Raw genomic sequence first — 72089 nt, forward strand, 5'->3', positions numbered from 1 at the left:
GAGGATACAACTGGTTTATTGTTCCTAATGTCCTGTGGCTGTTGCCAGTGATCATAATGCTGAACCGGAGGGCTTTGAGTCAATTCTGCACAACAGGCCACTGCATGCCCGACACCCACAGTGGGGTACCTAAGCGGGGGTATGATATAGATTGAAGTATTTTTACATTTCCAAGCGCGCTGTCTTCTACAGAGAGTTCAACTGGTATTTCATCCCCAAGGTTACGTGCAGGCAGAAGGAAAGCCTCGTGGGCAGCACGGTACAGGCAGAGGCACACCGTGTGCCCTCCCAGGCTTTCCCGTTTGCTCGCCCTGTAGTTCTTTTGCGCGTCTCTTTCTTTTACAATTGAAATGAAACACATTCACTTGGGAGAGTCAAAAAACATAGGAGGGGCACCAGATTTGTGAAGATCCTTCTTTTCAAACATGCATTTCTCCAACAGCATCAGAGGAAAAGCGAAACATAAAAGCTGATTTGTTTTTCTGAAACGGTTCATTTTGCTGTGAAAGCCTCTATTTAAAAAAGCAGTGCTAGGCTACACTCACACAGCAGGCAGGAGAGTTTGAGCATACTGTTTTCTGCTCCCTCTAACAGCTTATTTTTCTGTGAAATAATGAGTAGGGTGGTGGGTTTACAAAACATTTCTAGCGGGCTCCTGCGCTCCCCTCTGCCTGAGCCTAGCACCTTCCCTGAAGGCGCTCGAACTGTGCCCCACGCGGCATTTCAGGCCCCACGCTCTCCCTGCCACCCCAGCTTTGGCACAGCCCAAAGAACGCCACAGTCCCCAGCCATCACAGGGATGTCCCCGAGCCTGCACCCCACTCGGGGGGCTGTCTCACCCAGGGCCCGTGGGGCAGGACAGTGGGGGGGACCCAGAGGCAAAGCAGTGGCACCCATTGCCCCAGGGCCCCAGAGGGGGTTATTGTGGGGGGCACTTAGGAGCCAGGTGGGTTGGTTCAGCCTGAGCTGGACACCCCACCTCCCACCGTGGGCACAGGCTGGATTTCACCCCCTGTGGCAGTGGGACCTGCTCCCCCAGAGGGGTTGGCGTGACTGTGCTGGGGGACGCTGACAGCGGGTAGAGTTTAATGTGGATTTTTTGTTGCACGCTTCTTTCCCGAGAGCCGTACCCGAGAAATGCAGTTGTAACACAAGAATAACACAGTTTTCCATTCCCGTTGTCTCTCTGCAAGTGATATGAGTATATTTAGATGGTGAAGATGCTAAAAATCATTTACTCTGCTTACCCATAACTAGCCTGGAAAGCATTCACACCAATTTCTTCTCATTCTCCCGTGACAAAGATCCACAGTGACATCTGTGATTCATTCAGTAAAACAACTATCTGGTGGAGATAAAGTCAGTAGAGCTGACATTATCAGCCTGGGCCACAGGTAACTATTACTAACTCTTACTAAGATTTCATCTGGCAAGGACCTTGGCACAAATTAAACTCAAGTTTGTCCCACCTTGCAGGAGGTAAATAGTATAAGTTTACCCATTGATCTCAGTGGGTAAAGGTTTCTCAGCCTTTGAGCTTACACCGCATAATAAAACACAAGACACAGAAGAGCTGCTGTCTGATGGTTTTAGCAGGGGAAAGCAGAGAGAGAAATTGTGAATACTTTCACAGAGAATTAACAAAGACCATTTCTGGTATGTTTTGAAGCACAATTACTGGAATAGTGGGACCTCTGAGCTTTACAGCATACCCTTGTAAAATGCCACAGGGGATCTAAAACCTATAGGACAAGATCAGGAGACTTTCCTTGGCATTTGCTTTCCCAGGCAATCACAGGCTGTTGAAGCTCCCCTTCAACAGTGGCTTTACTGGAGCAATGACAGGACTGGGACAGCTTATTTACAGAGTAACGGGACTGTACTGGTTCCTGCTTGACAGGGAGCTCCAGCTCACCTTTGCTGCTGCTTTGGCAGTGCAACAAGATTTGCCTGGGCTTTAGCTCAACCAGCATGAAGTCACCCACCAAGTTTAACAAGCAGTAACCAGCAAGACTTCCTGCACCCACAGCAAAGCTCTTTCTGGTTCTTCATTGTCCAACAGCTTCTCCATGGAGAATATAGTCAGTTGTTTGTTTGTTTTGAATGGGCATCACGAATTTAAGCACGCTTACAAAATTCATGCATATTACCAAACAAAACCCACCACACTGACCTATGCCAACTTACTATGCCTATTTTGTAAAAAGAAAAATCCAGCAGGCAAATGGTTTTTTTTTTCCCCTCTTATTATTTAACTATGCAAATGTTTTAGTTAGATAAAAAGAAATATAAAAAAAAAAAATATAGGTTGTGGAAATACAGTGACATTTGTCACTACTAATAACTTTCTTGATGTTGTGTAGGGAGTCTGTATGAAGTGACCATTATCTTCCAGTCCCAAGACTGAAATTTTAAGTGACTTGCGTTCTGGTGCCCAGAGGAATGAAGGACACTCAGGCAGAAGTCATCATGAAGCAGACTAATTCTATTGCCTTTGTGAGTAATACACTCAACCTTGAAATGGTTTGCATTTTGGAGGTTTGTGCCTACCTCCCAAATGAGATCATTACTTGATTTAACAACAGCAGAAGTGTATTTTCTTATATGTTCAGCTATCATTGTAGTATTTAGGATCTTTAAAAAAAAAAAAAAAAAGAAGTGGCTGTCTCTTAGTCACCAGCTGAATTCTGTTAGTGATATTGAATTGAAACTGTCACTGATTTTTCCCACTTACACAGTCAAATGACTAGAATGCAAAAATACCTAGGAGGCATCACAAGACTGAAGGTTAAAATAGATCAGAAAACTTATTTTCCATGATGGAAATGCAACATTGGGATTTTGGCTTCACTTTCCAAATGTTTGATGTACTAAAAACTTGCTCAAAGCTGGAAGGAGAAGAGAAATAATGGTAATAACTAAAGCAAAATATCTTCTGCAAATGTTTGGGCCAAAGTTTTGCACTGACTCTCAGAGCTGGTCTACCAAGAGTGCAGCTGGGTGAGCACCTCTTACAGCAAGTCTTGGTTTGACATTTCCAGTTCACTGCAGGAGCCAAGCACAGGATGCAGAGCAAAGGCCGAAATGAGGTCCCTGAACTGGGGAGGGCTGCATGACCCTGAATGTGCCCTCCTGTTCTTTCAGCATGAGTCCTCAGCATGGCAGGAATTGGAGATCCCCCTTGCCCGCACCGGGCCCGCTCCCTGTCGCTCCCTGCTAGTCCCTGCTGGGGATCTGAGGCTGCATACCCTCAGCTAATGACACTGCCGTGAGTCTCTACCGAGAGCTGAGAAGCTGGAAAAGGCAAGAATGAATAAATGACTGAAATCCAAGGGAACACGAAACACTGTGCTTTCATTGCTGACTGTAATAACTGTCATCACTGTTATTTATAGGCCTCACGTTGCCAGCTCTGCACAGCCCCTGTGCAGCCTGGTCGGAGCCGCCGTGCATGCTGCCAACAGCTGCCAGGCAGTGGCTGCCTCAGAGCCATGGCCACACAGCTTGAAATGCAGACTACATAGCCATTTCTTAAGCCCTCTGTATTTTCTCCTGCTGCTGCTGTGCCATGCGAGTGGGCTCAGGCTAGCACATGGATCGGCGCCGCTGCCTTCTCCTGCCCACAGCGGTGGGGAGGAGGCCCTGCCTGATGGAGATAACCAGCGCCAGTGTTCCCCTGCCAACAGCGGGTTTATGTTTTTAATCAGAGACAGTGAAAGCAAAGCAGGGGTCTAAATCAAAGTGCTTGATGTCTGTCAGCAGATCCCAGAAATAATTTAGGACAATAAACATGGCCACAGAAGTTGTAATTTCTGAGTATCATTTTTAAAAAATATTCACAGTTCTGTTGACGATGTATTCTTGTACCCACAGATCTTGAGCTGTACCAAAACAGGATTTTACTTTGCTTGTCACCTTGATGCAGGCAAGCAAGCAGATAAAAAGCAAAAGAAGACTGCAGCTGGCAGTAAATCACCAACTGTTTATTTCTGTCCCTTACTCAGGATTACAGGGAAAGAAATCTCCAGTTTACAATGTTTTCACCACTTCTAATTAGCAGAAACCAAAGATAGGAGGCTTTAGCCACTTTGAAAGTGTCCTGGTTTTGGCTGGGATAGAGTTAATTTTCTTCTTAGCAGCTGGTATAGTGCTGTGGTTTGGATTTAAGATGAGAACAATGTTGATACCACACTGATGTTTTAGTTACTGCTGAGCAGTGCTTACACTAAGTCAAGGCCTTTTCTGCTGCTCACCCCACCCCACCAGCGAGCAGCTGGGGGTGCACAAGAAGTTGGGAGGGAACACAGCCGGGACAGCTGACCCCAACTGACCCAAGGGCTATCCCACACCATATGATGTCATGCTCAGCACATAAACTAGGGGAATAGCTGGCCAGGGTTCTGCTGCTTGGGAACTGACTGGGCATCGGTCAGCGGGTGGTGAGCAATTGCATTGTGCATCACTTGTTTGTTATATTCTTTTATCATTATTAGTATTTTCTCTTTCTTTTCTGTCCTATTAAATTGGCTTTATCTCAACCCATGAGTTTTATCCTTTTTGGTTTTTTGGGTTTTTTTTTATTCTCTCCCCCATCCCACTGAGGGGGAGTGAACGAATGGCTGTGTGGTGTTTAGCTGCATGCTGGGTTAAACCGCAACAGAAAGGCAAAAAGCAAACCATAAAGCACAGTTCTACACTTGCAAGGAGTGTGGGGGAATGCAACTGTGTCGCCTGATATGAAATTATGTACTCCTCCACTGTTTTCTTAGCTTTAGTCATAACATTAAGCAACGTTTTTCCCAGATCTTATTAAATATATCTCAGTAGGTCCCTGCAGCGTGTTTGACAAGCATATCAGAAGATTAAATTTACAGGACTTCACTCTGCCTGTACTTACATCTCTCTTCCTCCGCTCACATCACTGGGTGCACTTCACCAGCTTGGGTGAGAGGAGAGTCAAGCCCCCAGGGAATTCCTCAGGCAGTTATTTCCTTAGGGCTCAGTAGTACATAGCAGGACAATAACTCTTTCAGCAGGTACTGCTATAAGGTTAGAAGTCTTGTGCAAATGTCCAGTTGCACTGGGCTGCAAAGTCCTTGCACTAGTGGAATTGCAGTCACTTAATTTAGCTTAAACCATTTGAGCAAGTATATGCTGCATCCCTGCAGTATGGTAGCCCTCAATCTGACCCAGTAGCTTTGTCTCTGCTGAGCTACCAGAGCAGATCTGGCCCCATTCTGTAGCCTCAATGGTTGAAATCCCAGTAGAGTGTTTCCAGTGAGGGCCATACCTACACCTCCTCCCGTCCCTACACCATGCTGACTTCGTTTATTTATACCACAACTGCTTCCACTGACTTCAACCCGCTATAGTCAGGTGAGTGAGAACAGAACCAGACCCAGGCTTTAACAACTGTTGTTACCATCAGCAAAGCAAGCAAAGGAGACATGTATTTAGCCAAATCACTCTTCCTATCTTAATGTCACCCGAGATTAATTCAAACAGAACTACCTCTCTTCTACTGAAGCTCCTAAAGATGAAAAATAGCTAATTTGTTCCTGCTCTGTTGACTGTGAAGGAAGGAAAAACCTGCAGAGAGTTAAACGAAAGGTATGGAGCAGTGAACCCATTGTTATGATATGAAATCCGTGATATGTTTATAAACAGGCTAAAATAACTAATGCATTATAGAAATGGAATGTACTCTGAAAATGAAATAAGTTGACTTGTGTGTCTGATTGTCTTTACTCTTTGAGAAGAGTGCTGCTTTTTATTTTTTGAAGTGTTTTTCTCCATTTAGCTTGATTTGGTTTTGTTTTACAAATTCAGTTCTTGAGAGTTTGAAAACCATGGGAAACCTGTTAAATGCTGAAATAGCAAAGGCCATGCTGAACCACCCAGGAGGCTGGATGAGGAGGAGGAAAGGACTCCTAGGTAGATTGTCAAAATATATAGTTTTAGGCATCTAGTTAATTCCAACAAATAACAGACAGTAGAAAGAGAATAAAACTTCATGAAGTATTTCACAGTTAAGAGATTATAATGCACATGGTTGGAGGTATCCAGATGGTCTTCCAGGGAGAAACTGGAGATGACCAGCAGTGACATTTTAATGTCCAATGGGACATTCCAGGGCCAACAAATCTCTTTTTCAGCTCCTTTTTACACACTGTAAAGCACCTAATAAGGGGATAGGCTCAATTAACAAAAATTCTTTGCAAATCAACTTTAAGATTCACATTATATTTTTGCATCCATGCTATTTGTTCAGTCATATCACAACACCGTTAGGCCAAGTAGAATGGAAGAGGTCCAGGCTTAGCCTCCTTTACTACATCTTGCTCGTTTTGAATTTTCCCTGGTAAAGAAAAAATCAAATTGAGCTGGTGGGCTTAAAATATCAGAAAGAAGCACATGGATATAAAGTGACTAGGAATACATTTAAACTGGGAATTAGATGATTTCTAACCATGAGAAATGTGGAGTTATGGAACAGCCTCCCAAGAGAAGTAGACAGGGTAAAAGCCAAATTGTCTTAAGGTGAGGTTTGGCTGGTTTGTGAAAGGGATGATGTGTCAGGGTTGCCTGTTAAGAACAGGGACAGGACTTGATAATTCATGAGATTCCTACAGTGAATGATTATTGTCTTTCTGTCTCCCAGCCAGCCGTTTAGTCTGCTATTGCCATTTGACAACTACTGCTAGAAATAGCCAGCTTCCTTCAGTGAGCAGGGAGGTGGGAGGCAGGGTGAGAGGACTTCTGATGCTGGCCAGGTCCAGAAGAGCCCCACTGAACTCTGCTGTGAGAAACAATACAAAGTTTGTTGCGGGCCAAAGTGCCTGATGCTAGTTTTATGCCAGCTGGCTGGAGATGTTTTGATGTTTGACCTGTAATACCATGCTGCTAAGACAGCTGCAGCTGGGAGCATCACTAGCAGGACGTGACAGCCTTCGTGCAAGGTTGTCTACTGTTCTGCTGTTGTTTTGACATCTAGATGCTCCTGCTGGGACTCTTGACTAAGTGTAGCATCAGGATGTTGCTGAGGCTCGGAAGTGCATGCACTGAAGCTAACGCCTGCCCTCTCGTAAGGTGCCCACATGCCCCTCGCTGCTCTCTCAGCCTTCTGCTTGCATGTTACTGCCTGGCCTCACAGCAGGGGCAGCAAAAGTAGAGCTGTGCCCACCCACCCCTCAGCTGCTGCAATTGCAACCTGGTGTTTTTAGCTGAAGCATACTTTCAGCTAAATAGCTAAAGCAAAGTGCGTTTGGACAGTGAAGATGATGTCTGTGGCCACAGCTCTGTCCTGCTTCCCTTATGGGAACACTCACTTTTGGGGGACAGATGGCCAGGAACAGCCACGTCTTCAACTACTCCACAGAGATATGCGATTGCTCATCCCTCACAGCAACACTCAGCTGTGTACCAACTTCAGCTGCAGGACACTGATAGGGAGGAGATGTGAAAACATCAAGTCCTTGCTTAATTTGGCCACATAACCCTCTGAGACACACAGAAAGGTTTGGAAAGCTCTCAGTGTTGCACCTCTTGTTCCAATAAACAGACTTTTCTTACTGTAGGCCTGATAATTTCAGCCTTTTCCATGCTGAATAGCTCCTTAAGGTCAGTTCCTGACCCTCTTACCACTTCTGAATATTACTTTTCTGCAGAAGCAGCTTTACTCTGTCACTGAGCCTGTTTCTGCCCCATGTGGAGAGACCTAAGGAATGCATACATACTAAAGTCCTACTCAAAGGCAAGTATCAGAATGACCCTCTAAAATTTAATCTGTTTGACTAAAAACCAAAATCTGCCAAAGTCAGTGGAGCTGTGCCAGTTTGCCTCAGAGAGAACTGGACCGACTGAACCTCTGAACCACAATAAAATTAATCTCAGTTAGAGTACTATGCTAAAACCAGCAGCAAGAGATATCGCTGTCTGAAATATGTTCCAAATACTGTGACGTACTTCAGAATCAAATACTAAGTAGTCTACTAAACTGGAATACACTATGACATTGGTTGAGAGTCTGATTTATCTGCTAGTTGTATTGGATCACAAAAGTCTGGATTACCTCAGAAGCAGTCTCTGCTGGCTGAAGAGATATTCAGTCATGAAAGCAGTGATTAAACAAGAGTTAAATAACATAATTTGTTAGTTAAATTTGTTGTTAAATACAAATTTGTCAAGCCAGAAACACTAACATAGGCATCTTCCTTAATACAGATGAAGGGCCTTATTTTCCCTGATTCCCAAAGAAGTCAGCATAGTGACTACGGTCCAAGATGACATCCTGGGATCCTCAGCTACCAGAGATGATGTGAAGGGACAATCAGTCCTGATAGTTTGGGCCTACCTAATTTACAAGTTTGGTTTCTATTCATGAGGCTCTGTTTAGAAGATTTGGAAGCTAAAATGTCTCCTCTCCTCTCCTACCTCTTCAATTCATTGTCAAGTTTGAACACTTTAGCATTCAAGTTAGGAAAAGCTAATGACAAAGCTGGACACGCAGCCTTAATTATAGTTTGGTATGGATCATATTCTACACATACACTTCTCCAAAGGCACATTTTATTTTCTAGTTCTGTAACGCATAGTGTTTAGAGCTAGAAAGTTTCTTTAGTATTGCCCAGTTAGGCTTTAAGTCTAATGGTGCCTCAGCTATGGATATTTGCCATAACATCCCATACTTGCATTCCAGCTCTTTTTAATTAGAAAGAGATTATTTCTTCCAGTGGAGCTACTAAGAGAAATCTGTTTTCATTTGGCACTGAGACCAGAAATGTTATTGCCACTCCTGCCATAATTGTCTGCTAACCTTTATTAGTTTGTATCGATCTGACACAATTCACATTTTTGTATGCTTTCTAAATCTCTCTGTTTGAATTTAGCCTAAAATGAAGTAGATTTTACCCCATCCTTTTTCCTCCGACACACCCCTGAACCATATAAAAATAGCTTTAGCTCTTTTACAGTTCAGATTTCTCTCTGTGACAGACTTAATATTAGTTCACTGTTGCAAACCTCCAGGGCCAAGCCCCTGCAGCACAGCTGAACAGAATAATAAATACTGCGGGACAAAAAAATCATAGTACAGCTACAACTGCTCATTGCAGATTTATCTCTGGTGCTGCTTATCTGCTGGTCCCAGCCCTCTGTCCCACCGCAGCCAAACCAGACCATCTGCACGCGTAGCAACAGCAATCACCCAAAATACTTGGCTACCGTAGCTGCTGTGATGAGCTCTGAACTGCACACTCCTGTATCACGCCTCAGAAGTCAGGGGCTAGCTTGCTTTATAGGCTGCTTGCTTTCCTCCCCATTTGTTTTCAAGGGGATAAATATGCAACTGGTTAACTGCAGGACAGATAGATGTTATGGTTTGTCATCAAACTCCTTAGGCTTTTGACTAGTGCTGCTTTACTATCCCTTTCAGAAGTGCCAGCAATATACATTGAATCTGCAGGCACAGCATGAGGCTGGAAACCAGGAGACATCAGCTTTGCCAGTGGTCTGCTGCATGACCTTGGGTAGCTACTTCAGCTTATTCAACTTTCTTTTCCACTTCTGCCCTTTGCCTGTTGACTGTTTTGATGCGAATATAATCTGGGACAGAGGTAGCCTCTTATTATACTTATAAATGGTGTCAAGTACAACATGACTAGCACTTTCTTGTGTTTCTAGATGCTAATGTAATATAAATAAGGAACAATTAAATTAATCTTCTGTCCTATCAATAGCATTAGTTCACTTAAATCAAGAAATGGTTGGTAGCCCAATGATGTTGAGGTGTGGGGTATCCAGCCTGAGCTCATTACCTTCAGATTAGCCTAAACTGCAAAGAATCATCTGAACTCAAAGTACTTTTAACTTCTGGAGGCTTGAGCCGACAGTACTGGAAGTACAGTTAGTGCTTCTCAAGAGACCTTCAGTGCTGTGCAGTGACTAGTTCTCTCAGGAAACGTTACTGGAAAAGAAGGAAAAGATTTATGGGCTACTAGGAGAGAGGTATATATTAGCTTTCTGGAGCCATTTCACAGCTCAGTATCTTAACAGCCATCAGGACTTTGACAGTGACGGATCTAACATGACTATGCTGCCTTGCACCGCATTTCCTTTTTTAATTCCTCGCAGAGATAATGGATTGCCGAGCAAGCCAATCTCTGAGGCATGCTGGCTTCTTTGACGGACCCAGAAAAGAAGGGCACTGCATAAACACTTTAGCTCTTGGCCACATTGGCTTTAACGGAAAGCATCTCATCATTTGTCTCTCTTAACCCTCTGAGCCCCAAATGCTGAGGCCATCCACTCCATAGGGCTAAGTAGATAACCTATGGCAAACTGAGGGCTACTCTTAAGCCATTTCCAGCTGAGAGGCAGTCAGAAAAGCAGCAGTGCATGCTAATTTCTACCAGCAGGCTCCTGATTTAGTTTTCCACCCAAAAATCCACTTTTCTTTCTTGCTTGTTTCTGTTCAATTTAAACTTCCTTTGCTAATTGCAAGAGCACAATTTGCATTATCATAGAGTCATAGTATGCTTTGGGATGGAAGGGACCTTTAAAGGTCATCTAGTCCAACTCCCCTGCAATGGGCAGGGACATCTTCAACTAGAGCAGGTTGCTGAAAGCCCCATCCAGCCTGGCCTTGAATGTTTCCAAGGATGGGGCATCCACCACCTCTCTGGGCAACCCGTTCCAGTGTTTCACCACCCTCACTGTGAAAATTTTTTTTCTTGTATTCAGATTGTATTTGGGCTCCCTTAGTTATAGGCTTAGGTTTGAATTACCCATTCAGCAGCTTGTCCCAGATTGTATGTCTTTGTGAAGGAGGCCAAAGATCACTAACATACCACTGTCAGTGCCTAAATTACCTAAAACCCCCCAAACTTGTCCTTTTTACAAAGAAAATCTTTCTAAGTGCTAACATTTAAGGATATGTATTATCAATTATTAAGCATAACAGTCCATTCCTTCTACAGCAAGACCACTCTGTCCACAAGCATGTCAATGACAAAAGTGCCCCAGTCAAACTGGCTCAAGAAGCCTCTGTGCCAGTCTCCTGCCATCGGCAGGTTCCCCAGCCTGTGTAAGGCTGATCTGCCCATTTTATGTGAGTTGTCCCCCCCCCAGCCTCTCACGTCCTGTTTCAGTCCTGGTGCCTGAAGGCAGAGCAGAAGGCAGAGCTCCCTGGATGTTTCCCCCAGCCTAATGGTAGGGAGCTGCTAGGGCATAGCTGTAAGAGTGGACTTGGGAGTTTACTGTCTGTGCTGGGGAGCTGGCGAGTGCTCCAGCCAAGCTTTAATCCAAAAGCAATTGGGCACATATTTCATGGAAAGAAAGTTATTCTAAGAAAAAGCATCAGACGTGACACTGAAGTGAGGTTCCTTACTCACTTTTAAGTTTTGCATTTGACTGGGGGCGTTTTGTGTCAGAGAAGCACAAGTCGTCATAAAAGCAACAAAATACATAGGAGGTATTTTCAGCTGTTACAGCTTTGCCATCGCAAAGGTGACTTAGCAACATGCATGGGAAGTTCTGAGCAAAAATTTTGCGATGATCTCTCTCTGCCTTCCTTTGCTGCTGTATTTGCAGCTTAACAGCTGAACTGCAATGTCCAGGCTCAGAGACAGGGTGCTTTGGTTCTTCTGCCTGTGAAATGAGGGTAAAGACTCTGCTTTCTAGCCGAGTCCTTTTTCTGTGCATGTTTTCTCCACATACTGTTAAGGAAAAATATTGGCATAATTTGCCTTATGTATGCAATAAAGCAGAAAGGTTGGTAGGACACAGTACAAGAGTAAATAGTTGCTCGGTGTATTTTAACTTCACAGTATCAGGAACTGACTCCAGGGGCCACTAGCCATCATCAACTTGACACAAAAAATGGTGCTAATGCACACTTCCATCCCTGAACTATGCCATGCTCAGTAGCGAAAACATAAGCCCTGAATGTTCAGGGCAACCAAAGCTGAGGCAGAGGGTTTGCCAAATGAAACCACAGGGCGCGGCAGAAAATGGAAATTGGCAGTAAGCTAGGAGCAGAAACGGACACCAAAACTGAGGGGAGAAAAATAAGAGCAGTTTCCTGGCAACAGAGCTGGATGCAGTGCTCTGAGAGCCCTGCAAGTGCAATTGCTTGTGTGCCGTTTGGACCACCCCACCTCTGCTTAAAGAGGTCTTGTGTACGCTGTAAACACATTATCCTAGAGCATGTCCTGGGCCACGGCTTAGGCCGATGGCAAAAAGAGCCATCTGCCAAATGTCTTTCTGCTTGGCAAAGGAGAGATTTGTTTCTGCTTCAGGTGGTAATACATTGCCCAGAACATTATTTTGCAATAAATAGGAATCCAGAAACAGCAGGTGAGATGGAGCCCTGTTGTGCTAGCTGTTTTCCAAAATACAAAACAAGAGAAAGTGGCCCTTTTGATGACTTTGTATCAGTAAATGCATCCTTGTGTTTTCAAAAGAGAAACTCAAAGTAAGAGACATTCAGGCTGGATTTGAAAGCAAACACCTTCCCCTGGGTAGGAAACCATCTAATCAACTTGTTCAGAGGTACCCAGGCACGGAGAAGCAGTTAGAAACTGAAGACAGTCCCAGTGCAGTTCTTAACGCAAGATCTTATTTCCTCACTTGCTTTGATAACCCTCTGACTTAATTTGTACAAAGGAAATCCTTTACTGCCTCACCTCTATGTACAAGGCTGTATACAATCACGTGCTTTCTGCTGTGCCTTCTGCGTGCTGTCGGGAGCAGAGCTGGCACCTTGCTCCAGATTTCTACCCTCTGTGGGCATCACAGCACTTGAAGTGCAGCCTGGAGAATGCGCACACAAAATGCAAACTCTGTTTCAAGCTACTGTCCTTTAACTTAACTTGAATCATCTATCTGGAACTTCAGATAAGGTTTCCAATTTTATTTGAGAGAACCAGGCAGCCAGCAAAATCCACTTTGCGAATCCTTTCCAAAGTTACAGTGCACCGTGGTGGCATTTGCGTCATTACTGGGTTTCTTGTTTTGCCTCTGCGTAGGCGTCCTTAATTTTCTCTACTCACTATCTCAAATATACTTCTGAATCAATCCTCCTTACTCCAGCTCACCCACGAGTATAAGAATGGTATATCACAACGAACCACTGGTATGGTTAGTCTAGCGTGCTATCTCCAGCAATGGCCAATGTCAGACATCTGCATGCCAGAAGAGGGACAACAGACAGTGATATTTATATACCTTTTCAGTCTTCAGTGATTTTTTGGATCAAAATCCCTGTGCCAGATACAGTGTCTTTGCACATCATAGCCCACCCTCATACCTGATGCTAAGAGAATTGCAAATAGAGGCAGAGCTTAATTTCACAGCTTCTATTTGTAAGGAGGAGGTATTAACATTTTTTCATGACAAACCTTATCAGAAATAATACGGTTGTAAATTTTCCAGTGGGTTGACATTAAATGTGTTATTTACTCATTTGCACATCGCTGTTGGCTGCAGTTGGCAGGATTTTGATCCATAGCTTACGGTGACTCTAACAAATACCCACCACACTCCAGGACTCAGCTGTTTCTTCTGTTTCTGAAGTATTTTTTCCCCTTACACAAATGCTGAATTCTGGACAGTTTATTTATTATGACAGCTATTCCTAAAGTCATCTGTGTGTAGAAAATTGTATTGCAGAATAAGAGTATCTTATTCTGGTACAATTAGGAAGGAGGTTAAACTAAATCAAACTGGAGTCAAGAGCAAAAAATTATGAAATAGAAGTGTGTATACATGATGTCAGTTATTCCGGAATTTCTGAACAGCAATTCCAAACTAATTCCATGCCTCTATCTCATGTCTAAATGAGCTCTCTCACCAGGGTCCACGTAATATGGCTAATTTACCCAGCTAAGCAGTAGAGCACCATATTAACATAGTGGTGTTGCTTTTAGTATCAAAGCAAGCTCACTTAAAGCTCAGGTGTTTCTGTTTCTATACAGTACCTCATGAAGATATATGGCTAATAGAATATGAACACAAATACAAGCACCTAAGCAATTAAAAGCCTTATGGTCATCTCAGCTGGAAGGTTATTGTATCCATGGGTGAGGCATGGTAACTGGCTTTACTCGCACTTCTAATCTGTTACAGGGCTAAATTAGACAGGTAAGTATGACCACCATCACTCTGAAGAAAAGCTGCTGTTTGTGGTCCACCCTACATAAGGTTCCAGATGTCAAGCATCCTGGATCCTAACACCAGATTTTCGTCATGTGGCTTTTTCAAGTCATCTTCTATCACAATCGGTGGTCAATGGTGTGAATTCATTTTATTTCGCATTGCAGCAGATTAAGATTGCACACACACACAGAGTCCGTTAACTGCCTGAGAGACATCTACGGCAGGATAACAAATTGCTACATCACCGTGAAGAACTCCCTAGTGTTTAATAATCCTAGCATATGTATGCTATGGATCCAAATACTTGGCACAGGTTTGTATCAGAAATGACTGAATAAAAGCGTTTCTAGATGATTTTTCAAGGGGAATTTTAAATACCTGCCAGTTTCTGGTGCTAATTTTCCTGCTCAAATCTTCCTAATTAGCAGTTAGTTGCAAAACATCAAACTGGGCGATAGAATTATTTAGTGCTTAAATTCTGAATACTGACTAAGCAATACTAGGATATGATCTACTGATTTGTTTTGAATTATAAACCCGTATGCTTTTCTTGCATCCATAATTTTCTGTTTAATATTCATTGTTCTGATTGTTCCATCAACGCAGATACTCTACCAATTTATTTATTTTTAGAAATAATGAAGTGACTATTGCCATCTCAGATTCTTTTCACCACTACATGAGACTCACTGTGACCCAAAGGAAGAAGAAGAAGAAGAGTATGGGGGGGGGTGTGCGTGTGTGTGTGTGTAGAGGTCTATGTGTTAACCAGGACCTAGAAGAACCAAACATTTTCGTGGCCAGTTCTCAGAGGATACTGAACAATACCCATCTCAGATTTGGTTCTATGAACTTAGCCCTGTAAAGCCAAGAAGTTGTAACCCACAAACAATAATGTAAGGAAGATAGGAAACACAAAAAATATCCCATCTAAACTTTAATGTCAGTAACAGCCCTGTGGATAAACAAAATGAGGTGTGAGAGTCCCAGCACATCATCTCCAATCAATGCTAACTCCGCTGATTTCTGCAACATCAACTATTAACAGATCAATTTAATTTTGCACCTGAGCTGACTGAAGTTTGGAACATCAACCAGTGTTCTGAAGTGTGAAAAAATGCTTTAATAATCAAGAGTTAGTGCTAGCAATAATTTGTTCAAGTTCAAAAGCTTAAAATTATGAACCCAGCTTCTCTCCCGTTACTGGCAGGTTCAAACACAGCTTCAATTCCTGCTAGAAAGTTTGTTGACAGCTGCTCTCTAATTATATTTATTTTCTTCTGGAATTAACAGACTGTGGACTTTGATGAATTGGTATTGATTAATCACACCTAATGAAAATCGCATACAGCATAGAATTTCTACCTGATATTTGGTTGATAATAAATTAGACCAAGGTTGCCATCAATAAATAAATATTTGTGTCATCATCCAAACTTCAAAATAACAAATGAGTACTCCATAAGTTACAATGAAATAACTTAGGAGAAAAACTCACTTATAAGTAGAAGTGCTAATTCAGAAATTAGCCTTTTATTAATTAAGTTTCATTATTAGCACAGTAAGGTATTTTCTGGTGGAAAAAAATGCCTAGGCTGTAACTTTATATATGAAAATACGGAGCAACTAGAGACTTACAATAGTCTTTATTGGGGCAGTTTCAGTTCAGCAATGATGACTTTGATTTTGCTGCTGATAGCACTGGCAAGGTATTATTTGACCACACTGGAGTAATGGTGAAGTCCGTGTCTCATCAGAGACAGAGAACTAGAAGGCTGAAGAGTACCTTACCAAGAGTAAAGGACCTTACAGACAAAACTAATTTTTCTCAGATTCACAATTAATTCAAAAGATTCTTTGTAAACAGACCGCTGACTACTTACACATACCATTCAAAAGCCCTTAACAGGCACCCAGAAATAAAAATTAAGTTCATTAAACAAAGCAAAAAAAAAAAAATTTGGCTAAGCAGCTTGCCTTTCTTGTGCTTTGGTGCTAGTGATGCTATAGGAGAAGCCCCTCTGAAATACAGTAGCTAATACAGCTTTGAAAACTCTTTTCTTCAAATCATGACAAAAAAACCTCAGCAAATTTACAATGGTGGTAGGGAGCCAGACTAGCAATTTAGTATCCCAAAACACAGAAAGAAACATTGGGTTGGGCTCATGAAGCACGTTGCATGGCCTGTTGTCATATACAACATACCCAGCACTGCCTCCCCCACTGTCATAGCACTTTGCAAATGCTCAGGCAAAACAGCCCAGGCAAGGTGACAAAACACCGCTTAAATGGTAATTACAGACAATCCGTTTGTACAAAAGACAGACAGCAGGTAGATGCATTTTCAAACTTCCATGTGCTGGCTAAAAACGTAAAGGTCTGTATTCTCCCAAAACAAAACTGTTCAGTTGATTAGAAAGTAATGCTGCAATTGGAGCTTTTAGCCTAGGTATATATCCCCTCACTGACTTCGCTAGGCCCTTGCAGTGTGGTGCTTTCCTCTCCAAGTCCCATGTTCTGTTGTGGAAGGAGAGAACATTTCTTACAAACCTTGTAACTGAGATGACAAAAAAGCACTACGAAATTTTCTCCCTGATTGTAGATGACAGATGCACGCTTTCAAGTACTGTCTGTCCTCTGTCATCTGAACTTATAAATCGGCTGCAGAGATAACCCAGCAAACCTACCTGAAGGGTTTAGGTATGACAACAAATTCGCTCAGTTGCATCACTACAGAACATTCACCAAACCGAAGCATCCCATTTCCAGCAGCGTTCTGCCTTTAAGAACAGTTATGTTAGGCACACACATAACTGCATTGACAATCATTAGAGTACAATTACTCCTTTGGCTTTAAAAATTACATACAGTTTTCAGTATGTCAAAAAATACAAGAGACCTAGTCCAATCTGGTCTGGCATCTATTGACATAAAAGTCATCTCAGCATTATGACCTACCAAAAAAAGACCAAATTTACTCATCACAAAATACACAGCATCATTCAGACCTAAATTTCCCACTTAGTAAAGTCTCTTCCACCTATTGACATGGAATATATATTTTAAAATAAATTTAAAAAAAAAATGCTCTGACGTATTCAAAAGCACTGGGTACATAATAAAAAAAAATGAAAAAAATCATATTGGTAAGTGCCTCACAAACAACATCCCTGGCCTTGCACAGCATTTTTTGAGTGGAGTTCATGCACCTGTAACTTCCTAAGTATTTCTGCATCCATGATTGACATGTGCTTCAGGCAAGTTCTAGGATCTGTAGATCTTCTGAGCTCCCAACCTTGTTAGCAAGCAAAATGGTTGACTATATGCTGACTTTTGGACTTATATGATTTTGTTTACGCCTGGAGATGACCCACTGCTACCTCTCCTGCTCTTCTGTCTCCCCTAACTCATGCTCCTATCTCCCCAGTTTCTTCTTTCCAACTTTCTCCTGTTATAGCTCTACCTTGTTCATTTCAAGTTGGTTCTTTTGGATCTCTGACATGTTTGTTGATCTTCAAGGCAGGTAACCCCATTCTTCACTGATCCTTCAGCTCGTAGTTTCAGGTGGGCGGTCAGCTATCAGCCACTACAGGGATTACGAGAACTGTTAGTCAGGTAGCTATTGGCAGCAGGCGGGAGTGCTTTGGATGTTGTGGCTTATGACAGCATAAAGAAAACTAAAAGACAAGGCCAAGCGAAAATACGTTTGAAGATATCATGCATGTAAATAGCCAAAGGGTCTTGGGAAGCTGCTAGAGGGTAGTCAGCTCTTTGCTACTGCAGTCAATCACACCAGGAAATCCCATTCTGGTTCTGCCCTAAACCTAGTGCAAATTGTTGCTGTCATTCAGCTTGGATGTCTGCTCCAAAACCAAGATGCTCTAACATTAGAAGAAGGCTTCTGACTTTAAGTGAGGCCAATTCATGCACATCTGTTGTTGTGACAGCATGATCTTTCATATGCAGTAGTTGTTCTTCCACTCCAGCAGTCACACAGATCTGCTTTCAGCCATAGGGACAGACCTAGACATATTTTCCAAGAGAAGCTTAGGCCTTCTCTGGCACTTTTCAGCCTCTTCATGTGTGCAGGTGAGTGTGTGTATGTATGTACATATGTTTCCATAGCAACTGGTCATTACTCTTTGTAGAGCACTGCATACCATAAAGCAGAAAAATTATAGTTGGGAATTTAATTATATCATCTTTATTTTAAAGACACACCCTTCTCTTTTTTTAAGACCACAGTGAAAATAACATGATCGTTTCATTTTCTTTATTACACTGTGGTTAGAACAGCATCCTCACGTGCAGAAAGAAAAATATTCAAGGGTAAATGTAAAAATCTATTATTTTCCCCACCAGCTTTTTTGGTGGGGAAAAAAAATCAATATGGTCTTTTTGACAGAATTCTATAGAAAGTCTTTATAACGGGTGAATATAACCTTCATATAAGTACAAATTTGAGCTATCAAAAGTTCGATTCCCGACAGCTTGGAAGGTACTGTAAAGGGCAGGTAGTTGTGATTCTTGGGGGACAGGCAGGGGAGCACAGCGAGGCTGTGCAGCCTCACAGCCTCTATGATGAAAAGACTGAGATGTTTGCTTCTCTAATAAAGTTCCTGGAATGGAAATGCTGAAAATTCTAACCACTGGGAAATGAAGGTATAAAAATCTCCTCCTGCATCTGAGTCCCAGACCGTTTACTTCAGTTTCCTTTTCTTCCATCAGATTGCTGTCTCCTCTTAATTGGTGCACAGCTCTTTGAAGAACTAAAAATCCACCAAAACCTCACTAAAAATAAACGATTCTATGCCAGACTCACTACTGTTTTGGAGGTTTCAGATAACCATTTCATAAGTTCCTGTAAACGTGTGGCATCATTACATGCAGCAGTACAGGTTGGGGGAAGCCAGAGAACTAACAAAACCCTGAGCTCAGAAGAGCTGCTGCTTAGGAAGGCATTCAGCAGGAGGAAGGAGGATTAAGAAGAGAAGGAATGAAATAGTGCAGCTGACAGCTTGCCGAATCAAGTGGATCATTTTTTGGGGGGTTGTTTCCAGTCCTTTTGTATTTATATTAGCTTGTTTTTCTTCCAAGGAAGCAATTTGCTATATAATTAGATGGTTTTGGATGCTATTTATTATTCATTAGTCCCATTCGGCTCATTGGACCACTATAGATTTCTCCAAGTCTTCTCCATGCATTACGTATTGACTTTATGGTAGTTCAAATTAAGAAGGCAGAAAAAGGGACAAAATGTATTTTTCTGTTAGTTTTGTTCACCTTTGCTGCTGCTGATGTTCCCCAGCTACCCCTACCTCAACTAAACAACTTTGTCATTATCCTTGGTGTGTTTTAAACCGTACGCTGTACGAGTGAAGAAAGGAGCATCCAGATTTGATCTACTGTTAAACAGCTACTCATGCAGGTTTTGATGACTCAACTCTCCGCCATATGGGCAGCTTCTAGAACATTTTGCAATCAGACGCAACATTTTCTTACATGTGACATAAAAATGAGCAAAAAGAAAATGGTCAAGCAGCCAAACTGAGGAAAAGGGCCTGAGCTTCAAGTTCTGAATTGGAAAGGAAATAACCTCGAAGATGAGAGATACGCCAAACTAGAGTTTTCATTAGGTCAGTTATAAATAGATGCTGTTGGACCAATTGTAAATATACTGCTGGGCCTGCCTGTGGCAAGGCGATGATTCTTCTGAAAGAGGATTTTACACACCCCGCGGCTGACTTGAGCCAGCTCGAAAAGCACCTGACCCTATTTAAATGGAAAGGACAACAATTAACAGGAGGAGGTCAAAGAGGAGATAACAGACTAAGTGCTGTACTTTTCATTGTCAAAATAGTTACCTCAGTCTTTTCAGTGGTTCTCACAGCTGTTAAGGAGATGTGTATTTTTCCATCTTAAGTATCGTGAATTTCACAGCCTAAAAGCTTCTCTAATCAATTTGAAACCATTCTTCAACCATTGCACTAGGATCTCATCCTTACACTTTCCAACTCTCTTTAGAGAAACCCCCAGATATTCCACTTCTTCAGATTTTTTTTTTTTCCCCCCCCAAGCCTAACAAAGACAGTAGTTTTGCTCAGGCTGATATTGGCAAAGTGTCTCATGGATGGTATCACCAAAGGATTATGAACAAAACAGCCATGTACCACTACCATGTGCCCCCTCCAAAAAAAATTATGATTCATTTAAAATGAATTTATAAATACAGAAGTTTTATATAAAATATAGATATAAATTCTCTATAAATATCATACAGTTCAGAACTTGTTTTCATATGTTCATAACTGCTCTTTAGGCTAAGATGTAAGGAAAACGATGAGCAGGAGATATTTTCTTATTCAATCAAATGGTAGTGCAGTATTTTGGTCTCTGCCAGCCCAGATTAGCTGATACACCTCTGCAACTAAGGACTCTCTTCAGAGAATCTCCATTGCATCCAATTTGCAAAGGACTTGAACCCTTTTTACAACAGCCTAGAGGAATGCGTAGTCACTATGCTGCCATCTGTCTTAAGGGAAATGAAAATCCTTCCTTCTCTCTTGCTTATTAAAAATCCCCCTACTATCAGAAGTTACACGTGGTCCTAAAGAAAACTGCCTGGAGGCACTTGACCTCTGAACAGGAACTTAGGTGCTTGCAATAGCATCTGGAAATCTGTCAACACAACTGCAATTTTAAGTGAAGAACAAACACTCAGAAATAAAGTACATCTCAAGAATGCTTGGCTAATGAAACCACAGACTATTCAAACTAATGCTGTTCCTGAAGCCCTGCCAGCTTTCTGGAATAAGTATCCAAGCTCTGGCTGGTTCCTAAAAGACAAATGCCTTTGTACCTGGGCAGTACTCACAGTTTAGTTATGGCTGTTGCCTTCAGAGAAGATTTAGTTTGTGCTGTCAGCAAAGAAGAGTCAAATGTTTAAACATCATGCAGTCATAAGATTTGCTGTCTTCACACGAGACATATGTCTAGCTTCACTTTATCTGGCTTTGCCACTCCTACAGCCTAACAGACTCCAAAAACACAATTAGGAGGGTTTTTTGTGCATCCATGTTCTAAGCGTGACCTGTCTGTGTTATTGCTATTTGGAAGGAAATATACTGGATCTATTTGTCTACATGCCTACTTGAATGTAGAAATCCTATAATCTTGTTCCTGAAACAGTACCTCTCTTCAATAAAAGCATCGTGCCTTAATTATTGCAACATCATGAGGAAGCCCCCTTTTTTTTTTTTTTTTTTACTGTCTAAATGTGCCACGTATCCTTTCATTATTCTCAATGAACAGGAGAGGAGAGGAGAGAAGAGTACACAAGGCAAAAACATGAAGTCTTTGCAACAGGTAATATTGCCAGTTCAATGTCCAAAGGAAAGTTGCAAAGTGCATTAATAACCATCTCTACTAAGCACCATCCAAAATGGGAGCTATCGAAATGGGGAAGTTAAAGGCCCTGAGCAAAACCCACTGACCAACCTGGATGCCAGGAGTTCTGCATTACAAAACTCTAAATTCTAGAGTTGGCATGGTGTGAGGTAAATCATTTGCACACATGTTAAATCTGTGTTTTGACACAACTTTTTTTTTTTTTTATTTACCATGTTATATAGTTCTATGATAGATTTCCACAAAACATAGGATCAAGCTCTTAAAAATTTATAAGTATCACTTCAGCAGTAAGATATTACATATCAGCTCTGTTGTTCTAGTTTGTAAAGAAGTTCATAAATGCACAAACAGTTTAAAAAAGGAGAGTTTGTTTTCTCATTTATTTTTTATGACAGCACCACTCCATTCCTTGCATTCAGTAGTGTTACAGAGAGGTGCCTGCTAGATTGAGTGTGAAGATGATGATAAAATTATGATTTCCAGAACATCTCTAACATCTTCTGTTATGCCACTAGCTGCCTTACAGTATTGTGTAGGAGTATCTATTGGCTTTATAGATCACAAAAAAAAATAATAAAGGTGGTCCTTAACCCAGCAATCTTTCAGACTATGTAAGGATGTCCTTGTCAGATCATTGGTGCCAACATAGGAATCTCGATGGCCCCAGGTTTGAGAGCTATCTGTAAAAAAGCACAGGCAGGCAGGCAGGCAGACAAAAAGGTAGGTGTCATCCTATGCCAATCCAGGTGTAGAGACAAGAATTGGAAGGGTCAAAACTTCTGGGAAAACACTTTGCTAACAGCATTTGAGTGACAACAGAGGGGTTGCTTCCCTAGTAACAGGGCTGCAGCATGTTCACAAGCTGAGCTGCCAAGATCCAGCTATCCTGAGAGAGGGGAAGGCAACAGCAGTACTTGAAGTGAGCTGTCCTGGCAGGAACCTGGGCCAGTTTCTGCCTCTGCAGGCTACGAGTTGTTTGGCTCAGTGACACACTGCCACTGTGCTTGCGCGGCTTCAGGTTTTCCTGCGATACCAATGGCAGTCAGTGTGGTTCAAAAGCCATGTGGGTTCAGTTACCAATTTCCCTTACCTTGCCAAGCATAAGGGCACATTAAATAGTAATGAAGGGGCGGGGCACAAATCCTAGGAAGATTAAAGTGCCTTTTAGTCATTACGCTTTAGACATTTAGACTTTAGAAAAGTGAGTTTTGGGAAAATTTCTTTTCAGTCACTCATGTCAAGTTAGGTGCAGTACTTTACCCTTTGATGTAGGGTCTCACAAGGAATTAAGAGTTATGGCAGCTGCTGAGATCCCTGGTAAGACACATGGCAAGCAGCGTTGAGTGTCTGGTGAATGTCTTCTGATGAAGTTAAGGAAATATTAATACTTGTCCAGTGCTGACTCTTCCTACAAGGAAGCTACAGATTTTGCCCTTCCTTTGCTTCAAAAGCCATCCCCAGTGAGCATATTCCCTGGGAAATTGCTGCAAATTTTTGCTCAAATACAGACTGCTCATCACTTCTGTTTCAATGCTTTATCTCTGGGTTGGACTAGATAAGTAATTTTACATCAGAAAAGATCTGCAGGAAAAGCAGATAGTGGAAGGAAAATACTACTTAGCCCTCCTAAGAAGGAATCCAAGTACATACGGTACAACAGAGAATTATTATTTTGTAGATCACTCTGCTTGAGGAGCAACTGGAGAGATCATTAAAATCACCTCTGTAGTTCTTTGATCACTGGTCTTATTTGCATTTCAAAAGAGCAAGTTTGACAGACTTTATTGCAATTCTCTTAACTTGTAGCTGCTGCCTGTTATCACATTGCCTCCTTCCTGACCTTCCCCAAAACCACAAACTCCTCCTTTTGAACAATTAAAATTACCTTGCAAAGGTGAAGCACATTTATAATTCAGGATTGCTTAAGAGCAAGCTGGCATGAGATGGCTCAGTAAAAAGACACCTCAGTATCAGGCCTTTGTCGTACCTCATACTCTATTTCAGTGCCGTCATTGTGTTCTCCTCGGTCGAGCTGACCAACACTAAACAGTTCAAAGCGAGATCGTGGTGTTCACTTTGATATTTCGTGTGCAAGTTCCCCTCTCCATGTATTGGGTTTGCATGGCAAGGTTTTGATAGCAAGGGGCTGGGCTACAGGGGTGGCTTCTGTGAGAAACTGCTGGAAGCTTCCCCTGTGTCTGACAGAGCCAATGCCAGCCGGCTCCAAGATGGACCCGTCGCTGGCCAAGGCCAAGCCCATCAGCAACAGTGGTAGACGCCTCTGGGATAACATATTTAAGAAGGGGAAAAAAACTGCACAACACTAGTAGCGGTCAGAAGAAAGGAGCGAGAATGTGAGAGAGGAACAACCCCGCAGACACCAAGGTCAGTGAGGAAGAAGGGGGAGGAGGTGCTCCAGGCGCTGGAGCAGAGATTCCCCTGCAGCCCATGGTGAAACCCACGGCAAGGCAGGCTGTCCCCCTGCAGCCCGTGGAGGTTAGCAGTGGAGCAGAGATCCACCTGCAGCCCGTGGAGGACCCCACACCAGAGCTGGTGGATGCCCGAAGGAGGCTGTGACCCCATGGGAAGCCCGCGCTGGGACAGGCTCCTGGCAGGACCTGGGGGCCCATGGAGAGAGCAGCCCAGGCTGGAGCAGGGGAAGAGTGTGAGGAGCCCTCCCCCTGAGGAGGAAGGAGCAACAGAGACAACATGTGATGAACCGACCGCAACCCCCATTCCCCATCCCCCTGTGCTGCTGAGGGGAGGAGGCAGAGAAAAATCAGGAGTAAAGTTAAGCCCAGAAAGAAGGGAGGGGTGGCGGGAAGGTGTCTTAAGATTTGTTTTTATTTCTCATTACCCTACTCTGATTTGATTGGCAATAAATTAAACTAATTTCCCCAAGTTGACCCTGTTTTGCCCATGATGGTAATTGGTGAGTGATATCTTCCTGTCCTTATCTCAATCCACAAGCCTTTCATTACATTTTCTTTCCCCTGTCCAGCTGAAGAGGGGAGTGATAGTGGCTTTGATGGGCACCTAGCATCCAGCCAGGGACAACCCACCACACTCCCATACACTAATATTTCTTTTTAGGGCAGTAAGAGTTTAAATTGATCTGCTCACACTTGTACATCTCTGTCCCTCCTGTTCTATTATTTAAAAAGAAAAATAAAATCCAAACAACTTGGTACTCTGCCTGCAAGTTCAAACAATTCTTGCATTCATTCCACTGAATTTCATCAACAGCTGGGGGGGGGGGGGGGGGCAGGGGGGCAGCTTGTCAACAACATTATGTTTCCTTTTCATTCCCCTGATTTTTCCTCTAGTGCCTTAATGAAGCGATGACTATTGCGCACACTGTGAAAGAGGTCTTGGCAGAGAAAGGTGACGGAAGATGCTCACATGGAGCTTTATGGCTGCTGTGGTCCTCTCAGTCTCTCTGCCTCAGGATGCAAAAATCCCTAGTAAAGGAGAGGGCTAAGAGGGCTGACCTAGGCTAGAGAGGAGGGCTGAAAGCCACTGGCTCTGCTGTTAGCTAGACTCGGATAAGGAGGCAATTTGATGGGACCAAAGAGAGCAGTAGTTTTGGCCCCAGAATACCAGTTCCACCATCAGCAATGCTTGAAGGAGGTCGTTACTTGTGTGGAGCACGAATGGGAGAGGAAGGAGTTTTGAATTGAGTTAAACTGGGACCTGGAGGAGCCAGATTTGAAAAATCTGGGAGCTGCTACCAACCTGCTCCTTTTCCAAAACCAGGCAGAACCTGGCTCTGCTTGCAGAGGCTGAGAAGGCTGCACCTTCAGCCCGCCTGCCACAGGAGCAGCTGACGTGCCCTGCTTGTTTTCTTTCCTTACTACTGACACCCTGATTCCTGCCAAGGACACCCACCCCACCCCAAGGTACACGGGGCGCCCTAGGAGCACTGTGACTTCTAGCTCCAGAAAAACCCAGGCTCTGCTCTAAGGCACCTGAACTGCAGACAGCAAGATCCACTGGGCTCTAATAACTGCTAAGCTTTATCTCCCAAAAATGTTTAATCTGATGAATTGCTCCAAGTTTCTGCAATGAGTAGCAAGGAATGGGATTGACAGCATTAGGGAGGACTTTCATATCAATACAAAAGAGAGCACTTACTGCTCTTAATAGCAATTTTTTTTAAAAACGCACCTTTTTCAGACCATGGCTTTATTAATCAGATAATACGTTGTCAGATATATCAGAGTGCTCAGAGAGGCATGGGTGTTGCATGAAAGAAAGGTTCATTTCCAGTAGCTTTCCTAGTTACAAGAGCAGTTGAATCATTTATCTTATTACATATAATTACCTTGGTTTTTTAGTGCTGCCATAGGTGGGAGGGGGAATAAAAAATTGTAGCCAGCTGGTTAAGTTTAAATCCAAGTAAAATGGTGGATTTAAAATTTAAAATTTATGTACACTGTGTAGCCCAATTCTTTTAGTAATAAAATTTAATATTTGCTTCAAATCTGCTATTCAATGCCCTTAACATTCAGCACTGTATTTCTTTGGGAGTTCCTGGCAGTTTGGCTTGACATTTAGAAGAACCTCAGTAGTAAACCATCTCTTGTTGCTAATTTCTAAGTGGCTGTTTACATCAAGCTGTCAGTGCCCTTCTGAAGGATGAAATCCTTCCCCAGGGGAGCCTGTGGAGCAGCTCGTGGTGATTCTGCAAAGCATTGAGGTGCCCAGCTCAAGTTCTCCAATCCGACAAGTCTTATCCTCCACAGTAGTATTTTAAAGGCATGTAGACACACAGATATTTCAGTCTACTTCATAGCAGCATCTTAAGATGTGAAACACATTTTACTAGAAGGATGTGAACAGTGAAGTGCCAGAAGGTTGAGAGACTTGCCCAAGGTCAGAGGCCAACTTGGGCACATGAGCACAAGCCTGCCAGAGTCAATCTTCTGCAGGCTCTAACTGCTCACACAAGTTAATCCCCAGCAAGGCTTTATTCACAGTTAGAGAGGAGTGCTTCCCAAGGTGGCACTGTTCACATATACGAGGCCTCCCCAGCACTTAGACCAGAGCAGGAATGCTGGTGGCAGAATAGATATTAAGCTATTTGGGTCCAGGCCTGCCAGATGCTAAGCTGCAATTACCCCCAGCACCGTAAGCAAAGCCTTGCTTCTTGCTTGAGGCCTTGGCAGCTATGCAATCCCACCATCAGCAGCAGCATGGCAAAACCCGCAGAGGAAAGGAGCAGCCCTCCTAGCGCCAGCCTGGCTGAGAAGATGGATGTCCTTGTCCCCTGTGCCTGGGGAAGCTGCTCTGCAGCAGTCCCTGGCCAGCAGCATGCAGAGCTCCCTGGGCCACTGCAAGGGACCCCTCTTCAGCAAAAATCCCTGGCAAGCCCAGAAGGTGTTTCCTCTCCACCTCATGGAATGGACCATAATAAATTCCCACCCAGAAGACAAGTTCTTTTTGCCAAGTGCCTCATTCCTAGCAAGCAACAGCACAACAGCAGACAGAGGCCATTAGAGACCTATTATATTTAACTGCTGGGCAATCACTGATTGCACACAGGAAATAAACTCTAATACCAAAAAAGTTCCTACCAACAGCTGTGGGAAGGAAATGTCACCCTTGTGCTGTCTAGACATTGCCAGTCTGCCCTAAATCAGATTGCAAATGCAGGTCGGCACTATGAAGTCTTATCAAAGCGGCTAAAAAGGTGGCTTGCCGTTAAAGGGGCTTCAGCAACAGGCAGTCTCCCATTGCTCTCAGCACAGCAGTACTTGAGTTGCACATTGTTTGAGGATTGCCACCAGAAAGGCAGTTTGAAAAACTCAAGAGCAGAACAGAAGCTCCACAGCTTTAGTGGCAGACTTCTTACTCTGGCCTTGTCAAGGGCACACAGAAGATAAACCAAAAGGCTGAAGACTTGCCTCGTTCTAGCCCTTGTGAAACAAGAACCTCCTCTGCAAGGGATCTGCAGCTGCAAGGGGTCCTTGCAGAAGGGAACTACTGCTGTCACCACACCTCCAAGCAGGTTTCCAGCCTTCTTCCCGGTTGGCCCCAAAGCCTACCGAAGCACACGCTGTACAAAGGAAAGGACAGCCCTGGCAGGGGCACTGCTGAGGATGGGCAAGATCCATTAAGGTTTTTCCATGCCCAATTACTGCAGGAGTGGTCCTGGCTCCCAGTTCCCCATCCTCAAATCTTACAAAGGGTATTCGAAAGAGGCAAGGTGGCACTAGGACAACATGAGTGAGAATAGCCGCTATAACAAGCATTGATAAAGACAGCCGTCTAAAAGTTTTCCTAAGCTGATAACGGTGCAGACAACCCCCTTTCTGTGCTGCTGTGCCACCAGTGGTGCCACCAGCAGAAGCAATGCTGGCAGTGGTTCCCCAGGGGCTGCGAGCAAAGCACAGTGTGGCATGAGGACAGCTGCTGCAATGCTGGCGCCATGCTGCATGGCTCATCAGCAGCCAGTGGCTGGTGAGACCAGCCATCTGCACACAGCAAGGCAGCGACAAGAAATTTGTAATAGCTACCTGTGGGGAGGGGCGTTCCTCCAGGGAATTTGTCTTGTAGTCTGCTTCACAAGACTTGCCTGCAGTACCCAGCAAACATATTAATTCCCCACAGCTGTCTGAAATCTTTTAATAGGTACCGGAATTTGCCAAGTCTTTGCTTATTACAGGATCAGCAATAGCAGCTGCTCCCCTTCCCAAACTGAAGCATAAAGATGCTGAGCAGTAGCTGATGCTCAGAAAGTACACCTACAAGTCAGCCCGGAGCCACACAGAGCCCTTTCACAGGGTTTGGAGGTTCAACAGGAGGCACAGACCCACTTGCTGCTTAATTCATTTTTCAACTACCATAACTATGCAAAACTGCACCTCAGTACAGGCCAAAAGTCATATTGGATTGTTTCCGTGCACAGTATTTTTTATAAAATATAGCACTTGAGTACCCTCCTTCTGTGCTCAGTGGACGACATAAACACAGACTAGAAGAAGCCAAAGGAGAACAGTGGTACCTGCCAGAGGAGCTGCTAACTCCAGCACAGCTTGGAGCAGTGGCTGTGGAAGTGCACTTGCATGTAAGCAAGATATGACTTCACAAAGTACTAAATGAACAGTGTTCCTGTAAGGTACTGCTGTTCTTTCCTCTCACTTTCAGTTTATGTGCCTTCCTGCCCTGTAATGCCACTCCTGAACAGATGGATCAATAAATGAAATTCTACAGTATTTTGACTCCGCTCCAGTCAGCAACTGGCAGCATCCTCTTATTCCCCACATGGGAATTAGTCTGCAAAATTTACCTGTGCATACATTATTCATACTGAGGTGAATCATTGTTTAACATTTTGAAGAAAAGCTATACAAGAACGAAAGAAAAAATAGAGCAGGCTGTATGATGTATGTCAATGGTTTACAAATTCCCTCTCACAATCACTTAACTGTTTTGCAACATGTCTCAAATAACAGGATTGCACTGAAAAGCCAGGTAGACCCTCCACTCAGGAAGCAGCTGAGGAGAAGGTTGTTTATCCACCCCTCACCAATACCTGAACCACCAATATCAACTGAGCCAAACAAAGGGTGCAGTTTCCCAATTCCTCCTTTCAACCATAGCACAACATTGTTTCCTTGCATCCCTGCATGCCACAAACTGTGGCAGAGCAGACAGTAGCTCCATCACTGTGTTTTTACCACTTGGCACAGAGTGTATTCATGGCACAACTCATCTTCAGCAGAGGAGGCTGAACAGCGATTAAAAGCTATGCTCTGCCTCTGCTAGTGGTAGACAGGGTATTGCAGATACCAAGATAAACCAGCAGACTAAAATATATTTTAAAAAATAAACCAGTATACTCACAGAAGTGAAGAGCAGCCTGAAGGGAAGAGACTGAAGTACCTCAGGAGGCTGAAGGAGAACATCCCACACAAGTGAGTCCACACCTCTGAGACATTGTGCAGTACTAGCAACCTCCTCCGCTTGGGAGACTTCAATATTCAGCATCTTTTCACTACACCTGTATGGAGAGAAAAAACACTGTCAAGCTCAAAACCCTTCAAACCCTTTATGTTGCTAGACATGCTCTTAAAGGTAGGAGAAGGGAAACAAGGGGAACAAGTTCTTTCCCACCAGATATGCACAGGCTATGCACTGTGACATCAGTAAGCAATTTATTTATGTATTACATGCTGAGCATCTTTACTACAGAGCAAGTCCTCTGTCCCAGAGAAGTGGTTGCCATTTGCATCATAAAGTATGAGACTTGGAGGACAAAAGCATTCTCGGTGAGGCCTTGCCTTTGCTCTGGTGAGTCCTGAAAAGGGAGAAGGAAGCAAGTCCCTGAACAACCACAACTATGTTCTGGGTGTTTGCTGAACAGTAACCAAGCTACTGTTCTCTGCGGGGGAATAATTCCCCTGGTTAAGTAATAGTCATCTGTTTGCTGCTGCTTACATAAGCCCCCAAGTTGCTTCCTTTCCAATACAGAAGATACTTTCTGTTCCAGCCTGTGCCAAAACGAGCGTGAGGAGCAGCTGTGTGCAGCTCTTCCTAATATCCCAGAAATGCTTGTGTCCTGGTTTCAGCTGGGATAGAGTTAATTTTCTTCTTAGTAGCTGGCATAGTGCTGTGGTTTGGATTTAGGATGAGAATAATGTTGATAACACACTGATGTTTTAGTTGTTGCTAAGTAGTGCTCACACCAGTCAAGGACTTTTCAGCTTCCCATGCTGTGCCAGGTGCACCAGAAGCTGGGAGGGGGCACAGCCAGGGGGGCTGACCCAGACTGGCCACGGGGCTGTTCCATACCGTATGATGTCATGCTCAGTATATAAACTGAGGCGAGCTGGCTGGGGGGGAAGCAATCGCTGCTCGGGGACAGGCTGGGCATCGTCGGTGGGTGGTGAGCAATTGTGTCATGTATCACTTGCTTTGTATATTATTATTGTATTATATTATTATTATTACTACTACTACTACTATTCTATTTCATTTTACTTCAATTATTAAACTGTTCTTATCTCAACCCACGAGTTTTTCTGACTTTCACCCTTCCAATTTTCTCCCCTACTCCACCGGGGCGGGGGAGCGAGCGAGCGGCTGTGTGGTGCATAGTTGCTGGCTGGGGTTAAACCACGACAGCTTGCTTTTCTTTTAAAACTCCAGGCAGAGCCTCTGCAGCCTCGTACACTTTGCTAGCAAATGTGCAGCTCAGCGTGGCTCAGGAAGGCTATGCTGACAGCGCTGGAGTACGCACTGGGGCAGGCTGGGTCCCTCTAGAGCAGGCTGGTCTCATCCACTCCCCATTACACTTTGCCCAAGTCACGAGCAAACATCATGCAATGACCCTGAAACATAAATACTATTTTACAGTGTGTTCCCACACACACAGAGACACACCTGAAGCAGCATGTCACACCCACCGGAGCTGTATTTCATAACCTGAGGCTGTGTTTCATAACCTGTGTGGCATGTTCTGGGACAGGGCTTAAGGTCACATGGGTTAATTTAGGGTACAAAGGCTACTGAAAGGATGCTGGAAGGCTGTACAGGGGGAAGGAAGGCTGAACTGTTGTAGTCTTGTCTGTAGTGTCTAGAGAGCTACCCTGGAATACGCACTCTAGAGATGCAGTGAAGCTGCCTTTAATTTGGAGGTTTCCTCCAAGAGAAAGATCAGAACTGCAGAACCAGACACTGACTGAAGTTGCCCAAGGGGGCAGGATCTGGGAGCCAGCCAAGAAGTAAAGGTACGTGATACTGCAGGCATGACCGAAGCCGCCTTTCAAGCACAGAAGGTGGGAGCACTCTCAGGTCCCCTTGTCTGGCCGCTTGCCTCTCTCAGCCTGTGTGCTGGGGCAGATGTGCGTATACTCTCCCCACACCCTTCCTACAAGCCTTGGCACCTGCGGGAAACAAGCTCACGGGCATGGATTGGGAAGGACCCATCCTGCCACAGTCAGCCATAGGGTAATGCTACGCGGGCACCTACCTTGAAGCCAAATACAGGCTAAAGGATCAGTGAAGTGAAGCAGCCCGATATCTGCTTGGGTTATAGTCTCAATAGCAAAGCAATTCACTGTGCATCTCTAGGCCACAGTTTTCTGTCCTGGCTATGTTTACAGTGAAAGTTCATATTAAGATATTATTTAATTTTCCTCTTTTCCTTGGCAGCCACCACAGCCACTCCTGAGGGCAGCCAGTTGTCTTTGCCCACTTCCCAAATTATGTTGTACTGCAGTTAAATATTATTATTGTGATTTGAAAGGAAATGTTTCTATTCTTTCCTAACCTTTAGTCTAATCTCATTCTCCATCTTCTTTCCAGGAAGATGAAAAGACAGAATCAGAAGTAATGACACTTCTTAAGGAAGAAAGCCTGTCGGGATTTCCTAATACCCTGCCCTCAACCCTTTTGATGGGATGAATGGAAAAAACAATGCTGCAGTGACAGTGGTGCATCTCTATCAATGTAAGCAGGGGAAAAAGAGGCACAGTGGAGTTCAATCAGCCACTACAGCCACCTCCCAAAATCTCCAGACATGTTAAACCTGCGTTGACATATACCTCTGGCTGAATGAAAGCCAAGATCAGCCTCTAGCCTCCTTCCTATGTAAGCACTGTGTGCTCCTTCCCAGAAGCCAAAGGGCCCATCTTAGAAAGAACCTGACTTTTTTCCATTCCTTTCTCTCCAAGCTCCTTTTCACATGTTATATGAATATTATAAAGAAAAGGATAGCACTTCCAATATCAGTGATCTTTAGTCTAAGCCAAGAACCTACTTGCAGACATCTAATACCTGGTCTCATACTGCTATGTACAAGAACTGCAGGTGAAGGAAATCACAATGTATGACACTTCATATTAACAAATCTAATGGAATTTCTGGTGTGCAGTTATATAGTCCTTCCCATTCAACCAGCCCAGTCTTAGCACTGTTTCAGTTTTTCTTCTACTATTTAAATAAATAAAACCTCTAAATTGCATTGGGTCACGTTTTTTAAAACCACAAAACAGCTCAAAATAGGCTGTATTCAAACTTAACTAACAAGAGTTGTTTTGGCAGCCTGAAGTTTAACTGCAACAACAATACGTGAAAGATTGTTCCTGCCAGCTAAAACTTCTACAGTACCTATGGAAAGCCATCAGCTTCTGCAGTAGCATTTTCGGAAGACTGAAGTCCACAACTTCATCAGAAATGGAACATCACCAAATAATGAAAGTCACCATAATCAACTCTACTGGGCCTACTGTTTATTTATTGTGAACAAGCTACACACAACACACAATAAGCTATTTTTCTATGCTATAGATACATATGATTTCAGCCCATAAGCTGAAGTTCTAGTATTAGCGTGGACTCCCATTTTCTACCTGTATGGAATCTGCCGTTAACAATTACAGTTATTTAGTCTCTTGGCACATCAATATTACTTCTTCCTGAGTAGCCGTGAGGATTGCTGACACAGGCCAAAAACATTATTACATTTGCTTGACAAGAGACATTTTAATGACAGCTGAAGCTCGAAGATATTCTAACTCAACAACAACTTCTCTATGAAAGTGCCACCCACAGCAATGACTAAAGCCTGCTGAACACAGAGGTTTTGGCAAACCGGGACTCGGGGGGAAGATACCAAGGATCACTGTGCTTTTTTACAATTCAGAGAGGGGAAGGAAGAAGTTTCTTTTACAGGAATAAATAGGATTGCAAGAGGACTTTACAGGCCATGGCAATGAAAATGGTTTCCCTCCCATCCTCATCAAGTCACCTGAACATTTGGCTTCTTTCTGCAATAAATGCTTCTACTGTCACTGGAATATTGCTGTTCTGAGAAGTCAGCTTCATGCACAGGTATGCCAGAATGGCTGATTATAGGTATTTGTGAGAGACATAGTTGGTAATTGCTTGAAAAGAAAGCTTTTTTTTTTTTTTTTTTTTTCCCCTATTTATGAAAAGCAGTTCATTGGAACAGTTCAAGAACCTTTCAGATGTTTTTTTATATTCTTCTGGTGAGGAAATTAGTTAATTTCCTGCAACAACATTTTAATAAGAAGAAATGCAGTCAAGTGTCAGAGTGAGTAGCAAACTGCGCTCTCTCTAAAGACATATGCTGGCATCTAAAACTATTTGAAATATCTTGAAAATAGAGCTACTATTTTCTTTTTACTATTTGATTGCTTTTACTATTTGATTCCCAGGTTGGGTGAGGAAGTTTAAGCCTTTACTAATAAATTATGAAAAAAAAGTGTTTCATCCTGTTTGATTAAATAAAATTCACTAATCCTGATGCTGCCTGGTTATTTTTGAATAACCAGTCATATGTCATCATGATTAAAGACTATCACAACTCATAGACCAGTGGGGTTGGTTAAGGTCAAGGATCATTAGCATCTCCTAGCTTCTGAGAATTTGATTTTGTACACTTAGTCATCCTTTATTCTGGGGCATTTTTAATATATATACACACACAGAGAGACATATCAGTATTTCCTCACAGCTTCCTAGTTGTTTAGCTATATGAAAACCAACAAAAAAACTCTTAAAAAGCCAGAGTCAGCAGTTAGGTAAACGATAGTGTCTCCCTCCTTTTCTGAGCATCTTGTTCCTTCCTCCATGCTCCCACATGCTCTTTCCTTATCTCCATGGTTCTTTTCTGTTCACATTTTTATCCTCCTCTTCTTCCCTCTTCCTCTCTAATAAAGGATTCTCATTTCTCCTCCAATATATCCTCTTGCCCTTTCCTCATTCAGTCTATATTTCACACCCCTTTTCCTAAACCTGCAGACTTCATCACCTTTTCAACAGGCCCTGGCACACTGGTTTAAGCAAGAATTTAAGATTGTTCAAAACATGGTTTCTAGTTTTGACTGCATGGTATCATTTGGCATCAGACTGTATTGTGTGCCTGTTGTTTGCACAGTGAACTCTATAAGTTCAGACATTATGTAGATCTGTGGCATACGTTGCTAAGGTCACCTGTACAGCCATGACATTGGTGATATCAAGTTATTAGGAATGAGATATTTACACAAACAGATTCCTAGTAAAGAAAAAAAAATGTGTTTCTACAGTAAGATATGATTATAACTGATGTGAGTCAAATACCCATTAATTAGTGCATAATCTCTGGGTAGGCTGCACAATGAAGGACAAGTTACTTCTTTTCTAGGTATATCTCCTCCTGAAGTGACTGCAAGGTCCTCTACAAGGATCATTTCAGCAAAACTGGGAATTACACTTGAACATGAAGACTGAAAAGCAGCAAAATTTGATTGTTCACATACACAGATTGTTAAATTGGCCACATAATTTTGAAATATTTCTCCTCCATATTATTCATTAAGTTAATGTCAAAGCAACTGGGCTGTGTGAGAGATGACTACACAGTGGATGATACAACGTATGACATTCATTACAATAATGACACTCATTACAATAATTTTGAAATATTTCTCCTCCATATTATTCATTAAGTTAATGCCAAAGGAACTGGGCTGTGTAAGAGATGACTACACAGTGGATGATACAGTGTGTGACACTCATTACAATAATGACAGGTTGAAACAGCAGTAGAGAAAGAAATACATGGCATCTTGACACAGATTAGCCATATAGTCATTACTTACACTAGAAGAAAATGACAAGCAATGATGATTACAAAAGCAGTTAGAAATTGCCATTATGCCATTTGAAAATAAAAATAAAAACTAAGAAAAAAAAAAAAAGTCGCCACTTCCAAAAGCCAGCCCGTTATAAGATTCGAAGAGAGTTTGTGAAATAGAGAGACAATTTCAGGCATGCATTTAGTAAAGTCATGAATCTTTTGACACACACGTTTGAGCCCAGAATTTAGAAGTAGTTATAAAGCAAAACAACTAAGGGGTGAGGTGGGGGGGGAGGGGAAGGGAGGGGGGAGCCAGTTGCAAAAGAAGAACTTGCCTTGGTTTGCTTGTTTTTCCACTAGTGACAGACAGAAATAAGAATAAAGTTGGGGAACTAAGCAAGTATTCTCACTGAGGAAAGCTGTTTCTGTCAATAAATGGTGCATTTTTATTTATTTATTTTTAAAAGGGTTGCTCTAGTGTCTTGATATTCATAGCTCCATTTTCACTGGATCCTCCCTGTATAAAAAGACCTCTGAGCATAGTCCAGGGAGCTAAGATCTGATCAATAATCTCAATTCTATGCCGATTTCCTCTGCAGGAAGACATCCCTTCTGCACTGATTTTTCTTATCCACAAAAGCAGAGACAATAACATCAGTGCATTACTATGTGAAGCTTATTCCAGTGATTCTTTAATTCGTGTTTGTGAAGTGCTCCAAAGACAAGCTCTCAGAGGGAGAACCATTATCATCATCAGCAGCTTTCATTTGACATGCTTATTTAGCACCCAAGAAATTACAAAACAGCACTGTTGCAGTTGACCCCAAAGGCAGGGCTGAGAGTGGATGCTCCCCAGCCTATCTTTCTCTCAGTATAATTAATTGCCACCTGGTCTGATCTCAATCAAGAGCCAGCAGTGAGCTACATGCACTAATCCCAGTTAATATAATCATACCTGTATGATTAAAAAGTTAAAACAGGTGCAAAGAAAACCAAGATTTAACTTGTAGAGAGACTTTATTCTGCATTTTAGGTATCGGGCAGCCTGATCAGAAAAAATCCAATGTCCACAGTGAGTCAATAACGTGCATATCAGCCAAGCACAGGACTTGCGAGTGTTCATTTATAGTGCAGATAGCTCCAGAGAGGCAGGCAGCAGTTAACAGTTTGGCAGGAGTACAGTTTCACACCTCTCTCATTTACATTTGTGGCCTAGTCTGTTGAGGATGCGCTAAGAGCTAAACACCACAAGGAACTGGAATACCCCAACACCAGGTGTAATGCAGTGCATAAAACCTGAAGACGCAGTGTGCTGTAATAACTGGTATCCTCTGTCAAGAGGCCTAGGAACTTGCTGCTGCTAGAGGTCAGATCATTTGGTACTAATCATAGAATCATTTAGGTTGGAAAAGACCTTTAAGATCATCAAGTCCAACCATTAACTTAGCACTGCCAAGTTCACCACTAAACCATGTCCCTAAGCACCACATCTACCCATCTTTTAAATACCTCCAGGGATGGGGACTCAACCACTTCCCTGGGCAGCCTGTTCCAATGCCTGACTACCCTTTCGGCGAAGAAGTTTTTCCTAATATCCAATCCAAACCTCTCCTGGAGCAACTTGAGGCTGTTTCCTCTTGCCCTGTGGCTTGTTACTTGGGAGAAGAGACCGCTCCCACTTCGCTACAACCTCCTTTCAGGTAGTTGTAGAGAGCAATTAGGGTCTCTCCCCAGCCTCCTTTTCTTCAGACTAAATAACCCCAGTTCCCTCAGCCGCTCCTCATAAGACTTGTGCTCTAGACCCACCACCAGCTTCATTGCCCTTCTTTGGATACACACTATCCAGTGCCTCAATGTCTTTCTTGTAGTGAGGGGCCCAAAACCGAACACAGTAGTTGAGGTGCAGCCTCACCAATGCTGAGTACAGGGGGACAATCGCTTCCCTAGTTCTGCTGGCCACACTATTTCTGATACAAGCCAGGATGCCATTGGCCCTCTTGGCCACCTGGGCACACTGTTGGCTCATATTCAGCTGGCTGTCGACCAGCACCCCCAGGTCCTTTTCCACCAGGCAGCTCTCCAGCCACTCCTCCCCAAGCCTGTAGCGCTGCATGGGGCTGTTGTGACCCAAGTGCAGGACCCGGCACTGAGCCTTGTTGAACCTCATACAGCTGGCCTCAGCCCATCGATCCAGCCTGTCCAGGTCCCTCTGCAGAGTCTGCCTACCCTCCAGCAGATCAACACTCCCAGCCAACTTGGGGTCATCTGCAAACTTGCTGAGGGTGCACTCGATCCCCTCATCCAGATCGTTGATAAAGGTATTAGACAGGACTGGTCCCAATACTGAGCCCTGGGGAACACCACTTGTGACTGGTTGCCAACTGGATTTGACTCCATTCACCACCACTCTCTGGGCTTGGCCATCCAGACAGTTTTTTACCCAGCAAAGTGTACACCCGTCCAAGCCACGAGCAGCCAGCTTCTCCAGGAGAATGCTGTGGGAAACAGCGTCAAAGTCTTTACTAAAGTCTAGGTAGATAACATCCACAGCCTTTCCCTCATCCACTAAGCGGGTCACCTTGTCATAGAAGGAGACCAGGTTAGCCAAGCAGGACCTGCCTTTCATAAACCCATGCTGACTGGGCCTGATCCCCTGGTTGTCCTGTACATGCTGTGTGATGGCACTCAGGATGATCTGCTCCATAACCTTCCCCGGTACCGAGGCCAGACTGACTGGTCTGTAGTTCCCCAGATCCTCTGGGGGACCAAATGAGCCAAATATGCAAGCAACACAAATTTAGGGTGTGCATGGTTCTCCTCCCCCCATCCCTCCTTGCTTCTGTGGCAAAGCAGAGAGACCTTATGCAGGTTGTACCTTCCTAGCTTTTCCTTGGCCCTGCTCAGACAGCAAATACTTTGTTAAAACATTTCCTGAAGTTCATTCTCATTAAGTTACCAGCAGAAACACTGACCAAAATGGAGCACTACAAGCAAACACCTTTAGGAAGACTCCACAGGCTAACAAAGAGGTGAAATGAATTTGTAGCAAAGTTTCAAGACCATTATTTCCCCCCCCAATTTGGCAGTACCCCTCACATGGAGAAGTCTACAACACAGCTTCGAGACCTCCCATACATGGTTTCCTGTGGCTATAATTTCATCTAGGTATACAAAGGCAACTTAGCATTGACGAGCTACATGTAAGAATTTCTGCTATTTACAATCCTTGGGTAAATAAAAAGAGCAAAAGCAAAAATAAAACAAAAAAAGCTTGTGAACATTATCATCATATAAGCTCACTGTTACAGTAATAATTCATATATAGTGAACTGAATAGTAAACCAACTAATATTTGTTGGCACTACCTTTGAATTTAAAGTTATCCAGAAAAAAAAAAGTACTAAACCCTGCCATTTTCTAATCATACAAACACTGATAAAAAACAACGACTTTTTCTGTTGCCCAGTGAGAAGATAAGACAGGTGGCTACATGGAATTCACAGTAGCGTATGAACCTCTATAGCAACAGTAGGAAAACATAAAAGTCTTGACATGTGTGAGAGTTGGCATAGTTAGGCACCACACCTTTCTGCAATCAGGATTCCCTAGCTAACATAAAGAGAAATAATTTGTAAGTCAGCAGTCCTCTAGGACACCATCGCAGCACTGGCGTGGTTAAAGGGGGCAGCAGTAGCATAAATCAAGCTGCAACTGTTTAAACTTCTGCATTTCTAGATGTGATGGCAACCCGCATTCTGAGCTACAAAGACCTTTCAGCAAATAACTTTCTTAAAACTATCTAATTACCACTGATAGTTGCTTGGCAACAAATTGAAGTGGTTTAGCCAGAAAAAGTAAACCAGAAGAAGATTTAGTTGTAGAATGCAATACTGTAACAGTCAACTTTTCTGTGCTTAGACAGCTCTCCCCATTTTTTCTTTCCTTTGGGATTACATTTACATGTAATGCAAATGCAAAAGCCTAGGACAATGCTTATTGCAAGTTTTCATTATTTTTAAAAAGCTTTTTTCCTCTCCTAATCAAGAATATTTTAAATGCAGTTAGTTATGCAGAAGGTAAAGTTAGTTTTACTTGCACACGGAAAACATCACCAGTATTTCCCAGCAATGTATGTGGTACAACTTAAACAGATATGAATTACACAGGATGGGCAGAGAGTCTATTCCAAGTATCAGAAATGTGCTAACTTTGAAGAAAAATTCGCTGATCACTCCCTCCTGAAATTATGCTTTCACTGCTGATTAACATGCATTAACAACCCTATTATTTTTTTAAACAACTTTAAAAGCTCTTTTTAGCAGAACATCAAGAAGAGCAGGCTACATCAGCTTTAGTTATGTGTACCCTCTAAATACCTGATATGGTAGTAATAGGACCTCATGCTCCTTCAAAGGCCACACTTACCATTAATAGAAAGAAAACCGATGAAAGCTGCCCTGGTCCTCCACAGTGGTCAGAAGGAATCATAGCAATGAGAAGGTCATCATTGACTCATAACCTTTAGCACCATGTAGGAACATAACTCTCTTCTCCATATGCTTCCTACATAGAGCACTAAAGGCTTTGTCTTTGTTAGTATTCCTGCTTCTTCAGGCTCTTTTGTAACCTCCTTTCTACCCTGCTGACATCCCAAGGCAGATTACTCAAACCATACACCCTTCTTAGGAGAAGGCACCTCTAAAGCCCTAAGCAATGCCCTGTTCCCCTGCCCAGCATGGGGCTATCCCACATGGCCCCAGCAGCAGTCCCTCCAGGTGCACCCAATAACCCCCACCCAGGGAGCCCAGATTGCCATTAACCTTCTCCACCTGCTGCCTTGAATCATCACCAGGCAATTCAGTGTATTATACTGAAACCCACAGAATGCTAAAGATAAAGAGGGAGAGAATGCTCTTTTTTTTTGGTTAAAATAAAGAAGCAGCTTCTCTCTTCACTACTAAGACTCGCTCATATGAAGTACATCAGCTCAGAGCTGGCAGGCTCAGGTCAGGTTCCCTGCTCCTTGCAAAGTTCTTGGTACTCTGAATGCTGCTTCATTTCTTGAAGGTTGAACTGAGCAATTACATCTTACTATAAGCACAGCAAAGGGAACATCAACTGAATTAGCTTCATTTATTAAACTTATTATTAAACTACCAGCAAGTGAACTTGCAGTGTTTCAATTAATGTAGTCTAAAGAATTGCTTCTAGCCCAGCTGAAAAACCTCTGCTTGCTTCCATGCAGGTAGCATCTGACCCACCAGCAGGAAGGCAACCAAACAGGAGAGGACAACTCTGTCACCTAGGGATCTCATTGCAAGGAAGTGTGAAACTTCCATATAAGAAATAAACCCAGGAGACTTGGTCTGATACTGATGATCTTAAAGGTGTTCTCCTTTGCATGCTGTTTCTCTCTGAGTCTCCTCTCTTCTCCACCACGCTCCTACCCACATGGGTACCCAAATCTCTAGATTTCCTGTGCTCCTGTATCACACTTGATGTAAGAGGGCCCTGGTTAAAGAGAAACTTCCAGCAAAACAGGTCCTACTTTGTACTATGCCTCTCTTCCCTCCTCCACACTACCACTGGATCAAAGCAAGTCTCCTAGTTTTGGGTCACTTTCAGGTGACGGGTCTTTCTGCTACCTTACTGGTATCCCTCTCTGGTAGTGTTTGTTTGTCCCGCAGATTATACTGTCACTTCCATTCTGTCACACCCCCAGAGGTTCATTTTTATAGAGGGTCACCATGGAAGCAGCTTGCAGGGAGATCTCTGTGCTAATTATTAAAGTTATTCTGACTTTTATTAATCTCATACGATGACTTCCCACTTCTTCAAAATTTATCTGCAACACGCTATCCTACAGCAAGAACTTCAGTGCTCTGTCCCAGTCCAGTTTGTGCTCCCACAGTTACAACAGCCTCAGGACATACGTTGGTTCGTTGAAGGACTAGGGGACGCTTCACCAATTTAGGTTGCTTCTTGGATGTGAACACGCACGCACACATACCCTTGCCTATTCTGGAGCCACCACCAGTGGCAGCAACGCTGAGATAAATGAGCTGAGAGGAGCTCTGTAGGACTGCCCGTCTCTCAGAGAGCAAATTAACTCTGGGTTGGGACGAACCGGGTCTCGACACCAAGAGAGGGGTACTTTCTGTTTGAGCTAGTTCTTCAGTAGAGGAGTCTAACCACTTTGGCATAGCAGAATAGTTGCTTTAAGGCTTCAGTGAATCTTTCATAGTTATGTTTTTACTTATAAAACAACAAACAAATAATGCATCTCCATCAGAAAAATGCCTTTCAGGCTTGAATCTTTCACCTGAATTCAAATCACCCTGCACAATAAGCAACTCCTCGTCGTGGTGCCAGACCATTTTGAGGATGAAAGCAATGGTTCAGTGTGCTTTGAAATGAAGTATGTATGGATTTTGAGAGAGGGATTTTTTTCCCCTTTTTCCCATTTTATATGTATAATATATGTCTACATATATAGATATCTCTCATGCTACTCATTTCAACAGCAGATAGAAACTGTAAATATTCATTTTTAATGTAGCTTTTCCCCTGTTTGGCACACAGCGAGTTAGCAATAGATTCCAGAGACATACTTATACCAGAATGTCACATTTCAGGAAGATAAGGTAAATTATATTCTTCTCATGTTGTGGTTTCACAGAGGCAAAATCTGTGTGACAGCACTCTCTTCCTTAAACCCCCACACAGAAAAAATAACAGTGGTGTGAGGTGTCCTATTTATTATCTTCTTACCGCTGTCATTCCTGAAAGGTCACATTTTCCTTCTTGCTTTCATCGAATTATAAATTCCATGAGTTCCTTCCTATATTTCACTCTTGACATAGCAAGTTGGTATATACTAACTTTTTAGTCACGTATTTGCCCTTAACAAATAGAAAGTTAGAGAAAAAAAATAGATATTTGCATGATACTCAACAAAACGTACCCCTTCAGTGTTTTGTTATCAATAATCCCAGTTTAAAATAAAAATAGTTGCCCACTACTGATATCCATTCCCTTCTATGTTCACTCATTTCACATCAGTAGCTGACAACTATACAGTGATGACATAGTGACTGCTTTATATTTATTGTAGATTGTCACAGTGATGGACATCCATACCGGGTACCCGGGGGAGAAAACCATCAGCCTATAGATGCTTTAGCACTGCACTGAAAATAGTGTTTAACAGTTACCTTATGTCTACCATTTACGCTGTATTTGCTACCACATACAACCAATGGTTCGCAAGAATTTTTAATTTCACAAAGAAAACTTCTCAGTTAACCATGTTTAAATCACAGTGCTGGCCCTGTGCTGCCAGATGCTCTGGCCACATGACGAGAAAAGGTTTGGGTGTCAGAAGGCCAGGTTCTGATTTACAGACCAATATATCAGATATGAGCATGTTCAAATCATTCAAATCTTTGCCAACTCATTTCCTCATACATCAATGGAAATCCTAACTGATCACTTACCATTGCAAAATTATTCTAAGGATTAGGTATGATTTAGGTTTTGAATAAATATGATTTAAGTGTCATAAGATCAATTATTACTTCTAAAATGTAAAACAGTAAAAATTTGTTTTGCCCTTTTCTGAAATTAAAAAATAATTTCCCTCCAACTATTCATCATTCTGCAGTTTCCTAAGTCTGTTACTCTTCTCATTGTTTTTCACTTGTTATTACGTGGTGATGGTGGCACTAAGAGATGTTAGGGGGAGAAAGTCCGTTGCCATTTATCTTATGCATTGCACAGAGACATCTAGTTTTCTTACTGAAAGTAGTGAATATAAATGGCACTACAAATAGACAGCAAATCCTTCAAATATTTCACTCGAGCTGCTTTGGGGCAGTCTAAAAGGCAGAAAGCCAAACACTTTTGTTCTTTTTGTCACTTCATTGTTGATTTAGGAAGCTTTTCCATCAGATCATGTAGTAACTGCCACAGAGGAGAAATACTGTCTTCAAAGTTTTTTAATCTCAACTATATTAAAAAATGGTGATAATGCCCTACAATCCCTACACAAATCTTTATGCAAAGAAAAGGGAATATTATATATTTATTTTCTGTAAGTAGGAAGTCAAATCTATGCGTACTTTTTCCTATTCTTCTCACAAAAGTGAGGACAACAATCTGTTTCCATACAGGGGCCCTGACTGCTTGGTGAAGCAGTTTGCACATCATTTATGGTCACAGGAAGATAAAGAGGGGTTTAATCAGCTTTTGTAACTGCTCGATGTCAGAGTCAGCTTTCCATCCTGGGGTGACAGACCAGTTCAGCATCTACAGCCTTCTCCTAGGTCCACTCCCAGTGGCAGAAGAGGTATAGCTAGTTTTAAAACATGTTTTGACTGTCAAGAAGACAAGTGTCTAGGTTCATGCATGCATCTGTCCTTCCAGCCTCCACCCTGGAAAGCGGGAAATTCTGTTCCTCTCATTGGATTTGTACCACACCAGCTGGCTCTCTACCTCTGTGCACAACCCATATGCAACATAGCTCCTGGTGGAGCTATAGGATGCAGGGTCAATCTCGGTTGCCTCTGCCCCAGCACTCTTGAAACATCTCACTTCACTCTGTTCCTGTCCCTCTGGCCACCTCCTCCCTCTGCTGCTCAGAAGCCGAGGAGCACCTTCTAACTCTTGTTGGACAGGAGGGGGAAACTCTTCCTCAGAAAGGCAGGCAGAAAAGAGGTTGTTCCCAAGCAATAGTAAGGTATGATGCACTATTTTGGTGAATGGAATTGCGAGGAGAAGGGATGGCAGAGGAGACCATTCAGAAGATTACCAGGGAGGGATGATATGCCTTGCCCGGCTGGAAAGTACTTAATTTATTTGCAGATATACTGACATTACTATGAAAGGAACTAATGGCTGCAAATAATATCAAGGAATGTGTTAAATACTGCCAGATAGATAGAAACTGTGGGATCTCTGATCAACATACGGAAAGTATTAGTAATGATACTGATGTCTTTTTATTGGAAAAATACTAGAATTTTACAAGAATTAGGAATTTAGCAATTGATTATTTAACCTCATTACTGCTAGCTATGGTGTCCAAGGGAAATAAATCCAAATAATGTGATGTATTTTGTTTGAACACACAGGAATATTTATTGTGTTCTTTGGTAACTGCTTAGGCTTCTTTCACGTCTTGGCCCTCCATTATGGATGACAATATATTCACCCATTTTTTTCTGTGTGTTTTCCAATGGTTTTTCACACAGAATAATAGTGACTAAGGTAAAGAAGTGCGAAGGGTAAAACTGCTAGTTTAAAATTCAGTTTAAGAATGAGGCAGAGTGAATAGGCATAACTGGTAACAACATTAGAAGGAAATAAGAGATTTCAAGAGTTAGTTTTGACAGCTCTTGTGTTAATATTGTAATTACTCTAACAATATCATTTACAAATTCTATAGGTTCTAACAATGCTGATTATTATCCTTATTTGATGAAATATACAAACTGAAATAATAAAAATTAAGTGTGGGATTTAGCTTCTATTCAAATCAAGGTAAAGGCTCCAGGTGACTTTAAGTGAAGCAAGAAATAGAAGCATTTCATAATAGGTTACAACAAAACAAGGAAGAAACTCCAGACCTTTGAGATAAGCTCTGCTCCCCACTTGCCCCGTTTACTTAGACAGGTATGTTCTTGCTGAAGCTCTCTGTTCTCTGTAAGTTGGCCACAAGCATTCACTGAGTTTAGTGGGAGCAGAATCCAGTTCGGTTTCCCAGTTAAACACGTGAGACTTTGCACTGTGTCCTGTGGCTGGGACTTGCAGGTGCTATTGGAAAACACATAGAAAAAATGGGTGAATATATCGTCGTCCATAATGGAGGGCCAAGACATAAAAGAAGCCTAAGCAGCTACCAAAGAACACAATGAATCTGTAATTGGGACTCCAGTCAGCAAAGAGGACAGCTTTTCAAAACTGTTGTGAGTCAGTGGTCCATTTTCCTTCACAGTTGCATAAACCATAGTGATTTAATCCCATGCAATCAAGTGGAAAACCTTTTTATATTTTAAATTTTCCCCTGAAGTTAAAAATTAAGCTGTTTTGGTGGATGTCAAAGAAAAATTAAAAAGTATACTATCTTATTTTTTCATAATCAAAACATGTCAGTGGTTATGGTCACTAATTGGCAATATTTCATATTTAATATTTGTTATGAGATGAAAAACTGGTTTATCCTAATTGATATTCCCATTTTTTATTCTGCAACTTTATTAGAACAAGGCTAATGTTCCCTAGCAATTTACTCATTACCTAGAGCTCTCTTCCTTGTGCTTGGGGGAGCAATTGAGGGAGATTTTTTACAGTTGTGAAAGATTCCTTCTCCGAGTTCACACCTGTGATAACTGCATATAGGTTTTGCTGGTTTTGTCAGTATTTACGAGGTTAAAGATGTTAAGCAAAATTCTAATGTATTTTTACATTTCTATAGTTTTATCCTCTTGCAGTTTTACTTTCAAGTAAAAAAACAAGTTGTCTCTCAAGGAGGAGCTGTAAAGCTACTTGTGCTATTCATTGCAAGTATAGTAAAGGCCTTTTCTTCTTTAGGAACAGTAGACCTTGCTCTCACTAACATACTTGTTGAATAAGTAATTTTCAGCTCAAGGAGAAAAAGTGAAAGCAATTTAAGCTAAGCCAGCCACCCTATGGCAAAATCGACTGGTGTGGCTCAACTGTGATGAGGACTTAAATGATGACAGCTGTTTCTGAATAGTCATGAGACTAGGATCTCAGTTTGGACTTGTCTGTCTGAGACATTTAGGGTATGTTTTTTTTATTGGATGTATAGTGCTGTGGCAAGCTGCAGAGGTGCCTCATCTCTCGCTACTTGCAAATTAACTTCTCTAGAGAAGGAATGCATGGGAGGGTTGAACCTTAGAGAATTTGCACCAAAAAATAAACAGGAAAATCCTGAGCATTTTCTTCTTTGAGATGAATGTAACCTTATTTATTTTCAGAACAGTACAGAACAGCTGTCTAGTTAGGATCTGCTTTCACAAAAAAAGATTTTCTGTGTTTGCCCTCCTCTTGTGTTTGTAATGGACGATTTAATATAATCCCTAAATACAAGCATGTGAGGGTGGGGAAAAACTAGTTTACAAGACCCTAACCATTATATATATGAGAAATCTAATAGAGTACATATTCTAAAAGGAGATTTACTTTAGACATTAAAGGAAGAAAATACAGTGGGGAATGTATATAATGTAATGATTAGAAAAGTTGACTAGTGATGTTAACCGAGTTTGAATCGATTTCAATTAAATAAGCATTGCAAATGCAGCACACCACATATAAATAAAAAATAGTGGAGTCATTAGGTATTATTTCATCAGCTGTTTTGCAAGCGGTATTCTTCAAGGCTATTTTACCACATGTGATGAGGAACGAAATACAGGATTTGGCAAGTATATTTATATTCTGAGACACCATTATCGCTAATAGATAAGATTGGCACATTACATATCTTCCCAAGAAAAGGACAAGGGGAAACAGTCAAAAGTTTAAGCAAGAGAAATTCTGCCTGCATGAATGGAAAAACAAAATTCATGCTGATGGTGGTCAGTCACTGGATTAGGGGCCCAGAGAAGCTGTGGAATCTCCACCCTTGCGTATATTCAAAATTCAGCTAGACAAGGCCCTGAGCAATTCCCTTGTACTTTAAAGTTTGCCCTGGATTGCACAGGGTGTTAGATTAGAGTCTTAAAAAAATCCTAATCTAGCAAAGTATGCCCTAATGCCAAATATTAATTTTTCCATTCTGAGGAATAGCTGAAAGTTTCTTACACACACACACCCCGCAATTTCTCAGCCCTACCCAAGCCACTGACAAGTTACATTAGATTATAAATGGAAAGAATAACTTTTATAGTTGGAAATATATCCATACCAAATTAAAAGCATAGCAAAGATAAGAGTGGCAAAAACTACGCAGAATAAATTAGTTCTGTCTTTACATAAGTATTTGGATTAAGTCCAGTATTTTTGTTCCCAGAGTAACAAGAATACAGACCTGAGGAAACATGAAACAGCTTGTTAAATTTCAATATTTTTCTCTCTGCCCTTTCTAATTCACAACTATGATTACAAAAGTCACTTGCGAAGACAAAACAACTACAGGCAAGAAAAATCATTTCCACCAGCTCGGAATATTTTAAAGTAAAGCAGAGCAAACCTGGAGGGAACACAAGCAAGCCGTGTGTCAGTTACAGTGTCTTTTAGCTCTTTCCACAGAAAGCTTTTACTATGGGCTCTCTCTGTGAGATCACGTCAGCTGTGCAGAAGCCCTCTTTTCTAGAGAGACTTACACCAAAGTGAATTATTTCCTAAACCATCTAAAACAGTGAAACTAAACTTCTCCCTTTGTGGAACGTTGATAAATCCTGCTGCCTACGTATAAGTAAGTTTTTAAGGGAATAACAATAGATGCTCTTGACTAAGGATGTAGCCATGCTTTAGTCCCTTATGTAAAACACAGTGAAGATTTGCTGCTTTTGTAGCTACAGGTGCTTAAAAATCAGCACAAGCAGCAAAATCTAGTTGAGAAACTGCATGGGATGTAATAAAATTCCTGTCAGGGTAAAGAATAGCATCAGAACAACAGGGGTTATTACTAGGATTACATTATACAAGGCAGAATGGACCAACACAGGGGAAGGAGGAAAGAAAGAAGTACTGGAAGCTAAAGCAACATCATACAGAAAATTAATCTTCTGTTTTCTTATAGGCAGTTCCTACGTTTACAGCTACAGATGCAAAATGAAAGAAGAGAAAACTAAAACAAACCATTTCTAGCATACTTAATAGCCAACACAAAAACAGTCTACAAGTATTCCTGAATGTTTACATAAATAATAGATGAAGATGACAAAGCAAGCAATAACAATAATTAATAGCACAATCAACTAATTTGGACAAAAACATCACCAGGAGTTTTTATCTTCACAGTTACTTTCATCACTAAACCAATTGAAACTATATTGATTTTAAAAAACAATGCAAGGAAATGGTCTGCTGATCTCTGAATGAGGTATGATTTTTGTTATTTTAAAAATTAAATCAAGTACATGGTAAATAAACACTCGAGTTATTAGTCAAATAAATGGTAAAGTTTTATGCTTTCCAACAAAGAATTGTTCTCACATTTTAGACCGTTCTATATTGCCTGCAATGCATAATCCTGCCAATAGATCTTGCTACTGTTCATCTCTCCACTCATCATTAAACGTTTCACAATGGAAAACAACTATGGTGTTATCTAAATAAATATTATACATATGGCTGGATTTTTGCAAGACTAGGCCAATACTACAAACTTGAGTAATGAGGTAGAAGATTCCCTTCTTTAAGAGAAATACAGACAGTAGTGTGTATTTGAGTTCAGTTCATTAAATGGACAGGAGTCCCCACTTGACTGTAGCTGTTTCTGAAGATGCTAATTGAAACTATGGAATCAGACTGGAGCGACAGGATCCTCTTGGGCATGATTCAGCTCCATTTAAGCACAGCACCCTGGAGGTGCTAACTCCTTTCACTTGGCTACACAGGGAGCTTAGACAACTAACTTAGATGTAGAAATCCACCTTGCGGATATCTGAAATTAAGCGAGATTGTCTTTGCTTGCTACAGCTATTAAATGAGCAGTGAGAATATCTGTTTACATCCTATTCTGGAACTGGGAATACGGTTTTTGCACATGCATATGTAAGATTGTTCTTATACGAGTAAGGTACTTCTCTCCTGCTACATGACCTGCATTAAGCAAACATTCCTGGGAGACATTTCTACTACCAGCTAACGCCATCATTGCTTTATTTTTAATTGAAAGCTGTCTATCATTATTGATACCTGACACAGCGTGACTTATGCCTGATAGCCCACAGAGAACAAAATAAGGAAAGCATTAATATAAAGTTTAGGACCTGAGTCATTGACAGCATCCAAGACATCACTCTGTAAAAGTGTTAAGAACCAGCTAAATGCTGCTCAAGGCTCTGCTTGTGCTAGTTCTTTTACTCCCAGCATTCAGAGTCCTATCGGTCATTCAGTATCATGCCCACTGCTCCCATTTCCAGCCAGACATTAAGGAAAAGTATGAAGCAAAACATGAGAGGAAACGAAACCAGCCAATATCAGATGCCTCCAATTTTTGCTTTCCTGCTAAACTCCCTTATTCCCCTCCCCAAGTTATCTATTTGCTGATGCATGGGTGAATTGCTCTGTAGAGCTAATGAGGATTTAAACACAAAAACTCTTAATATAGCATTCTGTATAGTTTGTCTCATACACTTTGCAAGCAGCTGGAAAGGACTTACCAGAGTATTTATGCATGACTGGTAAAGTACTTTCATGTCAATGTGTGTTACAATGTTTGCATAAACATTTTTTCTCTTAAAATACGAGAAGCTGAACCCCTCTCTAGCATGAGCACATTAAGCACATTTCTGTTTGCACATGTATTTTTGATGGTGTATTTCACAAGATCATTAGCAGGCACTGCACAAAAACAAGTTATGAACTTATTACGAAATTCATCTGTAGTAATTCGATTCACGACTACAAGTTTATTTCTGTTTTGGAACTAGACATATAGTAGTTCTGTTTGAATTGGATAAATATTTCAACAGCAGCAATATTCCATGGTATTTTCATTTTGTCCTTTATGATACAAAAATGTTGTTTACATTTTGAGTTAATTCCTGTCATTGGATGTAGAATACAGGACAGTATCCTGTAAGTTGTTTCCATAAAAGCTACTTCTCAGCATGGATTATAGCACAATTGCACTCATTTCATGCTTTACTAGAACAATGGTTCAGATAATAGTATATGCGACTAGGAAGAGATGGCGCTTTTTTAATATCCAGTTGATTTAGAGATAGATAGAGGGATTAAATTGTTTTAGACTTATACCAAAATAATAAAGTAGCTTTCATGAATTCCAATATTATAAAAATTCCAGTTGTACCTTCTGATGTTAATTAGACACAATCAATTAAATGCATCTTTGTAATTACATCTAAAATTAGCTCAGACCCTGCAGGGAGTCTTGTAAATTTGTCACTATGTCAAGCTGACATCTACAGCATTCAAAATTTCACTCAAATCTCCTGTGACTTTTCTAGGAAAGGAATATTTCAGCACAAGTGCAGAATGGAGTCAATAAGAACATCTGCAGAACTTCAGTTCTCAAGTTCTTCATCTATATAAAGAATTGTTTCTAAAAAATTATTCCAGAAAATCAAGCAGACAGGATATTTGCTACTGCCAATAACTCTGCAATGGAGCCAGTTTTAAGCTAGGGGATATCTACTGGAGACCAGTGTACTGTAATATTACAATTCGATGTTTGGAAAGAACACAAGCATCGTTAGAAGTCAATGGAGACTACTCGTATCACTTGGCAAGAGAAAAGAGCACAATTTTGAATAGACCATGTTAAACTCTGTTCAATTCACCTGTAAACTTTGTTTTCCAGACTTCAGGTGCAGAGACTGCCAGCACAGTAGGAAAAAGCATTAAAAAAAGAGTTTTCTTACTTTAAGCAATAATTCCACAGTCATTCATATATGAATAAACATGAGCAGGTAAATAGAATGTTTCTGCAACAGCAGTCTCAGCCTTCAGAAACAGATAAAATGTTTGTGCAAAAAGGAGAGCTGCTAAGTGATTTTATTATTATTCATTTATATTACAGAATTTTTTGCTCAGTGACTAATACCTAGGTTAACTGTATTATTGAAATACATGCAGCATTTTAATAACTGTTTACATCTGGAGGTTCAAGATAGCCAGACATATTCTCTTGGGACAAAATATAAATCTGACCTCAGTGAGACAACTTTCTCTCCCTGAGCTTTCTTTCATTTTCTAATGGAGATGAATAGTGATGAATTATTGAAATCTTCATCAGAAATTATATTAACAACACTGTGGTATATTAACGGAGGAGAACAAAATAGAAAGAATTTAATCTTGATTTTGTCATTGATTTCCTGAGGAAATTGCAAAATTTGTATCTACGTTATAAAGGAAAAAAGAGGGACCAGTTGCATATGTTTGATAAATGGTATCGTGCTCTGTATGTGTAAAGCACAAATGGCCTCTGGCATTAGCGGAAATCAAATGCTGAGATCTTGGTTTCTCTTCCCTATTTCACTGCACTATCCAGTTTTGTAGCAGTACCTTGCAGATGGGTTTCATATTCCAGCATGATTGCATAAGCTGTTAGAAATTAATTGTAGTATACATTTTATAGGAGGTAATGGAAAGAGGAGAGGGGGAAGACAAGCTATTTAGAGATCATACCCACGATCAACATTTGTGTGACAAATGTTCATCTGAGTTATCTAATTCCTTCCACCAAGTTCCTATGAGAAATATATCTTTACTTCATGTAAACATATACAAGGCAGTTTGAAATGAAACAATTTCCTGTTCCTATGCAAAAAAAATGAAAACAGGGGAAAAAAAATCCTGATTCAAAACTAGTAACTGCTCTCAACATTGCAAAGAAATCAAGTTTAGAAGAAATGTAATACCTGGAGTATCGACAGTACTGCTAAGGTGTACGTGGTAAGCAATTTTTCTAATAGGAAGAAAAGTAGAAATCAATACAGCAGAAATCAAAATCAGATTTCTTCAAAAATCAGCTGGAAATCTGTTAGGTGTCTGTATGTGGTTCATTACTTTGCCACTAGGACATTCAGTGTCTAACAGATATACTGGAATTAAGAGTCCATAAAAATATTTATCTGTATGATAGAAGATGCCAATCCTTAGAGGCTTTAGACAGAAATTTTACTGGCACCTTTCCAGAATCTTGACACATATGAATAAAGTCAAACCAAAGGAAAAAAGCAACAGCTGAGCTTTCTGTTGCTCGTGTTTCCAAGACAGAGCAGTTTAATGATTCATCATTGAATATAACCCAGCAAAATGTCAGTAAGAGCAGAGATGACTTCATGCACTAGCAGTCCCATAATAATGTTTTAATTCCCCCCTCACTAAAGCTCACATCTCCTTGGTGTCTCCTCTCTTAATGCTCTCTTAGGACCCCACAGCCCTGATCCAAGGGGCTGCAGTCATAGACATGCCAGAACATAAGTACACCAACAGCTGTGTCAAAGATCACTGAAACTACAGTGAATATTCTCATTACATTTGTTACAGTTTAGAGCTCTGAGTCCACCCCATTAGAAATCCGTATCAGGGGAAAGACTTAGCTTGCATAGTTATAGCTTCACCCAACATCCAACTATTCTGACAGTGGGCAAGAGCAAATGCCTAAGAAAGACTGTAAGAAAGAAAACGTTTTTATTCTTCCCCATGTAGTCACCCAGTCACAAGTGATCTCTGGTGCAAGAAATTCTGGGGTTTGAGGTAATATATTTGCGATTAACAGCTTTTGATAACAGATCAACAGCTCTTTTTCATCTATGAAGCTTTCTAGTCGCTTTTCTGCATCCGTGTAAACATTGGCCTTTGCAACACAATGTGGCAGAGCTCCCCAGTTTCACTATACAAGGCACAAAGAAAATCTCCACTCTTTTTAATCTACCTGTTTACAATTTCATTTTATAGCCCTGGTTTCTTGAAATAAAAACTAATACTTGAATGACAAACCATAAATTAATCATTCCCTCTTCTTTTCCATGTATTCCTATTACCTTTCCCTTCTGTTTTCCCTTTCCCAGCCAGAAAATTCCTAGTCTTTTGCTCTTCCTTTCACTCCCTCGGTACTTGAATGGTCTTTGTATCCCAGACACATGGAGTGAGGAGGTCCTATCTGTATTCTAGCGTAGGATCCTTAGTTTAGGTGGTGAGCTCAGAGGAAATCGGGCACAATTTCACTAGCACCCTATTTCATTTTGTTGGAGGTATACCTAGATGTGTAACCATTGATGGCTTGCTCAAATAAATGTTTTCTGATTAATCAAACACTAGGCCTGCAAGCAGCTTCAGGGCTTGACAGTGAGTATCTTCACCTGCCAGACACTGTAAATTGTAACTTTTCAGCACAGACAGAACTAACATTTATGAGCATCAGATGACCATCTAGTGACAACGCTGCTTAACTTCTTGTGATTGTTTATTTTGTGGAGTTATCATCCTCTGAGACCAGTGGTGAATGAAATTGCTTGGGATGATGTTTGCTCCTAAGTACAAAGGAACTAGGCAGTCCTTATTTGCCTTCTTGCATATTCAGCTCTTCCCTCTGCTCCATCCTTTTGCAAACCAGCGCACAAGCTTCCCTGCAGGAGCAGAGCGTGCATGGAGCGTCCACACTGAGGAATCCACTCTCACGTACTCAGCAGGACCTACTTCCTAGGTCATGAACAGGGAGCATTCAAAAGCAGCGACCCTAGCAGTCAGAGAGAAAAGAGCCTGACAGCTAATGGAAATAATCACTTCCTCTAACAGTTCAGCTTTTGCCAGCCTAAGTGTGTTTTCTTATCACTAGCAATTTTCTATGAAAATACAACTCACAGTGAATATTCTTTACTATTGGCTACATTGGAAAGCTGCAGACAGAATGTACCCACCACATTCAGGTAGATCTTTCGGTTATCTGACCAGAGCGCCTTCGCCTTGAAAAATCAATTGGGTCTGTAGGGGTTTTATTCCAATCTCCCCATGGAGCTTTAATGGACACTTGAGATCTCTTTAGGTGTTTAGACACCTTTAGGGAAACATTCTGCCTCCTTTCCACTACCCCCCAATGTTTGTTTCTATTCGAATTACCTGACTGGAGAGATTTATTTTTGCAGTGTTGTGAAGGATTAGAATATCACAATCTCTACTCCGGTACACAGCAGTAAGGAGATGGTGGGAGTGTGGAATGCCAGATCAGACTAGCGATTACTCTAAACCATTGCCCTTTCTCTGATTAACATTGGATTTCCCTGCCTGAAGAGAAAGTTTTTTCTTTATCCACTAACTAGAAAGTGATGTATGTATACCCTAATCAAATGCTACCTACAGTAAACAAAGAATATTTTCTCCCTGAACTCTTTTAGCCCTTCCACTACTGCACTGATTTTTAAATACATATTTTTGTATGTTTGGCAGTACTATTCCAGAGGCAGATTTGGGGTAGACCATGTTCTTAGCATATCAGTCACCAGAACTTAGGGTTCCCTTGAAATTTCTCCAATTGTCCAAAACTGGAACTTGATCTACACATCTATCTTCATCTTCCGTACACACTCTTCACTCTAGATTTCAGTTACATTTAATTGAAGAGTATTGTACAAAAAGAGAATACAGGTTTTTCTAAGGATATTTTAAGTAGTCCTACCACTAAGCTATTAAAAATGAGTGAATCTCCTATTCAAATAAATGCTAACCACATAGTAAGAAACAGTAACATTTATCTGTTAAACCAAAGGTATACTGAGGCAATCACTGTTTCAGCAACACATTTCTTTTCAGGAAATTCAGTCTAATTATTTATCATTGTAAATACAGCAGACCACAGCCAGTTCTGCTTGACCATGCCAATAAAAACTTTTCATTCTTTCCATTTCAAAAAGAAACAGATGCTTTGCAAACACACAACACAGCTCGGGCTAAGGAATTTGAGAACACACACGGGCATGAAATTTTAGTCTAGAACACGCAGTCTATCCATTTGGCCTACTGAGTGCCCCATTTCTATCAGATGAGTCCCCACTAACTGTTCAGTTCAGCTCACTTTATAGCTCAGTTCATTTTTGTAAATGACAATCATATTCTATTAAGAAACCAAGAGGACGCGTTGCTGGTAAGATCACAAATCTGATTTTAATATGTCACAACATTTCAGGAAGGACCACAAAAGTTAACCTAAAAGTTTACCAGCTTTATTTTCTTTCCTGAAAGTCCTGGGGACATAATGCCACAAGCTTTTCTCACTGTAGCAATGCAGATGGAATTGATGAAAAATAAATCTATGAAGTACAATAAAGTAAGGATTGTCTGTGAAATAATTCTGCCAAAGATTAAAGGACGGTTGTGCTCTATTGTAAGACTAAAAAGAAATGAGTTTTCCTAGGAAATTGTCTAAATCAGATACATCTAAATTTATCTGGAAACCAGAATGTTCTCTGCATGATGAGAATTCATAGGCATTCATCAGAGCTACGCTATTTTATTCAAAATAAAACACACTATTCCTCAAGCAACATCAAGGCAGTATAGACCAGCAGCTTTTTTCTCGGTCCAACAATTTCTAGAGCTAGTTCCTGTACATAACTCTACGTCAATTTTTAAGAGGTCAGGAACACAGGCAAATGGAAACTTGCAAGGAAGGGATGGGTGACGTGTAATATAATATAATATGTTTAATATTAAAGCAAAGTTATCTGTGTTTATTTACAGTCTCATTCTTCCCAGAAAATGCCTTCCTTTTAAATGAGACCATTTAGTGAAAAACAGGTCTCTTATAGTCTTATGGACCACATGGACTCAGTGACCACATCTATGAGCCCTGCTGATATTTCTTGGGAGGTAAAGGGGAAGATTTGCAATGGTGAGGATCACGTACCAGGCTTAAGTAAAATAAAAGCTTTAGATTTAAAAAGATTCAGTGAGAAAATAGGACCAACCATAAAATAGCAGATGAAAGATCTGTCTAGTCCCGTATGCTGTACTCAGTAACAGCCAACAGAGGATTCCTAGGGAAAAGTATAAATGAGAGAAACATATTTCCCAAGAATTGCCTCCCAGGTTTCAGCAATTTGTTCTGAAATTTTCTGAACCACAGTTGGCATCCTTTTTTAATAGCCCTAGATCAGTTTTTCTTCTGTTAATGTATCCAATCAGTTTTGAACACCAGCAAACTTTTAGCATCTGCAACAGCCTGTGGCAAGGAATTACATAGCTTAGCTTTGTATTTTGTTTTGGTTTTTTTTTTTTTTTTTCTACTTTGTTTATTTTCAACCTGCCATAAGAACTTTCAATACATGTACATCAGTATTGCAGAAGCTATGGAGAACAGTCCTGACAGCTTAATTTTTTTTTTCCAAAATTCTTAAACTTCACTCTTATTTTATGCACTCTTGAATTCACTGAACAGATTATTTTAGAGTCTTTGAACCTAAGTTATCTAATATAACAGATATTGAGATAATGTTTCCTCAGACAAGGAAAATCTTCTCAATAGATTAATTACTTTGACATTTCTGTCATTTGTGCAAAACTTTAATTATCTGAAACTATTCAGTAACCCCCATTACATCTATATAATTGAAGTTCAACTGTAATTAGCTGTTGCTCTAACAGCAAGATTGGTTGGAGCAATTAGAGCAGTCCTCTTTGGTTTTGATCTTTACCGCTGTTAAACCTTTCCCAACAGCTAGCAGTATTGACTTTGGTCAATTCTTTCCTGGAAGAATAGAGAAAGTCAGCTAATTATTTCCATTGTTACTATTTGGCTTTTTTTTCTTTTTCTCCTAAATCTACATTCAACTTCTAAACTTTTCTGGGAAAATTTGTTCCTTTAATCAAGTGAATTAGTTACACATACCTCCCAGGGAGTTGCTTTCCTCTAATTTAAAATTTGCCTATGCAGCTGTGTAGCATTATGCTGGTTATTAAGTCTACCACCATGTTTCAGGATCTCAGGAAACAGGTTTAGTTAATTCATATAGTAGTAGTGCTGCCTTGATAATCTAGAGGTAAGTGAGGCAAGACTGTATTTTTAATATAAAAAATAGTCCTCGCAAATCTTACCTTGGTAAAATAGCCCAATTACTAATATACAGCACACAATACAAATGCAGACCGTGCACGCTGGGATCAGCAATTTGGTTTGGGAAATGAGGGGAATCACAGTAGGAAATTGGAATAAAGAACTCAGGAAAATAAAAACTGTCCCTGAAGAACCAGAAGAGACATTTTCAGGGACTCCTGATTCCAGTAGGTGGCAGAGGGATGCATACAAGACTAGTGAGTTAGGCCTAATGCATCTTGGCCTGCCTGAACATTTGAGGAAAAAAGCTAAGTCTTAAATAAATGATTGTAATAGTGGTTGTTCAAAAATTCAATAATCCAGGCCTTCTTGCAGGTTTTTCTACTGTGGTTAAGATTAAAGCTGTACTCTGTTGGAGGAAACTTCTGTATCACTGCAGTCTCTCTGGTCTCAGTTCTTGAAGGAAAGATCTGCAGATGACCAAGCACAAGGTTAAAAGCATTGTTATTTAGTGTACTGCACAGTTCTAAATGTTGGAGGAGAACAACAGCATTCCAGCTGAAAGTACATAAAACCAAGAAACGCAGTACCTAAAAATGGTACATGCAAGAAGATCTAGAAAGAAGATGAAGGACCATTTGACTCTGTAAAAGTGTGTCGTGGTTTAACCCCAGCCAGCAACTAAGCACTGCACAGTTACTCACTCATTCCCCCACTGGTGGGATGGGGGAGAGAATCAGAAGAGTAAAAGAGAGAAAACTCAAGGGTTGAGATAAAGACAGTCTAATAGGTAAAGCAAAAGCTGTACATGCAAGCAAAGCAAAACAAGGAGTTCATTCACTCCTTCCCATCGGCAGGCAGGTGTTCAGCCATCCCCAGGAAAGCAGGGCTCCATCACGCGTAACGGTTACTTGGGAAGACAAACGCCATCACTCTGAACGTCCCCCCCTTCCTCCTTCTTCCCCCAGCTTTATATGCTGAGCATGAAGTCGTATGGTGTGGGATAGCCCTTGGGTCAGTTGGGGTCAGCTGTCCCGGCTGTGTCCCCTCCCAGCTTCTTGTGCACCCCCACCCTGCTCGCTGGTGGGGTGGTGGGAGGGGCAGAAAACGCCTTGACCCTCTGCAAGCCCTGCTCAGCAATAAGGAAAACATCCCCGTGTTATCAACACTGTTTCCAGCACAAATCCAAAACATAGCCCCACACTAGCTACTATGAAGAAAATTAACTCCAGCCCAGCCAAAACCAGCACACAGTGATACATCTAAATTTTAAATTCATCTATCCATTTCCATTCCCAGAGTTTTTGAAATTCTTAAGCTATGTTATTTGTCTGATAATAAATTGCTCTGACCTGTCATATCAGTGCCATATAAAGAAGGGTTACCTACCTTAGATGCTTTCGCATGGCAAGACAACTTTGAATGGGTTCTCTTTGAGGCCACATCATAAGCACGTTGTTTTCTACCATATTTCTGTCACCCTAGATCTCCTTCATTATGACTGCTTTTCATGCGAGTCTCTTCCTGCTAGCGTATGTGTGTTTTTACAAGCCATCGCTGAGATCCTCCCCACCTATATCATTTACCTCTTCTTTTTTTTTTTTTTTGCCAACATTCACCTTGTTATTTTCTCATATTGTAACTTCGTACTTTCTTAAAATTACCATTTTATTATCTGCTTCAGCTAGTGTGAGCATCTCTCTCTCATTTCAGTACTACTCTCAGATTTCATGAAATTATTATTTATTTTTATTATTATTATTAATTTTTATTAAATTATTATACCCTCTCTGAGTGCTTAAACAAGGAGACATTTAATAAAACTGTTCCTAATATCAATTTTCAGACAGACTGCTGTTATTCATTGCCCATTACGTTCACTGTTCTGGTTGGCTTAAGATATACTATTGTAACCCTATTCAAGCTAGTTCATACTCACTTTCAGCTAAGATTTTATAGGAAATTCAATCAAATTCCAGGCAGTTTATATTTTTGTGTCACTACCTTCTCTCTCCCTTTTATATTTCTATCAAGAAACAATCAAATTTTGATTGGCAAGATATGATCCTATTTATAAAAAGAAGATGCATAACAATGCTTATTTTCTAGTTTACAGAGGCATTATTAGACGTATCCATTAATGTTTTTCACATGCTCAAACACAGTGAAAATCAGTATCCCTGAAAAGTCTTTCAGAAGGTAATGCATCATTCCTGTCATTCCTGTCTAAACTTTGAAAGGTCTTGCCTGACCCTGAAGGTTAGACCAACTTAACTAAAATCAGCCTTAAAGATAACTTATTTGAATTAATATATATTAATAGCAAACAGCCTTAAGTATCAATTGCAAATAAATTGCAATTTAACATTTATCTCCTAACAAGCAAACTGATACAGAACAGATTTGAACCACAGTAGCTGTCTCATATGGCTTTGAACCCATTTCATTACAATACTTTAAAATTCAGTTGTAGCTGTAATAAAGTTATCAGCTACTCTTTCTCCTTTCTCATCTCTGTAGTATATAACTAAATATCTGGGCTTTCCCTTCCTATCTTAGGATCAATCATCTGATTCTTCCACTCACACACAAGCTATCTGATGTTCATCCATCCGAGTTTCTTGTCTTTCCTGGCAGTTTGATTCAGCCAGACTGTTTAGTGGAGGGGAACCCAGTGACAACTCATAAACCAACTTTTTGCCGTGTCGGCTTTGATCCCATATACCAGATTTTTCTGTCTTCCAAAACGCGGTTTCTTCATTTGTACATCATCATATGAAATCCCTTGCTACCGTCAGAGTGGATTTTCCCACACAGGAAGATTATCTACAGGGACTTTTGTGAAAACACTGCCATTCACTTGTTTCAATATTATACTCTCCCACTATCAATGGACTGTAATGATGGCCTGGATGGCTATTTCTACGCTGTAAAATATTTTGATAGCCAAGTATATGAACAACAAACTATCTTTGTTGTTTTATTCCTGTTGTTCTCACCAGAGGCTGGACTGGATGGCCTTCAGACATCCCTCCAACTGACATTTCTATGACTCTAAGAATGTCACCTTGGAAGTGAACCACAGAAGTTATATTAAAGTTGCAAGTCAAAATATACAATTGAAAAAGATTCACCTTTAATTCAACCTGTATAATGATGACCATGATGCAGGCCTAGCCATCCAGCATCACCTTCCTCTTTGCTTTTAAGGAACAGGTAAAAGAAAGACCTTTCTGCTATGAAAATTTATGACAAATAAAGTCAGTATGTGTAACCAGGTTACTGATACAGCTGTCGTTACATCAGCATTCCTCAGGTCCCGGTGTCTGACAAAAAAATTGTGGGGATTCAGGTCATCACAGCGATGAGGTTGGGACAGTGATTGCAGACCATTTCAGGTAGGCTTCAACCCTTATCGCTAACCCTACCCCCTACGCCTTACCTTAGTCCCTTACTCTAATTCTTTTCACTAGGCCCTAAAGCAAGCACTTACTTTGAAGCCCTATCCCCTTGCACTAACCTCCTAGCCCTCACCCCATCCCGTAACTCTAACCATAACCTGTTTGGCCGTTGGGAGGCAGAAGACGTGCAGGGGTTTTGAGATCATGGAGCAAAGGAGAAATCCCTGATGCCCAATTAATTCCTAGCAACAGGGCATACCATTTTTATGCAAATGGCCTTATTCTCTTTGGATGTGTGAACAAACATGGTGTAGGGTTCAGGCCACATCTTCCCAATGTCAGTGAAAGACTCTTCTTACATTGCAGTGAGAGTGGGATCCCAGCACTTAATCTCTCAAAATGAAGTGAATGTGTCCAGTTCCCTTAGCTTTCCGTCTGTCACGTGTGATTACATTTTCTCTACTTATTCAGTGTTGACGGAAAAGAAGGGAGTGACAGTGGGAAATAGCTGCTAATCCCACTGTGATATATGCCGCTTGCAGTCAGGGATTAACACAGCTGGATGTGGATGAAGTGGTCTATACAGTAATTTTATACATTAAATTTATACGGGATTTTTTTTTTAATCTGTATTTAGGTTATATATGATCTGACTTGTGATGTGAAAGCAGCAGTTGTTCTTTTCAAAGCCATGCATCTACTTCAGTGCTGAAAATATTCCTTTCCCCTTTAAAGGGACTTGAACTTCAATGCATAATTTCAAAATATAGCTAAGTTAATGGACAATGGTCTTATCTTAACGTGGTGAACTACCTAAGTGGAGGAGTAGCCCAGTCATGGGAGATCTACCAACAGAGCAGGTCATCAAGAGTCCTTCTCATGGGACACTGATATTCTTGTAATTTAAAGTAATATGCAAGCTTTTCTTCACTTTATCTTAAAGAAAGCCCTTGGATCATTAATCTAAGCAGAATTTCTGATACTGCTTTTGTGACTCTAAGCATCTGTTTTTTCAGCGGCTACAACTCTAAAAGACAAAAGTCTGAAGAGACGTTTAGGAGATACAGGTCTGGGTTGCAAAGAGGCTTAAGAAAGATTTAATGTTTAGGGGTCCAAGGAAGAAACTCCTGGCTAAAGCTGTAGATTTACTCTGTGACTTTGGATAAGTCAGTAAACAAGCAGATATATGGAAGCTCTCATTTGCAAATGAGAGCTAGCTTATAAAAATATTCCAATAATAGCAATGACTGTGTCATGTAGATAGGATGTTATATAGGCACCATACTCATAGAAAGTAAGAATTTTTTAAAACATGTAAAACTACCTGAAAATATACTTTGTCTCAAGACACAATGTGATCTAGACAGTGACTTGGCTTATTTAATCAAAAAAAGTTTGTGCTTTGACATATTGCAAAGACTTTCTGCAATATACAAGACAGCTAACGTTCAATAACCACAGTTTCTATGTATGCTTCAGAAATCGTATCTTCTTCATGGTTCAGAAGAATAAAAATAGGAACTTTATCTTAAACTGTAAGGAATCTGAGTGGATATTATCAGTGGGTGTCTTCAAAAGAAATATTAGACCCAGGCATGGTTGTTTAATGAATGAAAATTCTACTTTCTATTGACATTCAGTTAGTAAACATAAGGAGAAAATGGGCAGGGAGGATGGAAAAAGAGTAAGAAAATACAGAAGTAATGCCTCCAGAAAGAAATATTAGAATTCTAGGCCAAGTACAATTTATAGATACAGACCAGTTGTAAATTAGAGATACGTCATCAATAGTAGTGGAGATGCTTTGATTTAAAATACCCAAGGATCTTGTTAAAAAAAAAAAAAAAAAAAAAAAAAAGGAAGATATCACAAATTTCCAGATTTCTCCCAGCAGTATCTCACAAAATTCCTTTTTTTCTGTGAAGATTAATCTCAAAAAGACACTTATAATAAATAAGTGGATACTTATTTTAAAGGAGTAATAAATACAGAGATAAATAAGTCACAGTCAGTCTAAGAAATTCTCAAGTCACCATATTCATGCTGCAAGAGCCAGGGGTAAAATTAATAAATAGGGCTGTATGCCAACCAGATGGTTCTGCAGAGGAAAAACAAATCATTGCAATCTCTAGAGGACTAAGACACCAAATAACTACTTCAATACATCAGTTAAACTAATGAGTTGCAAATGTGTCCTCCCCTCCCACCCCCCAGCACACATTTTTGATATGTGCAGCATTTCATCCCTACTCAGAAATTCCACTAAATCCTCCTGTTAACCAGGGAGGAGTCCTAAAGAGAAAATGCAGCAGCACAGCACTGCTTCTGCCGTAATAACACTTCAGTTTCCTACACCCAGTCCCATTCAAAGACTGATCCCTCTCCAGAAATACCCCATATTCTAAATAATACATAAACTTTAGGCCTAATCCCACAAACATTCAACTATATGTGCATCTGCTAGCTTCAATGAGACATGAATAAAAAAGATTATGCTTGTGTACATGTATTCATAGGATCATGCCCTCACTAGTGAAACTAGGTTACTTTCATAGTATATAGTGATTGGTCCCCAGTTTGGATCTTTTGAGAGTTGCGGGGGCGGGGGGGGGGCAGCGGAAAGTGTCAGTTTTAGAAAAGATGGCTTGATTTCATATTTTCATATGTCATTTTGCCTAAACTATTTACTGAAAATCTCTAGCATCAGAACAAAGCCTTGAAATTTGGCAGCATTTATGGCTTGCTACAGGTCTTTAGGGTCACACGTCCCACATGCTGCTTAGACACTTGATAGAATTTGACAGCAAACGTATCCAAAGATTGTACCAGAACTGATGCAGCAGAAGGGTCCTGTGGATTTAATAGTCCAGGTAGAGGATAGTACAGTTTCACATAATTGCAATCCTGACTGGAAGACAGGAACAGACTTTTTTGAAAGGGTACACTTAGGTAACACTAATAGAAGTGGTGAAGGGAATAAATATTTGTAGTAGGTTCCTAGAAGATGTAGCTGAATTTGGAGTTGTTGAACTAAAACTGAACATTTTTCCAAAAGAGGTGGTCCTGCCAGCTTTGGAGGGAGCTCATCTCCTTTCCTGGAGGAATTCCTGGGTAGAACTCAGTGGCTAGACATACTCAGAAGGACAGACAAATTAATCATAACTCTTCCTTCTAGCCTCCTGGTTATTAAAAAAGAGAAAAAAAAAAAAAAAAGGAGAGATCGGTGCCAGTAAGAATTTAGGGTTTTTTTCAGAGCATTACAAGGAGCATCAAAAGGCTGACACATACTTAGAATGCAAAAAATGTTGTAAATGGCTCGTTAGGACACATCGGTTAATACTACCATTGAATATGCTTTCGGCTGTATTTATAAAAGTACCGCCAATTAGTTAGATTTTAACAGCAATATGGAGTATTACCAAAACATTAACATCTAATAAATACTGATCACAGCAGGAATTTTCAATTGCTATAATTACTCAAGTAAAGACCATTAGTGCTACTTCCTCCCAGCTAAAACATCAAAGCATCTTTTACTTAATTTCATTTGCTTCAGATGCTAATAAGCATCAGCATCTTAATTCATCTTCATGCATTTATCCTTCTCTTTGTCCAATTTTAAATTGTTGTTTATTTCCACAAATTAATGCCATATTATCATTACTCTATTTTTTTGTTGTTAAATCTCAGAACAGCAATGCATGCAGCTATAGAGTGTTAAAGATAGAAAGTGTGGGGGAGTATTCAAAAAAACTACAAATATCAAAATGTCATACTTTCACAGTCTCTCTGGGTCACCTGTCAGCTACTCTGTCATTTCCCCCCCTTATATCAGGTCACTTTTAGATCCAAAATAGTTTTGTTTCTTGAAGTCTTAAAGGCATAAAGATGTAGTTAGTATTAGTTTCACGGACTTATAAACCTGTTTGAACTGAAACTGTAATTTATTTGAGGCCAAATATTTTTTGTAAAAAACCTTTTTCTCATTCTGCTGGTGGTGGTGGTGTTAGTTTACTTCAGGAACAACCATGTAAATACATTTTGAACTCTTCAGCAACTGACACCTTTAGAGGAATTATTCTGTATATGAAATGTTTCATCCTTGAGACTTGCTAGGGTTCACTCGTATGCTTACTTAAAACAAATAAAAAAAAATCCCTAATGCTAATGGAGACCAGGCCAGAAGCAGAAAAAACACGATTACTGAATAATAGCACTCATTGTATTTCTTCCCCTTCTAACACTAAGTCTGCAAAGAATAATTTTTTATTTTATTATTTTTTTGGTTTGAAATCTAAAGTCAAGCCTCAATAGCGAGAAATGCATGAAACGTCAGTAACTGCTGCTAGTCTTCTACGGGTTGTCAGAGCAACTGGCTTTTTCACCAGGTACAATTTACCATGATGAAACAAACAAACATGTTTTGTTTTCTCAAAACAAAAGATCTGCCATGGAGATATATTTGATATCAGATATGAAAACTGCAGTTTTACTTGCCAAATCATCTGTGAATGCACCTAGATAGAAGTGAGAGTCCAGGCTCACTCAGGACAACTGAGCCACGGATCCTCTAGCATAAGATATCATCAAAACCTCTGACTGGGTAACAGAAGTGGGCCTGTCAGTTTGTGACTGTTGGAAATACTCCATCCCTCTCCTGGTCTCATAGGCATCTCAGATGCATATATATTTCTTGTCAGATGGTACAAGGCAGCAGATATCCCATGAGGAAGAAGAATCTAATGATTACAAATTACAAGAATCAGAGTAATCTAAACTCCCCATCTGTTGCCAGGTATGGTGGTCAGAGAAAATCTTGGTGCTCTGAGAATGAGGTGCAGAGTTCCTGATGCAATCAAAGACCCTATGAAGATTGAGACTCTCTACTGGACTTTTGCTAAGTTTTGGGTTTGGAGTAATTTTTCACCCTCCAAAGAAGAAACCCAGCTCTAGCGAGAGACAGACACCAAATATTTTCCCACTGAATATTGGTGCAGTTAAAGCTGTGTGTCTGTATAATATGTACCAGCATATCATTACTACCACAGCTCTGATAAACACTGTGTCTTTAGTGAATGTCGAGAAGTCATGGAGATCGGGGCATGTCCCAGAGGACTGGAGGAAGGCAAATGTTACCCCTATCTACAAGAAGGGCTCAAGGGAGGATCTGGGTAATTGTAGGCCCATCAGTCTTACTTCAATCCCTCGGAAAGTCATGGAACAGATCCTCCTGGGGGCCATCACGAGTCAAATGAAGCACGTGACTGGGAAAAGCCAACACAGCTTCACAAAAGGCAGATCGTGCCTGACAAATCTGGTGGCCTTCTATGATAAAGTGACCTCCTCGGTTGACATGGGGCAAGCGGTCGATGTTGTCTACTTGGACTTCTCCAAGGCCTTCAATATGGTTCCCCACGGCCTCCTCCTGGAGAAACTGATACGTTACGGCCTGGACAAGTGGTCGGTGCAGTGGGTGAGGAATTGGCTGACAGGCCGCACCCAAAGGGTGGTGGTAAATGGCTCTTTTTCAAACTGGCAACCCGTCACAAGTGGGGTCCCCCAGGGACTGATATTGGGCCCAACGCTATTCAATATCTTCATAAGCGATCTGGATAACGGGATCAAGTGTAGTCTGATGAAGTTCACAGATGGCACCAAATTTAGTGGGGAAGTAGACACTCTGGAAGGGAGAGCCACCCTGCTGGAAGATCTGGATAGGCTGGAAGAATGGGCTAACAAGAACCTTATGAAGTTTAACAAGGACAAGTGTAAGGTCTTGCACCTGGGAAAACATAATCCAGGAGTGCAGCTCAGACTGGGATCCACCTGGCTAGAGAGCAGCTCCGTGGAAAGGGACCTGGGGGTCCTGGTGGACAGGAAGCTCAACATGAGTGAACAGGGTGCTGCTGCGGCCAAGGCGGCCAGTAGGATGCTGGGCTGCATCAAAAAGGGCATCACCAGCAGAGATAAAGAAGTCATTATCCCTCTCTGCTCAGCGCTTGTCAGGCCACACCTGGAATACTGTGTACAGTTCTGGTCCCCGTTATACAAAAAAGATGTGGACAGGCGGGAGGGGGTCCAGAGAAGGGCCACCAAGACGATCGAGGGCCTGGGAAGCCTGCCCTATGAGGATAGGCCAAGAGAGCTGGGCTTGTTCAGCCTTGAGAGAAGGAGGCTTCGAGGTGATCTCATCACCATGTACCAGTACTTAAAGGGGAGCTACAAAGAAGATGGAGACTCCCTTTTTACAAAGAGCCACATGGTGAGGACAAGGGGTAACGGGTACAAGTTACTCCCAGGGAGATTCCGATTGGACACGAGAGGTAAATATTTCACAATGAGAACAGTCAATCATTGGGATAATCTCCCCAGGGAAGTGGTTGACTCCGCCACGCTGAACACATTTAAGAATCAGCTGGACATGGTGCTGGGCCATCTCGTCTAGATTGTGCTAGAAAGGTTGGACCAGATGATCCTCAAGGTCCCTTCCAACCTGGTATTCTATGATTCTATGAATGTATTTTTTTTCATGTTCTCTCTAAGCCCAAACCAAGGTAATTATATCTGAGCAGAGAGAACATATAGGACATGTAGCCTTTTGCAGGGAACCCCTGGTGTCCAACAACATCACACACTATTGGTTCTTGGGAAGAGAGTTCAGCAAAACATATGGCCTCAGAACTGAAGGGATGATTTTCAACTTGGAGTAACAGACTAAATAGCTAAAAGCTAACTCAAAACAGTTTAGGGTCCTTTGAGTCAGTGTTGAGGAACAAATGTAAAACTACATTAAGGATTTTCAGGACTGAAAAACATACATAATCTAGTTATTTATTAAAAAAAAAAAAAAAAAAAAAAAAGCTTCCTAACAAAGACATTATTCCCAGTATAGTTTGCTATTTTTTATTTGATTCCTAGAACAATGTACCTATTTAATTAAAATTCCTAGGGTAGGGTTTGAGCAGGTGGTAATGGGATTTTTTTTTTTAAGAGATTTATCCCTCTTGTTGGTCACATACAAAGAATTATTGTCCACAGTTGAGTTTGCACAGAACAAAACAGGACACAAGCTAACTTTCCAGATTTAAAAGAAAGTCAGTTCTAGCAACAAACTAGTTCTCTCACACGTAGACAGCATGGCAGACACAAGGTGAAGACCGTCATTTTATGAATGGGATTCCCAAAGCTATTCTTTAAAATCCTTTTTGTCTTCAGGTTAGCTATCATACACAGTAATTGGTTGAAAACACAGATAAGGTGCAATACCAGAAGAAACAAGGTACACCTTTAATGGACTTCACATAACTTTCTTTGGACCCACATCACCATGACAGAGCTGTCTTTAGTTTTGTGCAGAAATATGTATGCAACAAGTTGTTTCATCAAATCTTATCAGCTGTTTTTCTTCCTGCTCAGTCAGTTATGTTCCAGTCCTACAAAATAAACATTTCAAAAGGTGTATTGCCCAACTAGCAAAATATAATACTCTTCATGTCTAAGGCAAACCATTCTCTGTCATGATCTCCACCACAAGTTAAGTCACTAGCCCATTGCATTTTCAGCTTTCTCCATCCCAGGCAGTACTTGTTTCTGTGATATATAATTAATCAGTCATTGAATAAAATAGAGAGATGAGCATTGAGGTAAGCTTCTGAACACAGATCTTTCAGACAAGTGCTCTCATCTCTGGGCGACAAGCCCACACTCTTCCAGTTTTCCTTCCTCTTCAGTCCTTTAGTGGACACTGGCCCAATTGCAACAAAAGAGTGCCAAGTCCAGAACAGCCTCATGGTCCAGACTTTTAGGAAGTTGGAGACGGATTTGATTCACTGCGGCACCCAGCAAGGTAGATGGTTTCACAGCAATTGCACACTCTGTAGATGAGGTTTCTTGGCCAGCTGGCTAGTACGTGGTCAGCAGTAACAGCAACATGACTGAAAAGCGTAAGTTCTGTTGCAAAATAATTAGACACATGAAAAATTATCCCTCAAGATAACATTCTGGGTTGTAGATCCAAGTAGAAAAGAGTATTTCTCTGATGTTCTGCGAGAGTTGCACAATTCCTGCAGAGACGTAAGTTTCCACACACTCGCCACTTACACACACTCCCTGCTGCTATTAACAATTCTCTAGACCTGTATTTACTTCTAACCACAAATCAAATTTGCATCTGATGCAAATCACATTTGTATCATATAGCTGCTTTTGTTGGCTCTCTGCAATAGTGTCATGAAAATGCACAAGAAGTCTTCAAAATCCCACTGGCCATAGTTTTGGATGAGTTACAACAGGAGACTCATAGTCTTACCAACTGTAGAAGTAGATGAAATAATAACCTTATCTTAACTGGTATAATGAGCACTAGAATTGCAGTACTTTTTGGTACTAAATCTAGCCAATTCAATATCAAAGTAATATAACTGAATGCATTGTAGAACTTGCCAGATAGTAAGCACACACTCACTTTATAAAGCCTGCAGTCTATTTATTGCCTACGACCCTTCAAAAATAAGTAAATAAAATTCAGCCACAGATGCAGACATAAATTCAAGAGACCAATGATACTAACCTTTCACAGTATCAAAAAGAGAAAAAGGGTAAATTGAATTCAGATACTCTCTGAATGGAAAGAAAAAAATGTTCTCATTCAGGGGATATCTGCATTCAATATTTTTTAAGATTAAAAACCCTAGCTAAGCATCATCATAAATAGAATAACAAGGTACTCTAAAATAAACTGAACAGAAAGATCTCAGCACCAAAGGGGAGATATTTTTGATGCAATATTTGCAGAAAAATCCCTAGTGTGGGAAGGGATTCCGTTAATGAATTATGTTTATATTTCATTTCGTTTTTCCCTTCACAAAGAAGCAACAATGCAATGACTGTGTAGCCATCAGACAAAACCAGCTAGTGCACATGAACACCTAGTTCATGCAGCGAACGAGACCTTCAGTTGCAGCGGGCATGGCAGTTAGATGCACATCACAATAGGAACTATTACAATATACCCTTCATGCCCTCCTCCTTTGAAAGGAAATCAAGAGACGGTGCCCATGTAGCTCTTTTGACAGAATACACCAGGAATAGTGCTAATGCGTTTTTCTTGGTAGCCCAGGTTTGATACTCAGCATAGGCTGCCAAGAATTTTTCAAAGAAAAGCACTGAAGAGCAATAACTGCCCAAGGTCAGTGGGCAATCAAATGGCAAAGCTTTCAGTACAACCCTGGGCTCCAAGCTCCACCTAATCAACAAACTTTGGGCCACTCTACTCTCCTTACATACTTGCTTCATGTGGATCATTTATCTTCTTGTCCCTCTTCTCAAACACCAGGCTGTTTAGTAGATGGACATTTACTTTCCTGGCAGCTCCTACGTTGCTCACACTTTTCCGTTGGAGTCATTCATCACTCCTTGCCTCCAGAGCAGAGCCAAGGACCTAACATGGCTTCAGCTGAAACAAGCTGCAAAACCTGTCCTGTTCTTTGCCAGAATAGGAGCTGGATGCAAATAAGCAGACAGTTATTCTTCTGCTATAGTTCATCCCAAACGAACTACACAAAAAATGGTACTGAACAGAAAAGAAACTAGGTCTTATAATATCACTGTACTCTCAAGAGCATAGTAAGGCACTCAGGAATCAGGAGACGACTGATTGCAGCTATTTTTCTTTTCTCTTATCCCTCACAGACCTCTTTTATCTATCCTTATGGCTGTTCGCGAGGCTGTGGTGTACAGTGTGGATTGATGCCAAGGGTTAAGCAGGACACATAAGGTAGCACCTCTGAATTACCTCCAGGCTGTGCTTTATTAACTCCTTAGCAGCACTGACAGCTGCCTTTGTATGCTGCTTCAAGTTCCCACGTTTCTTTTTCAAGTCCTTATTTACAGACAACTTTTCAGTCAATCAGCTCAAGGAATGAAAGCTGTGAGAAGCATGTCACTTCAGCTGTAACAGGAGCATACTGTGTCATTTGTTTCCATTGGCCAAGAATGACAGGGATGGAAATTACTTTAAATTTGGCTTATTTCTTACACTATAAAAAGGTATTTTATTGTTCCTTCCATTTTCATTTGAAGTTTCCAAATCCTGCCTTCAGTATTTGTTGTTAGTTTTGTTTCTCTAAACAAATCTTACACACTAAATTTCTGCAAGTAGTTGTGTTTGCACAGATCCCCACCCCACAAACTAACACAAGTGATCATCTTCACTGTTGAAATAAAGGCTAATTCTAGCAATGATTTTCATAACTTGTAACCGTAGCATGGCAGAAACAGGTTGAATGGCTATCATCATTTCATCACCTTGAAGGAAAAGAAATTCATAAAAGCATTCTTCAACTCCTCTTCTATCTTCAAACCAGGAAATTTTATCAATAATTTATACAACGGTATGGTTGCCATAGTTGGCAGTTTAGCGTGACTTCATTTGCATTTGTGACCAAATACTAAATATTACTTTTCATGCTCTGTACTTTGACTCATTGCTCTTTTTCACTGCCCTCTATTCCTCCCTAATTATGTGTCTGTGGAAACGGACACCAGAAATGCAGCTCTCATTTGATCCTGTGTTATTCTGTATCTAGCCTGTAATGTGTGGCTTCAAATGCAAACCAAAATCTTTTCTTTAAATACAAATTTATCTTCTGAAATCTTGTATCTTGAACATGAAAGGGGCCAAAACCACTGCCAAAGCAATCAATGACCACTAAAAGTCTAAGGTCCTGTTATCTTGACTGGACATAGAAATGGATAGGCGCTAAACTAGCAAAGCAATTTTTTTCAGAAATATTGAAAGATTGTATGTTCTAATACAAGTCCTTTAAAAATCATGATAATTTCTTATCAACTAAAATTATTTTTAATTCACTATACATTTAAAAATTTTACCCCTAAAAAAGTGTTTTTATTTTAATTTCCTGCCATTTTCTGTGGATTAAATTAAGACCATCTTAAAGCCCTACAAATTCGGTGTCAAGCTTTTTATGGTCCAGAAATTAAGGGGGTTTAGTTTTCTTTCATGGTCTTTGTTTAGAGCAAACTGAAGTAAAAAACTAGACTTTGTAAAGAAATAGAGAGAGAAATTGATTCAGATACTGCACAAATCTCATCCTCAGTATTTTATGCCTTTCATGTCAGTGTATGGAGAAGTGGAGAGAGGGTTGAGGAGAAATAAATGAATTGTACAAGAATCAGTTCAAATAAATTTTCTAACAGCATTGCCACCAGCTTACATCAACCTGGAAAACACAGATCTTTCTGTCTAGTCTCCCACTTGTATTCTAACATGAGGCTGTTCCAGGCAGCAATGGCATAGGAAAGGTGAGCAAGGCGAAGTCAGCTCTTTCAGACTGTCAAAAAAAAAGCCTATGTTGCTGGTTGAATTGAGTACAAATAAGACAGAAAATGGCTTCCAAGGTAGAATCAAGACATATTTAGAAAATGGAGCTAAAAAGATATTTAAGCTCAGGCTTAAATTTACTACCGAAAGTAGAGTATGAATTCAACCTCTGACTCACGGGCAGCAACTGCCTATCTGACAAAGCGTGCCAGAGAAACCAAGTCAGATGAGTAACTTCAGACAAGCATGACAGTTGTTAGCATGTGCACACAAAGACTCTTCCCTCTCCTTACAGCTCCCTGTGCCACACACCCGTATCTCCTGTTCAGTCCTGCAAGCCTAACAGCAATTCTCTGGGTGCTCATTGATATTGTGGTACTTGAGTGAAACATGCAGCTGAGCATCCTTAATACTCTTCTATGCTAACACCATGAATGGAAAAAGACAGCTAGTGCTCTTGAAACACAAGCCTAAATC

The sequence above is a fragment of the Platalea leucorodia genome (genome assembly GCF_965183815.1).
Source record: "Platalea leucorodia genome assembly, chromosome: 6".
Lineage (NCBI taxonomy): Eukaryota > Metazoa > Chordata > Aves > Pelecaniformes > Threskiornithidae > Platalea > Platalea leucorodia.